The sequence below is a fragment of the Salvia miltiorrhiza genome, chromosome 7 (genome assembly GCF_028751815.1).
Source record: "Salvia miltiorrhiza cultivar Shanhuang (shh) chromosome 7, IMPLAD_Smil_shh, whole genome shotgun sequence".
In the NCBI taxonomy this organism is placed as follows: domain Eukaryota; kingdom Viridiplantae; phylum Streptophyta; class Magnoliopsida; order Lamiales; family Lamiaceae; genus Salvia; species Salvia miltiorrhiza.
Window position 1 is genome coordinate 9,134,358 of NC_080393.1, and position 52,030 is coordinate 9,186,387.

Here is a 52,030-nt window from a genome sequence, read left to right on the forward strand (position 1 = left end):
AACCTCCTTCAACATGAAAACAACCCCTGACGAAGCCTCTCCAGTCTCTGAACACCCCCAGCACAAATTCTACCTGGCGCCCCAACGGCCGAGCCGTCCGTATTCGCCTTAATCCAAGCAAAAGCAGGCGGTGACCAATAAACAAAATCAAAAGTAGTAGGCGGTCGTTGATGCACACTAACTCCTAACTGCCTAACCACCAAATAATCAGCCCAAATGTTGTTGATACAACCCAAAGTAGCAAAAGAAGAATCCACCTCAGAAAAAGTCGACTTGATAAAACTAAGAATAGCACGATATCAAATAGTAAAGGAAAATTTTAATCACAAAAAATTATATAGTTGTTTAACGACGTGTTGAGGGATAAAAAAACACATATTTCGTATTATACATGAAAACGACATGTATTGTGTCATTTTCATGTTATGGAAATATGGAATAATGCATGCTCTTTTATGTTATACCTTTTTCATGTTAATATAAGGGTAAATATTATGAAAACCCCTGAACTATATTCGATTTTATCAAATATACCCCGCATCTATTTTTCGGTCACCTGAAACGTGATGTGGCTCGTCGGATGCCACAATGTAATTTATATTCTATTTTTTATAAAATGACATGGCAAAAACGACTTTGTTTCGTACCATATCATTTTTAAAAAAATCCGCTATGAAATTTAAAATTCACTTCTATCATGTTTGAAATTCACGCTAATACGATAGAAATTATTCTTCTATCGTATTTATTCCTAATTATTCTTATATGTTTTGATACTATACTGGTTATTAATTATGCTTTGATACCCAAGATTATTAATTAAGAGTATGGAATAAAATCAATGTTCTCTCTTATTTTATTATTCTTCTTTGAAAAACAACATCACATTACTCTTGAGATAATTAATTTTACGATACAATAACTATTCATTACTATTCATTTGTATTACGATACAATAACTATTCATTTATCTTTCAGGAGTTAGATGATGATATGATCCTACATAGTTTAGGCGAGATGATGCTCAGATGAAGAAAATTTCCAATCTTATATCGACCTTTTTCAAAATATTATTAAATAAAAATTTATATAAAAATAATATTTATTATTCTAACAAAAAATTAACATTTAATTAAAAAATATGGTTCTGGTTAATATAATTTCAATTATATTATCTCAAATTAAATAAATTTAAAAATAATTTATATATAAATAATTTTTTATATATATAATATTATATAATTTAAATAATAATATAAAATAATTATCCGTCGAATTTTGATGGATTACGTGTCTGGTTAAATTGTGGAAAAGTATATAAGATCTAAAATTATGCCGACTCGACACGTGGGCAAGAGTATTTCGCTTTCATAAAGTAGAGGTAATAACAGAGGCAATCATACAGTCAAAAGTTGAAAACATCATTTATTAAAGGAAAATTAAATGTGTAAAGTCAATAACATTTCTGATACATCAAAATCAGTGTCTTCTCTCTAATGAGAGACTCAGGTACTAACTAGTTAATGATAAACCAACAAATTTGGAGCACTTTTAATATAATTTGAAAAAAGAAACTCGGTAAATTATTTAATAAAGTATTTAATCATATTTTATTTAAATATATTTTGTTAAAATAGTATTCCCTCCGTCCATTAATTCAAGGCCTTCTTTCCTTTTTAAGACGTCCATCAATTCAAGGCCTATCCATTTTTAGTAAGTTTTTATTTATATTTAATTGGTGGGTCCCAAAACAATACACTTTTTCTCCACTCAACTAATAAACAATACATTAATTGTGGGTTCATTTCTCCACTCAACTAATAAAAATACATTTTTTTTCTTAAAACTCGTGTTTTGCTACTTAGGTCATAAATTAGTGGACGGATGGAGCATTATTACTTTTTTAACAGAATTTCTGATGTATAGAGCAACTTCATTTCTGAATAATAGGAAGTACTAAAAAAAAACATATGGGGCTAAATTTGAAACAATTACCTTATAAAATGGGGCATGTGATAAAGATTGACGTACAATTTCATAATTTTAAGTAATAAACTTAAATCCTTTCTGATTGAAAAGCAGAAAATGTACTTAATTTGGCATTTAGCAAAGGGAAAATGACAAAACATTACTGGTTATATGTAGGCACTAACAATCACACTATTTTATGTTTTTAAGTTTTACCAATCTAGCTATGATTCTATATATAGGTTAGTTATCGATCACTACCCAAAAATTTTAAAATTATCAAATCAGGACATGAATAATAGAGTATAAATTTAAAACTACAAAAAATGCGTATTTTTATTCTTTTTTTAGAATTTTTTATATTCATATTAGGTGAAAAATCCTTTAATAATAAATTATATTAGAAAGACCTACTAAAAATAGTAAAATTTGCTTACATGTCTAAACTTATACTCTCTCCTTCCTGCTAAAAGTAGGCCACTTCTTTTCGACATTAATTCAGGAGTATGACTCACACCTTTTCAAAGCGATAAATAGCGGAACATACTAAAATGGAAAACGGAAACAATAAATTATACGCACGTAATATATATATATATATATATATATATATATATATATATATATATATATATATATATATATATATGGTAGGGTTAATATAAAAACCCCTCTTAAGATGAAAACTAGGAACCAGTTTAAAGCCATTGATTTAAATAAAATAGAGGGTTGAGATTAAACTACAGATGCACAATTTCGATTGCATAGATGCACAATTTCGATTTGCTTGAGTATTTTGCATTGTTGGTTTCAATTGCATAAATTGCATATTTTTTAAGTGCACAGTAAAATATAATAGATGCACAGTTTCTTTTGTTGACTAAATCCTAACCATTAGATCTAATATTTAAAAGATCAAGATTAGGTTCCTAGTTCTCATTTTAACAGAGGTTTTTATTAGAACCTCTTCCTATATATATATATATATATATATATATATATATATATATATATATATATATATATATATATGGTGTGGTTCTAGAGAGAACTACATTATTTGTGAGAACGTGAAAATCATCAAATCTAATGCATCCACTGTTAAAATTAATGCATTCGCTATTAAAATTAATGCACTCAAAAAATAAAAAAAAATTGCTCCATTCAGGATTCGATCCCAGGATCTGCATTCATCTAACAAGATGATGCATCCTCCGTAGATCTTGATGATCGAATGGCTGAAAATGATTCTCCGTTCTTCTTTTATTTAGTGGTTCTTTCTTGAATCTCTCCATATATATATATATATATATATATATATATATATATATATATATGTATATTTGTGTGTGTGTGTGTGTTTTAGTTTTTAATATTGGCAAACAAAATAACTATTCACATGTACATCTATTTGTTTTTGTTGTATATTAATAGTCATTGTTTTCTCTTTAGATAAAATTTTAGATATCAATTACTGAACTCTCTAATTACTATGAAGTACTAAATTCAAATTAGAAATTACTAAATTATAATTAAAATTAAAATTATTACTCCCTCCGTTCCGGTCAAAGTGGTGCATTTCTTTTGGGCATGGGATTTAAGGAGAATAAGATTGTAGTGTAAAGGTGTGTAAATGTGTGTGGGGCCACATTGTTTGTAGTGTAAAATTATTACCAAAAAAGGAAATGCACCACTTTCGGTGGAATAGCCCAAAAAGGAATACGCACCACTTTCGGTGGGACATATGGAGTATTAATTATGCTGTTAGCGTTTTGTTTGCTAGAGAGCTGACGATGAATTATAATTTAATATAAATTCACATTTGATGTTATTTCAAGCTCTAGAAGTGAAGTACACAACTGAGTTACAGTCTTTCAATATTTAGATGGAATAATGCTCATAAGTTATAGACTTATAGGTGGTCTGTCAAGCTGCAAACGAAATGCTCAAAACATAAATATGATCTTTCAAACTACAGACGAGATGATGCTCACAAGTTAGTTCTAGTATTTCAATCCATATGATGCTTAGGATTGAATTATGACATTTGAAGCTCCAACAAAAATGATGCTTAGAAGTCTATTATGATCTTTTAAACTCCAGACGAGATGATGTTCAATAGTCCATTCTAATCTTACAAGCTCTAGATGACATGATTAACAACATATGCGGCACATCAATCATCCACCATATATATACTACGTCAAATTTATGTACTTTTTTTTCTTCTTATTTTCTAAGATCTACAATTTCACATTGATTTTTTTTATAAAATTTCATCAAATGAAAATTGATATATAATGGTATTTCTATTATATTAATATTTAATTGATGAGAGTGGTTGAGATTAATATCATTTGAAATGTACCACCAATCTAATTTGATCTAATTAAATTAATTTAAGAAGCAATTATTTCATATATTATGACCACAAAAATAATATAAAACAATTATAAATCACGACATAAAGTATATATTCGTGGAATTTCGAGAATTACCCGCTAGTGGTGTAATAATTGAGAGGTCATACGTGTTAAACCTGTTAATTAACAATAATTAGTTAATTTCATTATCTTTTAACCATGGATTGGACTTCAAAATTTACAGTCTGATACCTAAAGACGACGCCCATTTTGGCACACGAAGGTGGTTGGAAACAAGTCACTGAAGCCTGGAGGCAATAATACCGTTAATTACCGTTTGTTATTTTCGCAGCTAAAAAACAATGAAAATAAGCAAAGCGCCACCCAATTACTATTGCTTCTTATATCAACTTGTGGCCAATAGTTTTCCAATCAAAATTATTGACGAAATAAATGGTTGAGAATTTTCTTGAAAGTAGAGAAATTGGCGTATATAAGAATAAACCAGATTAGTCGCAGTAGAGGAACATGGCAATAAATACCTACACTTTCTACTTTGGTATTTCTGTGAATTTATATATATATACCGTCATAGGGGAGGGCTAAAATAAGTACACTTTTTAAGATATAAAATAAGAATCGTTTTCAGCCATTAGATCATCAAAATTTACGGTTGATTCATCATCCTGTTGGATGAATTCATGATCCTGAGTTCGAATCTCAAAGGTAGCAAAAATTTATTTTTCGCAATTCATACCTTTATACAGCGAATTCATGGGCCACTACGGACGGTAAATTCTCAACAAAGTCGGCTTATGATTTGGTGGCGGCTTCCAGTGAGGCGCAACAAACTCAACCGGCTGAGATGGCTATGGTTTGGGAGGCTCCAACATCGCACAAAGCCAAGGTGACAGCGTGGAGATGTCTTAGAAATCGTTTGGCTACCTGTGACAACTTAAGAAGACGACAAATTCAAATTAGCTGGGAAGAGAGAGGATGCAACGCCTGCGTCGCTGGAGAGGAGACGACGGAACATCTGTTTCTTCATTGCCCGAAAGCTGCGGCGGTGTGGGACCAAATCTTCCAATGGATACACATCAAAACGGCAAATCCTAGAGGTACTCTCCATCATTACACTTCCTTCATCTCTGCTGCCAAAAAGAAGAAAGGAAGAAGATTGCTAAATGCGTTATGGGTGGGAACAGTTTGTACACTATGGGAAAAAAGAAACGAGAGTCGTTTTCAAGGAAAGATTTGGGATATTGAGAGACTTGTTTTACAGATCAAGGGTAGACTTTGGAGTTGGAATGAGGTCTATAAAGTTTTGGAGTTGAGAATCCCTTTCACCATGTGGTGCTCAAAGGATTTCAATCTTTCCTTCTTGTTTTGATTGGCATCCCTGGTGCCTTGCTTTTAATCTTAATAAAATTTTAATTTTACCGATCAAAAAAAAAAAAAATATGTGTTCTACATAAAATTCATACATTTTTCTTAATTCTTATTTTTTATTTTAAGATGTGCTCTCACGGTAGCCCTTCCCTACCGTGATATTTATATAAGATTGTTCTTCTTTTCTGAATGTCTCAAATACACAAACTTATTTTCATAAAAGTTAATGTTTTTTTCTTTCCGCTCATTTACTAATATATACTTGCTTAATTCTTTAATTCATCATTTAATAATAGATATGGACAAATTAAAAAATTTATTTGTATATTTTTATTTTTAATAATTTTTCTTCATCATTGTTAAAAAAATCTTTGTTTTGTTGTATATAGCCTGCCTTACCCGTTCGGAAAAATGAGGGTTACAGTTGTGTTTTCCAAAGGAAGAGAAAGGTTTAATTTAATATATATATTACTCCTATCACAAATACTCCTATTCCCTATCTAACTTTGGTGAGACAATAAACGGTCTGACTTACATATTTTTTTTTTTATCAGTAAAATTAAATTTTTATTGAGATAAAAAGCAAGGCACAAGAGATGCCAATCAAAACAAGAATGAAAGATTGAAACCCTTTGAGCACCACATGGTTAAAGGGATTCTCAACTCCAAAACGGTCTGACTTACATATTTGGGAATAGTTAATGGTGGAATAATAAATTTACAGATAAAGATCGTAATTTTGTATTCTATGACATTTGTGGGTAAATTTCTATGAATTTATTCAATTTAATTTCTAAAATTTGGGTCGTGGTAAAACTAATCCAACCATAGTTAATTTCTAAACTTAACTACAAACAAAATATATATGAAATTTACCTCAAATATATATATATATATATATATATATATATATATATATATATAGGAAAAAGATCAATGAAGAATGCTAAATATGCAACGAAACAACGAAGGCTGAATAACTCAATACATTTAACGAATAATTTATGCATATATATATATATATATATATATATATATATATATGTGTGTGTGTGTGTGTGTGAAATTTTATGTCTATTATTACTATTGTGGAAGTGTATATTCAATTCATACATAATTTAATATGCATTTTATAAGGTAATTTTAATATTTTAAGATATATTTTTAGATTTTATTCACTGTGATGGAGGATAATAAATATCCCACATAATAAAATACACTTTGACAGTTTGACAATACTACTAGTATTTTTTATTTTTGTCTGGATGTGCATATTTCTCTGCTAGTATACCGCCTTTATTGTTTTTTGCTATCCAATGGCAACTTTTATCAAAACTGTCACCAACATTTAAAAAAAAAAAAAAAAAATGTTTCACTAAGAATTAAAGGAAAAAAGAAATCGACCAGATGCAATTGGCTAATGTCTTTGAATTTTCAAATGATAACAACTGGCATTAACTATTACATCTGAAATTCAAACAATATCTGGCTCTATAGCAAACCAACAAGTGACTCTTTGAACAATCAATTCCAACAATATTTAAAAATCAATGTCAGATAGTTCTTCTATCTTCTTCGAGAAACTACTGCCTAAGATATTATAATACAATTATTAGACAGCAGATTGGCGAAATTTGTTTCTGCTTGAACTCATTTCCAAGACTTCAAAAAAGGAGGGAACCAAAAAGATAAAATGACAAAATATGAAGTTTCCTGATCATTGAAATTCGCTAATTATAGATCAAGAATTGGTTGGCATTGTGATTGATATTGTTGTTACGTATCAATGATTGTCATTGGATAATATACTTTTCTAATTAGCATCTCCAACGGTAGAGAGCTCTCTCGGAGCGAGCTCTTAGGGTGTGGTCCCTATTTAAGGAGCCTCTATTCCACAATAAGAAATTTTAATTGGGCCTTTAATTTTTTATTTATCATTTTAATCCATTTCATTTTACCTCTTCAATTTTAAAATTCAATGTTTCACTAAAATTAAAATTGCCACATTACATTAATTAAAATAAAATACAATAAATAAAACGAAATTGCAATAGAATCATTAAAAAATTACATCAATCATCGACGCTTCATGACTTCCTTGAGTAGTGAATTGTATACTATCAATTGTCGCTCATTCAGTAAGTGGACATCCGTTGATCGACAAAACATTAAGATTCGCGCATAATTTGTCAAGCTTTGAAATACTTGAATGGAGTCCCATGGTTGGCATTAGGGCTATAAATTAACAGAGTTACTCGCAAGCTATTCGAGATTCGAATTGAGAAAAGCTCGTTTGGAGCTCGATTCGATAGTAAACAAGCTAAGCTCGAGCCTGATTTCAAGTTGGAAAACTTTATCGAGCCGAGCTCGAGCCTGACAACACTTGGCTCGTTAAGCTCGCGAACATGTTCAGATTCGATTGTTCACGAACATGTTTGCGAGTCTATTCACAAACCTTCAATCGAGTTAGTACGCTGATAACACTCACTTTTCCATGGTTTTTAATGCTCATATTATGTCAATTTTATAGGAAATTGAGTGTTGGATAGTTGTTTTGTGTTTAAATTATTTTATCTTATGAAATATGATACTTGCTCCTACTTTGGTGGTTTTTACAGAAATATTGAGTCTGAATTTGGACTAATGATCTTAATGAAAGTCGTAGATCATCACGAACGAGTTTGTAGGCTCAAATGGATCGCAAATCGGAGTTCGGACGAGGAAGATATGACTGAAATAAGAAAATCGCGCGCAATAGTGAATAGTGTCCGACGGGAATTTTCGGGCTTTTTGAATTTTATCAGTATTTTCGAGCTTTATACTGTATTTTTCCTTTGTGTCTATATATAGGTCTTTTTCCTGACCTATTAGACGCGTCTCTTCACTTCTTTTTCTTTTTATATTTTTTTAGTTTTAGACTTAGAATTTTATTGCTTTCATAGATTAGATTTATTTTCCTTCAAGATTCAAGAATTGAAGATTCAAGCTATCATTCTTTTCGGATTTCATCAATTTTATTTTTTTTTATTGCTTTCTTTTTATTTATGTCTTTGATTTATTTCCTGATGTCTAGCTAGTCCGTTTATCTCATTGGGTTTGTAAATAGTTAATTAAATTTATGTGATTGATTTATTGATGTCTTTTTACCTTCCAGTTTATGATTCATAATTCCTAGTGCTTGTTTTCTTGTGGATTATCTGGCCAATAATTTGCATGTCTAGTTATTCAGTTTGAGACCTAGCGAAGAGAACTGTTTAGCAGATTTAGGAATGTATGATATGATTTTAACCTTGAGACCTAGCGGGGATAGATGAATCATAGGGTGTTATTCTTGTGAGCTTTTGGGAGGTAGTAGATTTTCTTGAGACCTAGCGGAGATAGATAATTTATTAATCTATTGTCATATGCTGCTCTAGCGAGAATGTTTGATTATATTTGTGATGTCTCATCATAACTGGATTAAATTGATAATTAGGATTAATAGGTTGATTATATGAATTTGATTAATGAATTTGCATCCATAGGATCAATATTTTATTTATCTGTTTTATTTGCATCCCTAGATATTGCTAGAGAATTATTAAGATTATTTAGAGTATTTTCGCCTATCAGTCTATGTGGAAACTGTACTTGATTGCTATATATGCTATAATTACACTATGTTAGTTGCAGTTTTTGCTAATAAATTAGTGATTATACGCGAGCCTTAAAGGAGACGAACTCGAGCTCGACCTCGAGCAATATATTAATTAAGAAGTTTTTCCTAAATTTTTAAAGAATTCGAGTTCAAACATTATGTATACGAACATTTAACGAGTTGAGCTCGAGCTCAAGCTCGAATTCGATATTATCGAGTATCACATGAGCCAAACTCGAACCGAGCTCAAGATCGGTAATTGGGTGACGAGCCGAGCTCGAACCAACAAGATAAATGCCAGAATCGAGCTCGAGCCAAGCTCGAATACCCAAATATTTAAACTAGCCGAGCTCGAGCCCACTAGTATTCGGCTCGACTCGACTCGTTTACAGCCCTAGTTGGCATTATAGCTCTCCGGGGCTTGCTCAATGATTTCTTCATCAAGCATTCTGCTCCCCCAAGTGGTGTGACACTTCTCATAGATCGACTTCCATAGCTTGACGTCCTTTTGGACCCGTTGAAAGTGCGACTTTATCTACTTTTGTTGGGAGCAAGAGTGTCGGAAGGGTGAGCTTCGTTGAACTTTCAGGTTATCTTCCCCCAAATATGTGAGTGCCTTTTGATCAGCACCTTTGACGGCGTTGTTGGTAGCCTCCGCCCACAACGTGCACAAGACTCAGTCTCCGCCTGGATATAGTCCGTGCAAGACCTCGTCGTTTTGGGGAATGACCAAAGCGCAACAACATCATAATTTATTGTGAAAGAAACTCATTTCGTTCAAGTTGATAGCTTCAAAACTCGAGGTGAATGAATTCGAGGCTTGAGAGAAGGGCGAGAACCTCATCGGGGAAGAAGTGAGAATGCTCGAAGACTGAGTTTGATTTTTCATCAACTCATTGAACTCACGATTCATTTTTGAATGAAGAATTTGGGCGGGGGGAGGGGGAATGTGAATAAGAAGGGGGGATATTAATAGTTTCAATAAATGAAATAAAAAAAAAATGAAAAAAGTGGGAAGATAGTTGGCAACTGTCTGATTAATTAAAGAAAATCAAAATTTTGACAAAAATATTGTTGAAAAATAAATTTTAAATTATTTATTTATTTATATATTGCGTTACTACTGTTTTATGTCCCGAACTTTCAGCGTTTTTCATACAATATTCTGAACTTTTATCTTCTCTTAAAAAAATTCCGGACTTCAAGTTTTTTTCATAAAATGTTCTGCTATACAAAATTCAATGAAGGATTGATGATAAAAACAATCCCAAACTTTGAGCGTTTTCCAACAATGGTAGTTTCTAATATAGTTTTTCAACGATGACAGTCCCAAAACATTTCATTTGGCGAGATAAGTCATCTTTCTGTCACTGAATTTTGTATAGCGGAACATTTTATGAAAAGAAAATTGAAAATTTGGGATTTTTTAGACAAAAATGAAAGTTCGAGATATTTTGTGGAAAACACTGAAAGTTCGAGATATAAAACACTATTAACCTTTATATATTTAAGACATGTGCATAGCATGCATCATACTCTACCGTCTTCAAGCCGAGCACAAATGTTAGAGCCGGGCTTCGAGCCCCTAGACGTGGCAACAGTGTGGGGTGGCTCAAGCCGAGTATTCGCTTGCGGATGCTCTTAAAAAAAGAAATTGATGATATTATGATTATTACTATCTTTATTATTATTTCTTTTTAAGGAACATTGATAAAGTTGTATTTTCCCAATTTGGTACTTTTGACTTAGCATAAAATAATACTCCCTTTGTCCATAAAAGAATTTTTTACTTTTTCTTTTTGGGACTGATCACTAATTTATTAGCAACAAAAGCTGCAACTGTAACAGTGTAATTGTAGCAATAAACAGCAAATCAAGTATCGTATCCACGGGGACTGATAAATGAGATCACCCTAAATAATCCTACTAAGAACTCTAACAATATCTAGGCAAACTCAAACAAGATGGATGAATGAATAATTAAAACTAAACTCAATAATGCAAACATAGAGCAAATAAAAATCAAATAATTAAAGGAATGATCCTAGGGATGTAAATTCATTAATCAAATTCACATAATCAACCTATTAATCCTGTTATGATGAGACATCACAAATATAATCAAACATTCTCGCTAGAGCAACATATGACAATAGATTAATGAATCATCTATCTCCGCTAGGTCCCAAGAAAATCTACGAACTCCCAAAAGCTCACAAGAATAGCACCCTATGATCCACCTATCTCCGCTAGGTCTCAAGGTTAAAATCATATCATGCATTCCTGAAACCCGCTAAACAGTTATCTTCGTAAGGTCTCAAACTGAATAGCTAAACATGCAAATTATTGGTCTGATAATCCACAAGAAAACAAACACCAGGAATTATGGATCATAAACAGTAAGGCAAAAAGGTATCAATAAATCAATCGCATAAATCTAATTAACTATTTAAACTCTAGAATCAGATAAAGAACTAACCAGACATCAGGAAATAAATTAAAAGCATAATAAAGAAGAAAGCAATAAAATAATTGAAATTGATAAAATCCAGAAGAAATTCTGAAGTACCAACTTGAATGTTAAAGTCTTCAATCTTGCAGGAAATTTTATCTATGAAAGCAATAAAATTCTAAGTGTAAAACTGAAAAATATAAAAAGAGAGGAAAAGAGGTGAATATAGGTGTTTAATAGGTCAAGAACATTACCTATATATAGACACAGAGAATAAATACAGTACATAACTCGAAAAATACTGATAAAATCCGAAAATTTGAAAATTCCGGAAAATTCCTTCGGACATTATTCTTTGATGCGCGCGACTTTCTTATTTCGGTCATATCCCTCTCATCCGAATTTCGATTTACAATTCGTTTGCACTCACGAACTCGTATCGAGATGATCTACAACTTTCTTGTTAGGTCCGGAGGGTCTCGAATAGGTGTATGGAGGGGGGAATACACCTATAGGCTATTTTTGAAGATGAAACTTGAAACACAAACTGACTCAACCTTTTAGTTAAAAGAATTTTATCAAAATAAGGTTGACGATTGATACTGAATACTCTTCAGTAAGGAGTTATCAGTTAAGACAAAGACTTTAACTGATACACGTAAAGCTTCAATCGAGTTTGTTAAACAGAGAGGTGTTATGAATCCTACTGATTATCCGGAGATAGATCAGTTAGACTAATAACACACGCAGCAGAAAACTTTTGTTTCGAAATAGCCTGTGAGATTAATCACGTTGTCAGCAGTTAAGTTTCTCTTTGCAGTTAATCAGTTTTCAGTTTAAGAAGGTAAAAACTGAAAGCTGTAAATAACACAGAGATTTTTACGTGGTTCGAAAAACACTTCCTACATCCACGGTCAGTTGATCAGACCGACAACTTCACTAGGCATGTGCTTACGGGTGCACAACAAACCTAGGCGTGTTCTTACGGGTGCACAGCAAACGTGGACAACTAAAGATCCTATCTTCAGTACCAACGCACCTGGTTGGATTTCTCACTCTTAGCGCACACTGGGCACTAAGATCTCTTCGGAGACAGAGCACTGGTCTGAACACCTTACAACTCAAACTCTCGATTCGATTGATTGAAAAGAGGTTCGAAAACTTGCCAACTAGATTACAAAGAACGAGTTCTCTGTAATCAGTTATACCTAGGCTTTGGATATACACTATTTGCCTAAGTTCTAAGAGAATGTATGTAATCAGCAGTGACTGATTTTTGGCTTTGTGATTTTCTTCTTCAATTCAAACTTTGGAAGGGCTTTGAATGCTGAGTGACGAATTCAGCAGCGTTTCAGCTTATGTAGTTGAATCGGTGAATATTGAAGTGATCCTCGAGCTCTATTTATAGGAGACGTCTTGAATAGATCCGTTGACTGAAATGGTCTTCAAGAATTCTTCCGTTAGAGAGTAATTTGAACTTGGGCTGAGGCTTCAACCTTCGAGGTTCCTTTGTTTGGTGAAAACGGCTATAGCAGGAGATAGGACATCTCTGAAAAGGTAATCACCAAAAAGGAATGGCCTCTGCAGAGAAAGGACGATCCTGAGATCTCTACATTTAATGCGGCTGTACTTGTGGAGTGCGTGGCTTCCTTCAAAATTTAGAGGTTCAATCCGAGGAAGAATGTTTAACTGATACTTGACTTTAGCATCAGTTCGCTGAATCCACGTGGCTCGCATTAGATAATCAGTCGTAACTGATTCTTGGTCTGGTTAGTCAAATATCAGTGTTTGACTTTGCCTTAATTCGTCAACAGTCGGCAACTTCAGTCTTCAGTCCTCCAGCTTCAGTCTTCAGTCATTAGAACATCAACTGAACTAGAAAAAGAACTCTAACACTTGAGTTCGAACAATTCTAGTCTATTACAAGTGAAAAACCTATTGATTTTGGTATCATCAAAACTAGGATTGAGATATTTCATTAAGTTCCCAGCATTTCTTTAAGACCACTCGTCCAAATTCAAACTCACTATTTCTGTAAAATTCATCAAAGTACGAGCAAGTATCATATTTCACACGATAAAACAATATAAACACAAAACAATCATCCAACACTAAATTTCCTATAAAATTGACATCATTTGAACATTAAAAATTATGGAAAAATGAGTGTTATCAGGGACGTCCACGAAAGAACTTCCTACCTATTTTTGGAATATACCCTACCACTTACTTTTCACTTTTTCATCACTCCCAATACACTCAACAACTTTTTCTCCACTTTTAATACATTTAACAACTTTTTTCTTAAAATTTGTGTCACTCTCTCCTAGAAAGTTCTTTCGTGGATGAAGGGAGTATGAGTTTAATGTAATTTAAATTTAAGAAATAAAAGTAGCTACGATTACAAACACCAACATGTAAATAATGTATTTTATATGCTAACTAGTTTACTCTCGTGTTATGCACGATGATACTTATTTAATTAAAATAATAAAAGACATAATTGATATTTTTTAAGAAAACAAAATCCATGAGTTATTTATATTATAAAATAGCTCTAATCAATATACTATGGTTAAAATATAAATAGCTCGTCTGAGAAATCGTGAATTATACATCAACTAGCTAGTAATGTATGATTCACAATTTAAGTGCAATCAGTTTGAGAAAAGTCATTTTTCGGTCACCAAATTTTATATAGTGTGATATTTTTGTGAAAAATGACTAAAAATTTGAGATTTTTTATGAACAAATAAAAATTCGAGATATTTTATGAAAAAACGCTAACAGTTTGAAATATAAAAAATACTATTATCCCTTTAATATACACATGGAGTATATTATAGCAATTTTTTTTTATAATTGAGGGATACACTGCAGGTTTTCTTTAACGTTATTACAAATTTGATATTTCATGGTTTGGGAGGTCAAAATACACATGGGGTTTGATGAGCAATTTTAAAGATTCGTACATATTTATAAAAGTAATGTATATATAGGAGTTGTGAAAGATTTTTTGAAAAATGTAAATATTCATTGATTAAGTATATATGACTATTAAAAACACTACGCTCCATACTAATAATAACGTTTCAAATTTTCTTTTTGAGCGTGTCATTTGTAATGTCACAATTCAAAAAAAAATTATTTTATCTACTCTTTCTATATCTCTCTTTATTTACTTTATTTGACTGTCTTTCTTTTTAACGATTCTCTCTATCTCTCTCATCATTGACTTTATATGGAGTCTTTTTGAGATATTATTAAGACGGAAGGAGTATATATATTTGCATGTGATACTTGTTTTTTGGTGAGAAAATATTAATAAAAGATATTTTTCCTCCAATATAATAGATAGATATGGATTTTGAGTGAATGACCAGAAAATTATCAACGAAGGCGAAAAAACCTCTTCGTCTTCATTGTTTCTTTAATGTTTTCATTGCTTAAACGCAGTAATCGAAACTGATTCGAGAGTTGGGTGTCTACATTTCTGATTTCCCCTCCGTTCATCATTTTCTAGGTATTCTCTCCAGAATTAAATTTAACCTAATAAAACAGGAATACATAAATAAAAATAACATTTGAACCAAAGAACGCGATATTATAAAAAAACGCGATATTATAAAAAATAGGGTAAATTACATGAAAATACCTAACCTCATGTCAAATCTGATTTTTTGACAAACTTTTTAATTGTAGCAAAAAATTTAACAACTATCAATTGATTGCAATGTTGGTCTGAAGATATTTTTCGGCTAAATTATATTATGGCTTATTGCTTACATGTGGGTTGTATCCAATGTGGCAAAAATGAGGTGTATTCGTAACTTGGAACACGTGTAAAAATTAAATAGTGAAATTAAAAAAATGAACAAAACTACATTGCAATAAATTGAAACTCATGTATATGAACATGACAATGCAGAATCTGATTATGCCATCATCTACCAAAATTTAACGACTTTTCAATTGATTGCAATGTCGTTTTGTTTATTTTTTTAATTTCATTATTTAATTATTACATGTGTTCCAGGCCACGGATACACCTCATTTTTGTCATGTCGGATATAGCCCACACGTAAGCAATAAATCCTAATTTAATTTAGCCGAAAAATATCTTCGGATCGACATTGCAATCAATTGAAAAGTCGTTAAAATTTTTGCTACAATTAAAAAATTTGTCAAAAAACCAAATTTTAGAATAAAATTAGGTATTTTCATATAATTTACCCTAAAAAATATTATTTACTTATTCATGTTTGGTTTGGTATGAACGAGTAGTGTCATATTGTTGTATTATATTGGTTAGCTGTAGGAGTATTTTAATTTATCAATCCTCCTAAATTTTAATTGTAAAATAAATAGTTTCTTTTTTTTATCTTCATTAATTAAAAGGAATATTTACTCCGAGCCATCCACAAAAGGTTAAAATATTTATTTTCCCAATTAAGAAATTGCAACGTGACCGTATACGTAGGCAATATGTAGACCTTGCATCCACAAGGACCACAACCGTACATGTTAAACTGCTGCAATTCTTGATTATTATTGTTATTATCATTTTTATTAATTTGTGTTGTTTTTTATTTTAACACGTGTGGGGGACCCATTTAACATTTTAACATTCGTGGCATGATGATATGGACCATTTTAACACGTGTGGGGATCCATTTAACATGGGCGGATGTATTAATAAGAGCATCTAGTAGCAAATGGAATCATCTGTCCTATTATTTTGTGTGTACTATTCTGTACCGTTCTTAATTTATTGTTTTTTATAAAAATAAAAAATATTATTATATTATGAATTCTAATTAATATTTATAACTAAAAATTGAAATATTAAAAATTTATATACCCTAATTTTAAATTAATGAACCCAAAATAATTAATTATTAATTCAAATAAATATAAAAAAATAATTATAAACCCTAATTGGATGAGTGAACCTTTGTTAATTATCTTTTTATAATATTAAAGCATAATAAATTAAATTGAAGAAAATATAATTAAAAATTATAGTAATAAATTAAGAGTAGTATACGGTAGTACACACAAAATAGTGAGACAGAGGATCCCATGTGGGAGCCCATGGGATCCAGGAGAGATTCTTTGGGAATTCTGTCGAAGTGGGTTTCGCTTGAGAGCAACCTCCATAAGAGTTCTATAAATTTAAATTTTATTATTTATAAATTGACATTTTTATTAAATTTAAATTTATAAAATTAAAAATAAAAATTACAATTATTACAAGAATGAAACTTAAATTAGAAGAAGAAAAAAAATAAGTATAGATTTATGTGGTATAAAAAGTGAATGAAAATAGGAGATATTTCTCAAAGAAATTAGATAAAGAAAGGGTAAAATGCCTTTGTGACGAGGAGTAAAATATACATCAGCATTGTGCACATCAGGACGGGAATATTTCTAGTTATTATTATTATTATGATTATTTATGATATTTGGTACAGGATTGACTTAACTTTCGGCTTCGCTCAGCTCGGCTACGCCTTCCAGCTATAGCATACATCAGCTCCGGCATACACCAACTCTGGAATGCACCAGCTCTGATAGCTCGACTCCAGGCTATAAATCAGTATTAGGAGGGTTTGGGCTAATGGGCTTTTGGGGTCTAAAGGGCCCAAAGACCTTAGGTTTATTCTTATCCTTATAAATAGGGTACTTGTACATAGAAGAGGGGGATTCATTGTTACTCTTAGGGGTGCCAAGGGCCGACCGGAACCGGCGGTTCGACCCTGAACCGGCCCGCCGGTCAACGGTTCCGGCCCGGACCGTTGACCAACGGGCCGGTTCAGGGCTGAACCGCCAGTTATCCGGGCCGGTTAAGGTTCATAGGATTGCCAACCCTGAACCGCCGGTCCGGCCCGTCGGTTCGGCCCTGAACCGCCGAGCCCGGTCAATTTTTTTTTTTAATTTTATATTCAAATCCTAATAATTTTAACTAAATGTAGTTTCACTATTTATAGTGTACTACACAAGGTAGAAAATCCTACATTTTTCAATGTGGGATAATGTAGCTTCACTATTTATAGTGTACTACACATGGTAGAAAATCCTACATTTTTCAATGTGGGATAATGTAGCTTCACTATTTATAGTGTACTACACATGGTAGATAATCCTACATTTTTCAATGTGGGGTAATGTAGCTTCACTATCTATAATGTACTACGCATTATAAAGAATCCTACATTTTTCAATGTGGGATCACTCAACCTAAATTATAAATATATAACTTATATTCATGTAATAACTTATAACTTCTAAATATATAACTTATAAATATGTAACTTATAACTTATAAGGTCTAGGGATCAATTAGTTAGTACTAGTTAGTTTACTTATTCAATTTTAAAGATTATGTAATTTGTATCATTGTAATATTCTTTTGGTACGTAGAATAAATTCAATAAAGATATCTATTTTTATGAATTCATTTGAATTTTTGGTTCTCAATGTGTTAATTATTTTTCCTTTATTTTATTTCAATTCAATTCTCATGTAATATATTATAACTTATAACTTATAATTTATAAATATATAACTTATAACTTATAACTTAGAAATATACCTGGCACCATCAATTGACCTATGTATGCCTTTGATAACGTGACTTAGTTATATACTTATATCAAACATTTGAAAACATATATTTTTTGTAATAGAGAGTCAATTGATTAATTTTATGTTACTTTTTATCGTTGATTCTTGACTCCCTTTTATGAACACTCTATAGAAAAATTAATTAATCATTAATTGAGGGCCTAAAAAAATATTAATTGATTTTGATTACTAATATTTTTTTGAAAGCCATACTTGACGGTTCATTTGATGGGTTTTCTCCCATAATTTAATGTTAGTCCAACAATTTGATTGAGAGAAGAGGGGTTTCAAAATTAGTAAAAGTAATTATGTCAAATCTACTAAAAAACACATTATTTTAAATAAGTGTGCCATGATACATCCATTCGAATAAAAATTCGATATATTAATAAAGAGGCCTTGAATTCATTTTCCCCCATCTCCCAATTCAAATAAAAAAATGTAACCATTATACCTTCACGCCATTAGACAAATTAAAAAGACCAATGAATGATTAAGAATGAAAGTCTATATATGCTATAGATAATTTAAGTTGAGTGATCTCACATTGAAAAATATAGGATAATTTAAGTTGAGTGATCTCACATTGAAAAATATAGGATTATTTACAATGTGTAGTACAATATAAATAGTGAAGCTACATTAAGTTAAAATTATCCCACATTGAAAAATGTAGGATTCTCTACAATGTGTAGTACACTATAAATAGGAAGCTACATTAAGTTGAAATTATCCCACATTGAAAAATGTAGGATTCTCTACAATGTGTAGTACACTATAAATAGTGAAGCTACATTAAGTTGAAATTATCCCACATTGAAAAATGTAGGATTCTCTACAATGTGTAGTACACTATAAATAGTGAAGCTACATTAAGTTGAAATTATCTCACATTGAAAGATGTAGGATTCTCTACAATGTGTAGTACACTATAAATAGAGAACCTACATTTGATTAAAATTAAAATATTATTTAAGTTGAGTAATTTCAAAAATTTTCAAAAAAAAAAAAAAAGAGGAAAAGCCCGAGAACCGCCGGTTTTCGGCCCGGCCCGGAACTGCCGGTTCAGGGTCTGAAAACCGGCCCTTGAAATTTTAGGCGGGCCGGTTCAGGTTCATGAAATTTTCGAACCTGAACCGCCGGTTCGGGCCCGGAACCGGCGGTTCCTGAACTGGTGGCAGCCCTACTCTTGACTTGTACGGGCAACTCTTCTCCAATAATATCATTTTACTGTTTTTATTCATTCTTATCTAGCTTTATTATGGCCTATGGGAGTTATTTATGAACACGTCAACTGGCGTTGGGAATACCTGTGAATACTACGGTGAGGGTGAGAAAACTGCGGAAAGAAGGTGACAATTTCACTGTTAGTCACGGGAGGTTGAAGACGAAGACGCACGAGACCGGGAAGAGGAGCAATAGCAGGAGGAGCTGATAAAATGGTGGACGATTGACGGAGAAGCAAGCTTCGTCGACACCCGCCGCAATTGGGTGGGTGAAGAGGCGAAAGTGAAATTGGGGAAAAAATGAGAAGGGGGCGGTAAGTTAGGGTTAACTTTTTGTATAAAACGGACGAATGAGATTAAGACACGTGTATGGTTAAATTTCTATGCAAGATGGACGAAGAGGATTAAAACACATCAAAAAAATTAAAAAGGAGGAGCCGAGCATTAAAGAATGAATTTACTAAGGAAATAGAAATCACTAAAAAGGGATCAGCGTTGGCCAAGAAAATAAAAACTGCTGAATGGAGCAGCGTTGGCCAAGAAAATAAAAGTTGTTGAATGGAGCAGCGTTGGCTAAGGTAATAAAAGCTGTTGGATAGAGTAGCGCTGACTAAGGAAATAAAGGCCGTTGGATGGGACAGCGCTGGCCAAGGAAGGAACGATCATCAAATGGGAATCAACGCTATTAATAAAGGAAATACTTGTCACAAAATTTCCTTGTAACTCATTTTTGTTACCAGGAAGAGAATAGTTGATGAGGAGCAAAATATACATCAGCGCTGATAACATTTCCTTTATAAAAAAGATTGATCGATTATATTTCTTTTTATATTTGTACAAAAATTTACGGCGAAACAATTCGAAAGTGGTAAATGACCCATCGATAGTCTTTAACCGAAGTGTTTATTTTTCATTTCATCCTCTTGTCAAATTCTAGATCTGGCCCTGATTATTAATTACATAAATAAAATTGTACTTTATCTTTACTTGTAAACAAATTAGATATTGTTTTTTTTAATAAATAAATTACATAAGATAATAAAGAAATTTTTAAAATTGTTCAACGGAGAACTTAAACCGAGGACCTCATATCTTAGATATTATCCTCTTACCATTAGGTCAACACACGCATACTAAATTAGATATCATTGATTATTGATATTGTGTTGTGCGGAGTCCGAATCACTTTAACGGACCTAATCAAGATTATAATGCAAACAAAGTGCAACCTAATTCCTCATTCTCCGTTTTTTTTTTTGATAAAATATTCTCCGTTTGTTTTGAGGTTTAATTAGGTAGGAATTGTGCATGCTAACATAAAAGCATATTGTCTCTAATGGGGACACATAAATAATATAGATTTCAATTTATAAGTAGTAAGGTTTAGATTCTCAAAAACAAAAAGTAATAAGGTTTAGGGATTAAACTTTGCAACTCTCCTCTGTCAAATGGAGAAGGGAGAGAGAGAATATTATGCCTTGGTTATAACGAAATGTTGTTCAGTGATTCAAATTGCAGAAAAATTAATGTTCATTCCTTAGTTAGCAATTTTGTATAGTAAATCATGTAAACCCAGCTCCTTATAATAGTGTATAGGTAAAAATATATGAATTATACAATATGTGTATATATGTGGTGCGTTAGGAGGAGTGCGTTAGGCAAAATACACGCAGGATAAAATATGAATAAAAATTTCATAAATTAAGAAAAATTAATTAATTTTTTAATTTCTTGTTCTTTCCCAAAAATTCAATTTTTTCTCGTGATTGTTGTCAAAATTATACATATAATTGAACACAAATATGCATAAAGGTAAATATGGATATGCATAACGTTGAATAGAAATATACATGGGAAAATATCTCATGTGACCCATCTAGAAAAGTATGATCTGTCAAATGACTAGCGGCGAGAGCCACCTGATGGTGACGCATAGAATTATGCATATAGCTGAACACATATAGTTGAACACGAATATACATAAATATTCATAACGTTAGGAGGGCTGAATTTGTTGAAGTACGACGTCTAAAAACATTTACACGGGGGTTTTGGGGCGGGATCTCCTAAAGTAAACTTTTTTGAGCAATTCGTACACTTCATTTTCATGCATTTTTTTTATCAATCACTTAATATAATAGATAATTGTTCGCAATTCAATTAATTCAACATCAAGTAGATTGAAAGCATATAAAGACATACTTTTATGTATTTTTTTTTAAAATACTTCATCTTTTAAACAAATAAACTAATTTTCATTATTAAATAATTCATAATTTTACTTTTTAACTTGAGAATTGACTCAAATTCAACATTAAAAATTAAATAAAAAAAAATAGGATAAAAATAAAATAAATGTAACAAATCAATGTACAATATTAAACAAGTAATATAGATAGTTGAATACGATAAACAATGTATTATATTTTTTTTCTTGTATTTCTTATTTACACACACACACACACACACACACACACACACACATATATATATATATATATATATATATATTATAAAAAAACTCAAAAATTGGGAATCCGCCACTGACTATATGCATAACTATGGCGGCGAGGAGCAGCAGCGAAAGGCACCAGAGGGTTTGCATAGTGATATTTTCACTGCATAGTGATATTTTCACATGCATCTTTTTATCAAACGTTATGCATATTTGTGTTTATGTTATTGCATATTTCTTTTCAATTATATGCATAATTTTGACGGCAAGTGTGGGAAAAAAAATGAATTTTTGGTATAATTTTTTTTTAATTATTCCTATTTTACCCATCCGTGTTTTTACCTTGGAAGGCTTTGGAAGATCTTGGAGACATCTGCCATGTGTTACGCTCCTTAGATCATCACCTTGTTGGATAAATTCATTGTCCCGAGTTCGAATCTCATAGGTAGCAAAAAATTTATTTTTTGCAGTTCATACATTTACACAGCGAATTCATACGTGTTCTACATAGATATCATACATTTTAGCTTGTTCGTATTTTATATGTTAAGAAATGTTTATACCGTAGGCCTCTCCTATATATATATATATATATATATTTTAATTTATTCAATTTCATATTTTATTAGTTCGTTTATTTGTTGAGTTGATCAACAACTATCTTATCTCAATTTATTTTGTTGCAATGTCCAGATATAGAAAGATGTGATCTCTTTTTGAATAATTGGAATCTGACAAACTTCAAACTCATCTCTATTACTTTTCATTTTCACACAACACCCACTAGCAAGAAGAGAAATGGTGGTGATAAGGGAGGCGCAGAAAAAATTAGAGCGGTTAAAAGTTCGTCTACTATTGAAAATTATTCATGATATATAAAAAATAATAACTTTAAATCTCTTATTTACTAAAACACTTGATACGTGATATTGGAGAAGTCCTAATTTTGAATATTTTTTTTAAAAGAAGAAGAATAAGAGGGAGAGAGATTGAACTTCCAATTTGATAGAGTTTGATGCACATTCATGATATGGAATTAGCCTAAATTAAACATAACAGTAATTAATTAAATTTTAATTAGTTTTTTTTTATCAATTAACAGTATTAAATAAAAAATTTAAAGACCGTGTCACAAGGGACTCGAACCAAGACCGTTTGGCCTTAAGCATTAAGACCTTATCGTTTGGCCAACACACGCACACTAATTAGTTAAAATTTAATTCTCAATTGGCACGTTGCATATTAATAAGTCTAATTCATATTAAGTTTTGATTTTATGATAAACTCAGTTTGGGCTCAAGGCACAACTTTTTAATGTATAGTGATTTTTAATTTGCACCCGAGTTCAATTTGCGCTCAATAATAATTTAATCTATATTATATTATAAAAATAACTATTAATTAGAAATTAATTTCAAATCAATTTTAAAATTGAGTGACAATTTTATAGTTATAATAAAATTGAAAGTTTATTTGTAAATTAGGCGGATTAGGACCTCTAATGTCAACGAAGGGTTGTTTACTTTGGTTGGATGATAAGTTAGATGGAAAATGTTAATGTAGATCAATCCATCACAATTTTGATGAATTCAATAAGTTCGAACTATTTGAATCGTGTAATTCTGTAAAAATAAATCAGACGTAATGTCAACCTAATATATCGCCGAATAAATTTCCGCTAAAGAATTGGAAAATAGTTAAATAGTCACTTGTAGGCCCAAAGAGGTTTTGAGGCCCAAATTGGACTAAATGTGATAATCTTGCAAAATAAGGTATGCAAAAAGTAAGCTAGCTAGACCATATTTGGTAAAATCACAATTTTCTTTGTTAAAATTGAATTTGTTGAAATTGAATCTATAAATAGCTGACAAACTGGCTAGCAAAACCAACCAAATCAACGTAAAATCGGATTATTCAATCCAAAAAAAAAAAATTCAAAATTAAGTGCGAAATTTTTTTTGTTAAATCGTAGAAATTTGGCGTTAAGAAAATTAACGACGGATAACAAACGTCGGGTTATGGCGTTAAGAAAATTAACGATTTTGTAAGTTTCTTCTTGGTGAAATATGTACAATATATGCACCTGGTCTAGAGAGGGGGTGAAAAAAAAAAGCAATAGGATGAAATGATAACCACGTTCTGAATTCAAATCGATATACGAGAAGATAGGTTCGAACAAGAAATATAATTTTGTATATTAATATCTTCAAAGTATTATTTGAACCATTCCATTCTACAAATCTTAATTTATGAGACAGTATCACAATAAACATAATCTTTTCATTCATAGATGATCCACGCCAAAATGATTGTAGATAATGATACCACGACATTGCTCCACCTCTTCGAGATTTTATCCGATCCTTCCAATATAAAAATAAATATATAATTAAACTGTCAGTCTATATAAAATTCGAAAAACGTACATAAACACTCGATTGAGATTGAACTCACGATCACCTCGTCAAGATTTTATCCGATCTTTGAAATCAAAAACATTTCGCAAAGAAGAGTCATTGTGTGCCTCAATTTTATCATCTTGAACTATACCTCATGGGCAATAAAACGCTAAAATTTAAATGAATTAATGTTAATCCTATATACATATATCCTAGATAAGTTTTGCATATTAATTAATAATTAGTGGACGTATAAGTATTTCTATCATTATAAGTAAAGAATTAAGAATTCTATTTAATTTTTCTAAGAAATATATATATAAAAAAAAGAGGAGTTATATGAGATAAGATAAGAATACTCCGACCATTTGGCGGCGACCATGGTGGTGATGCTATTGCTAACGTACCATTTGGTGGTGGCGGCGCTGTTGCGGAAAGCAAAATTCCACGACAGTCTAAGTCCATGCTACCTGTCAAAAATATACTACCAAAATTTAGTTTATAAAAAAGGTTTATAGAATTGCTATTTAATACTATCTCTATTTTATAAGAGTGTGTATTTTTGTCATTTTAATACGTTCGTGTGCACATTTTTTTTTTTTTTTGACATTATCCACCACAAATTCCTTATTTTTTATTATCTCATAGGTCATAACACACTCATCTAATATTTATCAAAAACTCGTGTTAAGTATCAACAATCATGCACATTTTTACAGGACGGAGGGAGTATTACTAAACGGTTTCATTATTCAATACTAAAATATGTATCATAACAAATAAACTCCAAATATTATTCTAAGGGGACATGATAGAATATTTTTATTCTCAAAAGAAGGATTTCAATCCCACTCTTTGAGTGGGACAAAAATCAAATAAAATTAACTTAAATGATAGAAATAATAAAAGGCATCGAGATATTTCAAAGTTTCAATCAGTCTAAGTAATAAAGGATTAGCCTTATCATTTTTATTTATCAAGACTAATTTTTCAAAATAAACCCCCTAAATGTTAATTATGGTATGATATATCTTTAGAACGAGTTTTCCGAATAGTCTAAACCTTTTCAAAAATTACGAAAATAAAAATTCCATCTTTTTGTTGGTTATAAAACCTTCATCATCTCAATAATTTGAATCATCGAATTTGAACTTCTCCAAATGTTTTTTTTTTTTTTTTTTTTTTAAGATGAGGCCATGTTTGAATTAGTGATGGAATGCAATTTGCGGTTACTCAAACAATTAATTAAGGATAAATGAATAAATAGATAAATTACATTTGTTGAAGCATGGATAGTCAGGGAAGCCGAGTAAATTGGCAGTTCCTGCGTCGCATTCACAAGTATGCTTCGTCCCATTTGCAAGGCACGTACCCTCACCACAATATACCAAAAAGCAGGCTGTAAAAACAATCTCACAAATTAAATATATAGTCATGGTGTAATATAGTTGCAATTAATCAACAAAATTATAATAAATCTATACCTTTCTACAAAGTTCATTGTTTACAAAATTTGGTTCACCTATATATCATATTTAAGGGTAATAGTATAAGAATAACTAATTTTATCTATTGCATCCTTCTTCTTGTTCTTTTTAAAATAATACTTATTTAATATACCCAGTTATTAATTTACTATGCTAATTAAATAAAAAAATTACACATGCAGCACACAACTCCCTACTAATACTAAAAAATTAATTTACGGCTGAGGGGATCAAGGAACGGTGGAAGTGAAAGTCCTGGTGGCGGCGGCGGCGGAGGAGGTGGTGGCGGAGCACTGTTCCCACACCCCAAGTTTATAGTGCCTGCAAATATTCAATGAATATTTTCAGATATTTGGATCTATAGTCTATAGACAAAATCTATTAATTTTTTTTTGAAGTTAGTGGGAAAACATCGCCGCCAAGCGGAATTGAACTCAAGACCTCTCAAAAAAGAGAGTCTTTGAGTGCCTCAGCTATGTCACTAGAGCAAGGCCTCATCGACAAAAGAACACTACTAATTAATGTAGAATGAATTGGAAAATGAAAATTATAACAAGATAAATAAAAAATGAATATAGGAATAAGAAAAGCATGGTATATATGGAAAGAGACTTACAATTTGGTATAACACAAGCACGTAGGTCTATACCAAGAATATCATTCTTCCATCCATTGTTGCACGTGCAACTATACTCCGCACCCGAGGGAACACATCTTCCTTGTCCACAAAATGCATTTACACAAGAATCCTCACCTATCAAACCAACCTCCACCTTTGTTTAATTAGATTTTAAAAGATAGAGTTTTTAACAAAAACTAGCGATGATGGAGTTAAAAAAACCCTAGCGCATACCGCGTGTTTGAACAGAAAGGCAGAGGACGAGGAAGACGAGGAGGAGGAAATGAGAGGGACTGAAATTCAAGTGGTAGCCTCTCATAATTTTTGGTGATAGAGACTCAAGGAGAGCACAATTATATATATGATTTGCAATTTGTTGTTTACCTTTTGCAGACAGGCGATTCTCATAATCATTATGTAATTTTTTTTTGTTTTTTACTAAAGAACAATTTTTGTCTTAAACACGCATGCATAAGAGTTTATGTCGAAGAATTAAGACAGTATGTAGTTATTTAAGTAGAAGTTATTGTAACTCGTTTGTAGTTATTCATTAATATTTGGATTACTCCTAGCTATCAGAATATTACACACACACACACAAATTAAATATTTTGTATTAAATCTCAAATTCCTTTTGTAGATGTACATCACATGCATAATATTTATGTTATGCTAGCTCGTATTGTCACACTACTAAAGATGAAATATTCTGTCATAAAATAAACACATATTATTACAAATATAAAATCTAGTAAAATTTGAGATTATTCTCCCCCTCCTCTCTTTCTCTTACTTCAATTTCTATATTATTCATGAATATAATCATGACAGATCCTTCGCCATATTATTTTGATGGGGTCCTTCGCCCAAAAATAAAATTATATACATAGATTCTAAAATGCTTCATATTGCAAATGAGAATAGTCGAAACCAAAACAGCGTAATGTGAGAGAATATATATATATATATAGGGAAAGGTTCAAATAAGAACCACTAAATAAAATTAGAACGGAGAATATATATATGTATATAAGAATAATGACGCAGGAAATACGTACATATATATAAGTTAAAGATATGTAGAAATGTGCATAGTAAATTACGAATATTTTCCTCATAATAAAAAAAATCTTAACGATAAGGAAACAGATGATTAATTGACGGAGAATGCGATGAGATATTATGTGATAAATCGAAAATCTCACTACCAATTGAATGAGTTTCCCACAATATAATATAATGTATAATAATATGACAAAATTCAAGTACCAATTCAAATTTCGTGCTCGTATTTAATTTAACTTATATGGCCGTTCTTTCAAAAATATATGGCCGTTCGATTTTGAACTAGCCCGCCACGTATACTCATGTTTTAATGTACGAAAATATCCTATCGATTTCAGTCCACAGCGAGATGATTTCAATGTTTGATCCACATAAGAATAAAAGAACAAATACTATTATATTATTTCATGAAATTAGATGGTTAATGGCTAATTACCTTAAAATACACCAACTATTCTTTAATTTTAATTTCTAACAAGGATTATTGACGAGATAGTTAATGGCTAATTTCCTTAAAATACACCAACTACACTTAAATTTTAATTTCTAACAAGGATTATAGACAAATAAATACACGTGATTAGAGCTCATTTTGATTTTTTCCACGAAGTTTGAAAATTGTTAACGACTCTAGCACTTTTACCACAATTTTTGAGTTCATCATATTTACTGTCAGATAATAGCTTGTAATGTCCCAAGATTCGGCTAAAATCTCAAAATTATACACAATGTTTGCCTATTTTTTTAAAAAACTTTAGGTAAATATTGTGTATAATTTTGACGTTGGTTATTCGTCTTCTCTTAAAATGGTTTTCTTGAAATGCACAAAGAAATCCTACAACATTGGGACATTTTGAAATATAGTGATCTGGGAAGTTGCTGGTCGAAAAAGTAGAGAAAGAGAATAAAGAATTAGCCCAAGCTCTTAGAAGATGTTCCAACTCAAAAGAAAAATAAAAGGATCTCTGAATACAAAGAAGAATAAAGATTTGTACCATTAGTAGATATGTTAAGAATACAAAGAACACAACATGAGAAGCTTTCTCACCATACACAAGCAAACTCAAGAGATTTGGCATTGTTCCACCAACTCGAGTGATAGCCGAAAACCAGACATACGATGATGCACCAGCAAGAGGTATATCGAAAAAGACACGGGGTTGGTACCGAATACAACAGGAGACTGTATTAAGCTGATCCAAAATCGGCGAACCACTTCTCATGTTTCTCAATATCAGCTGCCGAAACACTAGGTTGAACCTTGGAGATGGCTTCTAGAAAGTCGCACATTGCAATCGGATCATTTGAAATCTCATCCTTGGGCATGTTCTTGATCTCATCGCGTGTCTTTCCTGCTATCTTGCGCCTCATGCCATTCAATGAAGCATCACGACAAACATTTGTCAGATCATCTCCACTGTATCCCTCTGTGCGACGAGCAACATCATCAATATCTACATCTGGAGCCACCTGATTGTGTAAACCATATCACGGATTATAAGATTAGAAAATCCCAAAACAATATGTTCCATAAGTCCATATGTAACAAAAATGAATGAGACAAAAATACTTTTGGAAGTTGATCAGGTTTTTTTAAGATTAATTTATTATAACTTGGTACATGTGATGAACAAGATTGGAAAGGGCAGTTTATGAGAACAAATCATAGGTGTACATTAGTTGAAAAATCACGATAACCACCTAGTTGCATCCATCAGTTTGAAATGAGGGTAAAAGCTGTGCATAAGGTATTAATGAGCGCATTTTGATTCTACATCGATCTTGACATCAAATCTCTACTCAAATATTACATGCATAAGGCAAACAACTATGTGTGATTCAAAGTGATGAATTTGGATAATATTCATTTTTTTGGAGTAACAAATATACTTAACGAATCTAGATAGAAAATGTATATAATGCTGCAAGACGCAATAAGCATAAATAAAGAGGACTTGCAGAGTATTGTCGATGGGGAAATTGAGTAAGCATGGAGCTATGATCCTCCCATAGCAATAAACTGATTACAAAATAAATGACCCCATTGCTGAAAGATCAATAACGTGTTACCTCCACAGTTTTCACATTTATCCGTATAAGCTCCTTACGACTTTCAAAATTTGGTAAAGGGATGTAAATTCTTTTCTCCAACCGCCTCCTGCATTCGTTATAGAAAAATCATGAGGTAACAAGTAATGACCAAGTTAGAAATTATAGAGAGAAATTTAACTCTAGATGAAAATGAAAACAAGGCCTAACCTCAATGCTTCATCTATATCCCAAGGAAAATTTGTAGCTGCTAAAACCATCACAATCTTGCGTGTACCATCTTCATTGGTTGAGGAAGCATTGACGCCATCTACCTGAACCAGAAGTTCAGACTTCACCCTTCTGGATGATTCATGTTCTCCAGAAGCCCTAGAAAAATGGGGAAAAAAAATCAAGGGGATCAAAACTAAACAATTTGTGAGCGTGAGCCAACTATAGGATGCATACTACTACTATGAACTATATTTCTTCTCCTATATAAGAACCAGCTAGTAGAAGACGTATTTTGTACACCTCAAGTCCATAAACAAGCACATTGGCTGTGACAGGATTGATTTACAAGAGAAGTTTTTTTGGTTTGGTTAGTGGAGTTACGTAAGGCCTCGTTTATTGCTACATGTAGTTTTAATAAGGTGGTATAGACCTCTGACAATATAAAAGCTGATAATGCAGAGTGGACTGCATTTTTTGTTATATAAGTACAGGATATCTGAATTGGCAATTGTAAGAGTGAAGAAACAAATGCAAACTCTTTCAGGAAAGAAACTGGTTAGCAGGGTCGAAACCAAACACACCCTAACTGTTTGCAAACACACGTGAATTCTTAGACTCCAATTCGCATGATACTAAAAGACTGACTGATGTGTGCGTGTGTTGGCCAAGCGGTAAGGGGTTAATGCCTGAGGCCAAAGATCTTGGGTTCAAGTCCCCTGTGGCGCAGCCTTTAAATTTTTTTATTTAATACTGTTAATTTATCAAAAAAAAAAATTGAAAGAGAAGTACCGAAATAATTTGTTTCTTACCCACGAGAATTGCAGAGAGAATCTATCTCATCTATAAATATGGTACTTGGAGCATGAGCTCGTGCCAGATCAAATAAACACCGAACCATTCTTTCACTTTCTCCACGCCACTTTGAAGCCAAAGTCGCAGAAGAAACATTGAAAAATGTTGTCCCGCACTCAGTTGCAACTGCTTTAGCAAGAAGAGTTTTTCCAGTACCTGGGGGGCCAAACATGAGGACACCTTTCCATGGCCTGCGGATTCCCTGCAAGAATAGATAGATCAGATCATATGATAGGCGCTTAGTCTTCTAGATCTTAATCACTCTAGCTAAGAAACACAATGGAACTGCTATATCAATTAGAATACTATGAAGTTGAGAAAGAATAGTACTAAGTGCTAACAGATTCCCACATTTAGCAACTGCAGCAAAACTAAGTAGATCACTATTAAGATCTACTCTAGATTCCAGCTAAAGTTAGACATTAACTTCAAACAGTACAGACCAAAATGCTAAGCTTGCTAGAAGTATTAAGAATAACTAACTGAGGTTAGCAAGGTATGAACATGACAATATTGTAGAATCATTTATCTTGAACCAATATCAGATACCTGGAAATATTCAGGCATCCACAGAGGAAGCACCACAGCTTCCTCTAAAAGTCGTTTTGCTTCACTTAGCCCAGCCACGTCATCCCATCTAACACCAGGACTGGAATCCAAGACATCCCTTTCAAGCATAGCTGCCAAGTCAGCATCAGGCCCTTCATATTGTACTTTTTTGGGTTTTCCCTCTTCAGCATCCCCATTCTGAAAATTTAACAAATTACAAATTACAAGCAGTTTATAATTAGCAATTTGTTAAACTCACTTTGAAAAAATAGAGATGAATATTTCTGAATGTACAATCAATCATGTATAAAAGAGGAAAATGATAACTAGAAAGGAAGAAGCTAATCCAATGAATCACATAAACTTAGCCATATCTTAAACAAAAATTAGAAAATAAAATTTTCAAGATAAACATTTTACCAAATATAGATGCCAAGAATTTCCCAAAAACAATCTCGATGGCAACAAGAAATTAATGAAGGGATTGCAACTTGGAACTGACCTCTCTAGGTATTTGTTCAATGGGGATCTTTAAAATAGACAATGACACTTACAGAATACCCCACAAAGCGTTGGAGTTACAAATTTTCAACAAAGTAATTGGCTCATTAACATGAAAAGAACTGTATGATCAAACAGAACAGATGATATTCTTCATAAAGATATACAATGAGATATAAATAAATTATGATGTCAAGTAATGATGTAAATTTTTCACAAAAAAAAGGAATGCCAGCATATTTGTGATCTCGTACTTTATTCTAACACTATAAACATAGGCAAAAAAGGATAAAGAAGGAAACATAAACATAAAAGAATATCTATTATCATGAACATCAAATTATTTCCTTTTCTATCCAGATCAGATTTAATATCCATAGGAATACTCAAATTGGCAGAAAGTATAAAGCAGAACTGTATCTAGTAGTTGTTCAAGGCCACACTTATCTCCAGCTGAAGTTAGTTGGTCTCTTAAATAACAAACCATGACAGAGCAAAAGAGTTCAAATATTTATATTTCCAAGTCCTAGAGTTAACAAGCACACTAAAAAGACAACTACAACTTCTAGCACAGTTACTTACTACGGAATCTGATTTCCCAGAGGTGGACTTGGCAGAGCCTTTCTTTCCAGTAGTACTTGATGCTCGGACTCCAGTGTTGACCTTACTAGAAGCACCTGTCCTACCTCCGCGTGAAGCTGCTTTTGCTGAACCCCCACGAGCCCAAGTTCCATCTTGTGGTGACTTCCTCATTCCCACTTGGCCACTTCTTGCAGGTCTTCGACCTGTAGGATCTCGACTAGGAGGCCTCCACACATCAGGATCATCCATAGGGCCACCGGAAGACGTAGGGTACTCATCCAGTGGTTGGAAAACAAAAGATGATTTGGTCGAAATAGGAGGAGAATTAGGCCGTCTACCAACATGAACCTCCTTGAATGACCTTTTCTCAGCATCTAACTGTTTCACTACCTCTGTTTCTTCTGATATGGCTTTTTTTACATTCATCCATTTCGTACGAAGCAAGGGGTCATCAACCATATTCAAATGCCTAAAAACAATAGACGAAGACAACAATCTCAAAATGACAATGCTGCAAAACTGGTGAATTAATTAATGAAACAATTTTCTCCCAGAAAAAACAAATTCACAAAAAATTAACAAAATCCACCCTCTTTAAGTTCCCAGTCTCATATTTCTTCCACGCCTTAATTATCAAGAAATGCAATTCAAACAGACAGCAAATGGGTCAAGCGCGAATTCACAATTAAAAAAATAAAATAAAAAGAAAGAAAGGTAATTTACTTGTTGATCTGAGCAATGGCGCCATCGAAGAAGATAACGGCAGTGTCATAGAGTCCTTCCACTGCGTACTCTCTCGCTAATTTCACATGATCTTGCAATCCCGCCAGAGAAGCACCCACCATTTTTACACTCTCTCTCTCTCTCTCTCTCTCCAAAACGAATCCAACAGGATTTGCTAAATTAGGGTTTAAAAAACGAACTGAAATCAAGAAATCGAAATCTTAAAGATCAACACGAAGAATAAAACCTAACGGTTGGTGAAATGAAACGCAACGGATACATATATATGGTGAAGGATTCAAAATTTGGTGGGGTTGACGCCATAGAAATGGGGACGACGGCGACGTTTAAACGGTCGACTGAGAAGAAAGGGAGAAGGGGATAATTACACTTCGACCCTTGGATTTTAAATAATTTTATTACGACATTTTTAAATTTTCATTTCTTATCCCTCAACTATACATTACTAAAAAAAAGGAAAAATTAATTCCAATCAAAATAAAATGAAAGGAGATCAAATCTCACTTTGAGAAACTATATTTGTTTATACCAGTTTGAATAAGTGTTCCCTACCTTTAAAAATTATACTATTAAAAGTAGGTAAAAATATTTTTTTTACTCTTAGTTATTGGATGGAAGAAAATTGAACAATTAAAAAAATTTCAATGAAGAAAACAATAAATTGAAAATTTTGACGTAATTTTTTAAAATAAAATTTAAAAATATGCATATATTCGAAAACAAAGGAATATTCTCTGGGAAACTCAATTACCTTTTCCTTTAACAAGTTTAAAATCAATTACTTTTAATTTGAAATTAACACAATGATTATGATTATTCATTATTATTACCAGAAGGTGAAACAAAAAAATGAAAAGTATAGGAGAGAGACGGTTTGATACTTTTTGAATGATTTTTCTTCTCTTTTTGGAAGGAATACATATCATTTTTTCGGTGGTCGATGTATATAGCTTCTAAACAACCACATGTGTAACATGTATAGATGAAAATCAATACAATTTTTTTCTATGTTAATTATGATAAATATTATCTTAAATTTCAAATTTAAGGGAAAACAATATACACCGTCGGAATGAAGAATTTAAAACCCCTTTTAGACAAATGAATCAAAAGTCCTGTAACTTCAATCCAAATGGAGCCAATAGTTATATAAATAATAGGGTAGGCTCACTTATAACGTGACCTAAGTAAATATGGTCCACGTGATAAGTGGTGCTCAAACTTCATGGTCCTTCCAAAGAAAAAGGAAAAAGTAGACATTAATTATTATTAATATTAATATTTTACAAGAAAAAGAAAAGGAACAATGAACACATCCAATTCCTAGTAACCTTTACTTAAGCAACGGTCAATTTTTGAAATTGGGGATTAACACGTATTGATATATGTCTAGAAGAAAGAAAATTCTTCTATAAAAAATGATCAATAATTATTTATCATTCTCGTGGTAACTTGAATCATAATATAGTGATTAGAAGTACAGACAGATTCAAGATTTATTGATGGGGGGCTGAATTTATTAAATTATGAAGTTTGAAGGTATTGTATGGAGATTTAAAGGCGATAGTCTTCGTGCCAATTTCTTCTTTAGCAGTCCGTACAATACATTATTGTGTTCAAGTAAAATTTTAATAAACTTAAAATTATAACTCAATCACTTAATATAATAAATAATTTTTCTCTTTTTTATAGATTGAACAAGAGGTACAATGAAAGCAAAAAAAAAAAAAAAGAGCTACCTCTATATTTAAAATATATATATATATATATTGTGTCATTTTCTATAAAACTAAATTAGTTTTCATTATTAATTATTAATAGTTCATAATCTTATTTTAACTAGAGAATTGACTCAAACTTAGTATTGAAATTGACTAAAAAAAATGCATATGTAAAACACAAAAAGTATTGCATTATATGTATGATGTTGCCACAATGCAATGCATTTTTGTGTGCAAAGTTATGTGTGTTTGTGTTTATATATATATATATATATATATATATATATGCATTTTTGTGTTCAAATCAAATGTGTGCAGTAAATAAATTTTAGTTTTTAAAAAATAAAAAAGAATCTATATTTTTTTAATATTCAAAATTTTTTATTTCTATTTTACCCTTGTGTGTATTTTGCTTTGAAAGGCCTCGAAAACCTTCTCCACATGTCGTGTTCTTAGCGCGTCACATATACAAAATGTGTTGTCCAAATTTAATACTAGTGAAATTCAACCATATATATATAACTCAAAAATTGGGAGACGACTTCAGCCCCTCGTCCTCTGGATCCACCACTGGTTAGAAGAGAATCAATTGCACTTCATTATCTTCTCAAGTTTCCTCGTCAAATCTTCAAGTTTATTATCGTTTATAATTTGGACTTTTAATCATCATAAGATGATTATAGAATTAGTTTTTCAATAGAATTTAATACAGCAATGTTAAATAATATAGATCGGCCCTAGCGATGTGAAGCTAGTTGTAATTGATGTATGACAATCTAATGATCTAATCCGTATTCGAAAAAATATAAAATAATCATACTCCCATATTGTTTAAATCTAAAAATACCTATGAAAACACATGCAGAATTCAGATTTGACATACTTCTTCCTCCGAGTTAAACAATAAAAGTTGGAAATAAACATAACTTTAATTTACTTACTTTTAAATACTCTGTATACCTCACTTTGGAACCTGAAGGCTGAAGTTTTTAAATTCAAGTGTTGATACAATCAGAGTATATATCTAAAATTCACTTCATATTTAAATTTGCTAGGTTAGAATAAGTTATAAGCTCCACACCAGTTAAGTATTAGTTTATGCATTGAAAATTTCCCAAATTTAAATTTAGACTTATAGTTAAATTGCAAATCTTCAATCTTGATATTGATATTTTATTTATCGTTCAACAAATATTATCGCTCACACTTTAGCTACTCTTGCCAAAACTTGTGTACTATGATAACGTGTAACTTGAATCTTCCAACTTCTTGGTTAACTAAGGGTAGTTTTGTGAAGATAATTAAGTAAAGTTTTGGTTTTTATCTGGAAAAGAACACTTAGTTAACTTTTCTTTATTACATCACTAAGACATACTAGCAAAACTTAAATGCATGAAAGATCTAGAATTCAATTAACATTAACTTTCTCTTCCATGTGAAGTCTAGAATATATTCTCAATTCAAATTTGTATAACTTTAAATTTTACTAGTCGACGTGCATTGAAAAATTGTTCATTCATCCATTAAGAGTGTGACATAATAGTTTTATTTGGTGTTCAAAAAAAGTGGATCACTTTCCTCCATTCGACGTGTAGTAAAAAAAAAAAAAACTCTCTTTATTGATCTAGTGTGTGACATATAATTGCTTTGTTCAACGTCCACAAAAGTATCATTTTAACTTTTTAGAATATGATCTCACACTCTATCCTTATAATTCAACCTTACAGATACTAATTTATCAAAAACCACTCGCGGCTTATATCCCATTCTTATAATTAAACTTCAATCACTTATATTTCAATATTATGGAAAACTCGTGACAAATTTCACGATCATACTAACTAATTAACCTCTCTCTCTATATAGCTATATAAACCAGCTCGGAATTTTCCATTACCTAAGGCATTTTGCTGTGTTGAGCATATTTTCACCGGCCCATAACCAAGATTTATGTGTCCTTCCTTTTGAACGGATTGTTTTATCTGATTTTTTTTTTAATCCATTATAACAATAAATCATATTATTAGGCTTGTTCATGTTCCTATTCATGTGGTGCAAGACTCTCATCATGGTATAGATTCTTTGTGTAATCATCTATCTGTAGCTTTTGTTCATACCAAACATTTTGTGGGTTTGGTCTTTTACCATGATCGTTGTGAAGCTAATCTTCTCATAATTTTACAATTTTGTTTTTGAATTATATAATTTAACAAATTACATTATTTATTTTCAAGATATAATGATTTGAAATACATATTTTTCATCCAAATTTGTAAATAAGGTGATCAAACAAAAAAAAATAATAATAGTGCAACTTTTTTCCCAAAAAAAAAATAATCATTTTATCATTGATAGACTTAAATAGTTAAAATGCCGCATATATAATATTAATAAGAAAATCATCAATACCATAGCATCAGCAATGGGGGGCTCAATAGTGGGTGCGAGCCCCCTTTTTATGAGCCCCCACCAATGCTGCACCCTCGGTGCGCAAACTCGGAGCACCCCTCCGCTCCAGGTGCAATGGTGAAAAGGGGAGGGCGCGTGCAAGCCACTCCCCTATTATTCACGTGGTAAATTATAGTTGGGAAGATAGATTTGTTTTAGAGAGTTAAGGGTGAGCTCTCCCATTATAGAGAGTGGGTACAATAGTGGTGGAGATCACAATTGTGAATCAAGGTGGGCTCATCATTGTGGAGGCTCTAAAGAGAAAAGTGAATTCCAATATCATAACTCAATCTTATAATACATTAATAATAATTCATAAATAGAAGACATTATTTGTGTGTATATGGTTTCTTTTAAATCCAATCCACATTTTGAAAAGAGAGAATTCTTTGATGAGGAGTAACTCAATCCCATCTGACGTGGCAGAATTGAAAATCTTTGTGAGCCAGCCAACACTAATCATCTTTTCTTTTTATGAATATTTTACCACATAAATCGAAATTTTGTATTCCTCCCGCATTTGCAGAGGCGATAACAATGGCGGTGCTGACTGTACTATCGCCGCCCTCCTTGCCGACGTCATCATCCTCCATTCTCTATCATTTTTATAATAATGACTCTACAAATTGCTATTTTTGGCACAAGAATGTTTCCAAATGGACTCCAATTTCCGCTGTTTCTAAACGCAAAAACGGACCAGCTAAATCACAGATACACTTGATGCAGTCTTCAACTTCGTCAGGTAATTTTTGGAACAGATTGATTTTTGTGTTCAATTACAGTAATTCGTATCAATTTTTTTTATAATTAGTTTAGAGTCTGCTGTTATTCGTTCATGATTACAGGTTGATGGTGCTTTGTCAATTTCAGATTTCATATATGTGGTTTTCTGTAGAATTGATTATTTATATTTGATACTCTTTATTGGCGTATTATCATAAGCTGTGGATATTGCCGAGTACAATTTCACCTTATTTTATGTGGAAAAGGTAGTAGTATATTTGGTAGATGGCTAGGGGAGAAAAAACTGAAGATCAATTTTGGATGTATACTAGCGCCATTGGATACCAGTATATACCACTGAGCTACGAGGCTAGTTGTTAGTGGTGACTCGCCTCTTTTGGATGGTCTTCAACTGCTAGTATTAGTACTCAACGGAAATCTGCTGGTTAATATAGGGGAATAGCCATTAATGAAAGCATGATGAGTGCGTCAAATGTCCAGAACCAATGTTTTACATTGATCTACTATGCATCATAATTCATAAAATGATGCTCAAATTTTATTTTTATTCTATCAATCAAGTAGTTCCTTAATAAGACTTCATTATGATGCAGGGAGTAGATGCTTATGGATAAAAGGCACCTCTTCCGTTCATGATAAAATTGCTGGCCAGGAAAGGAGGGAAGGCCTATCACTTTCGGTGCTTCCTACAACAGCAGCTCAAGTTTCTTCTGTGGAGGATCTCTATGAATTTATATGCTCAGGTCCTCTTCTGGACAAAGTAGGTCTGAACCAGGATAAGGTGGCTGAATCCATTGACAAGTGGATCTTATGTGGATCACAGCTCTGCAGATTGTTTCGGCTAAATGAACTCTTTCTGACAGAGCCTCAAAAAGTCCGGATCTACCATTACTATATACCAGTTTTCATGTGGTGCGAACAGGAAATCTCTCTTCACAGTTCTAAGTTCAAAGATGAAGATGATATCCCCCCATTAGTGGTACAATTCTGATGATTTCTTTCATTCTAAGGATAGCAACTCCTTGTTATTCCTTGGGAATTGCTCTAGTGTATCTTCAAATAGTAACGGCTTAGGCTGGCATCTTTTGTAATTTTATTTCCTGTTAATACAGATTGGTTTCAGCGCACCACAAGGTTGTGGCAAAACAACGCTAGTGTTCGCCCTGGATTTCCTTTTCCAAGTCACTGGGAGGTAGAGTATGAAATGGTAATATTAATTGAAAGTATGATTCAATCACTATTGGAAGATGGTAAAACTGGCAACTTGATTACAGGAGGACTGCAACTATATCCATAGATGATTTTTATCTAACAGCAGAGAGCCAGGTAAATCTTTTCATAAGGTCTCATATTGATCTTGTCCGGTTCTCCCTTTAGAAATATTTTTATTATTGTAAAATGGAATATCCATATCAGGGCAAACTGCGGGAAAGCAATCCTGGCAATGCACTTCTAGAGGTAGCTAGAACAATGTCTTCCCTTAAATGGACTCCTTTCTCATCACTATTGTTTGTTTACTATGAAATCTTTAACCTTCAGTTCCGTGGAAATGCCGGAAGCCATGATCTTCCTTTGTCCGTTGAGACAATGACAGCCCTACAAAAATTGACCAGAGAAGGTTAGACCTAGAATAGTTGTTTCTTATCCTCCTAGTTTTGATTTTATTGTGTTGCATAATATGCGAGTTTCAGGCACAAAAATGAAGCTTCCTCGTTATGACAAGGTAGGCACACAAGACCAGACTCTTCTTCTCAAAATGTTTGGGATGTGAAGCATTTAGCATTGTTCTTTTATCTTCCAGTCTGCATATAACGGTCGAGGTGACAGAGCCGACCCCTCAACATGGCCAGAAGTGGAAGGCCCTCTATCGGTAGGTGGTTCACAATATCTACTAGTTGATGATAAAAAGGTTAAAGTCAAATTGAGTATTCAAAACTTGATTGAGGTTGTATTGAGAGAAATTAAGAACATAGATACTACCCTATGTCATATTTGTTTGTTGACTAAAATTAGTTCACTTTACTCACTTGACAATGGATCTAACATTAATAACGAGACGTCTTTTGACTTTAATTAGGCTATCCTGTTCGAGGGTTGGATGCTTGGTTTTAAGCCCGTGCCTGCTGAAGTTGTGAAAGCTGTCGACCCACAGGTTTGAGAAGTGGGATGTGGAATGTCTTCCCTTCGCCCAATGTGGTTGTAAGCTCACTTTTAAACAAAATTTTGCAGCTGGAAATAATCAATAAAAACTTAGAAGCCTATTATAATGCATGGGACAAGTTCATCAAATCATGGATAGTAATCAAGATTAAGGACCCCAGTTACGTTTATCAGTGGCGATTGCAGGTAAGCCGCAGATGCATCCTTCTTATCTTTCAGAAATTGTTACTGCTTGTTAGTCAGCTCTAACAACTTCCTTGGGGCGTCTTCAGGCGGAGATTGCCATGAGGGCTGATGGAAAACCCGGAATGTCCGATGAGGAGGTAAATCCGAGATCTAAATGTTGATTGATATTAGAATGATTCTATGCTTTAAGTATGCAAATATGCAATACTCTACTCTTGCAAGTGGAACTAGTTGCTTTCTTGATGTTGCAATTGCAGGTTTTCGACTTTGTTTCGAGATACCTGCCAGCATACAAAGCATATCTCCCTACCCTCTATGCTGAAGGGCCAAGTGGCTCAGACCCAGAGCATTTACTTGTGGTCGAAATCGACGAGGGCCGAAACCCCATCCTTGCCAATTAGGCCAACTCCTTGCAGGTTGTGCTTCAAATCTGGTTTAACTTTTCAATGTGAATTATTATTTTTGATTTTGTTGGAAATATGGTTTTAATGCCATATCTGGAAATTATTATTTAATTAAATATTTATTATTTAATTAAAATAATGATTGGATGTTAATCTACATCTCGAGTAGATCAACGTGATATACTTGAAGTCTCAAAACCGATTTCCGATGAGTGAGATATTGTATGTCAAAGTTTGGATGTTGAAGAGGGAAAATAACATTTGTTATGTTATCCCACTGGAAAACATAGAGATGTTTTTCATGTATAAGAATAGCAAAGCACATGGAGTTAATAAATTGACTTGTGGGCTTGCTAGTGGGCTTGATCTAAGTACTAGCCTCGCGCACACACACACGCGCGCCGCCGCCGACGATCGATCGGACGGACGGACGACGTCGCCGCCGCCGCCGCCGCCGGACGGGCGGGTCGGGTACGGGCCGCGGCCAAGGACTTGGATCTTGGCAATTGGTGTTTGGGGCCCAAACTATTTTTTGGACCAACTCCATTGGGCTTTTAATTTTTGGCCCAACAGAATTATTTTATTGGCCCAACAGAATTTAATTCCCAAGCCCACAACAGCAAACAACAACAACAGTTGACAGCAGCAGCAGAAGAAGCAGGCAGAAGCACACCAACTTCGACTTCTGCTTGGCAACTTCATTTTTGCAACTAAGTTTCTTCAATGGCTGCTGTCACCGGCCACATCTTCAACCTTCCAGCCGTCGGAGTGGAATTCAATGTATTGAATTCATACTTACCACATGTCTATAAATAGGCTTGTGGAGAGCATGCAGAAAAACACACGAACAACACCAACAAATACTGCATTCTGCCATTCCTACACACTCAACATTTGTGCTCAGTTCTTGATCCTATTAAGTTCGCCGGAGCTCGCCGGATTGTGGTGCTACATCCGACGAGACGTAGTAGTTTTACCTTTGGGGAAGATACGCCAAACCGAAGAGCACTACCGGGGCGATAATCTTCTTGCGGGAAGAGATTCATCTCGACTCGACTTTGTTTATACGTATAATTTATTTATACAGTGTATTTCAGTTGTATTGAATTATTTGAGTCGTAATTTCTCAAATTATTTACTTTGTAATATTTTCAATTATTTTGAGTTGTAATTTCTCAAAATAAATATTTTGTAATATCTTGATCGTGTACTCGGTTCTAACAGATTTACCAATAGTAGCAGTTCCAGCTTTGATGATTCAACCTATTGTAACATTCTCCTGTTTTCTTTTACCGAAATAAAAGCATCAAATCTCTTCTGATCTGGTATCATCGTTTATGTTCTTACCTTCCTTTTTCATTTCCTTGAATCAAAATCAGTCTCATTTGCATAAAATGAACAAAATGCTTCAAACTTCGTAACTTTTTAATTTTTAATGAAAGATGCCCCATCCGATAATACAGTCGCACTCATTCGACTACTAAAAGACGAGACACGTTTTACTAAGAGGTACATCAGACTAAGCGACGTGTACAAGGGGAAGGGGAGATTAAATTTATTTAAATTGATTAAGATTAATTTTCACAATGCAACTAATTTTAACTTGATAAAAAATCGTAACGTAGCTGGTAGAAACATGATGTCCTGTGTTTTCTATGTGCAGCAACAGCAAATAGCACCCAAGCAGCCTTCACAAGTCTCAGCACAGCACCAACAGCAACACATTGCAAACAAGCTGTGCCACAACAAACACACCAATGTTAATTCTTCCTCTGTGTGTGTGTGAGAGAGAGAGAGAGATTGGGTTCAAAACTTCAATATCACCAAGCAACAAATATGATATCTAATAATACCATGTCCTGAAGAAGGCAAAAAAAAGAAGAAGAAACATTTGATAATGGAGAGAGAGAGAGAGAGAGAGAGAGAGAGGAACCAAGCATAAATGCAGCCTTTCTCGTCACGGCGTTGCTGGATATGATCGGAGTAGGACAAGCTCTGCGGCGGCGGCGGCGCTTGCATTTTCTTCCCCACCACTAATCCAAGATTTTGATCAAAACAGAAAATACGTTGTTGCTCCGAGTCATGACTTGTACAATTTCCATCTTCTATTTAATGCGCGCACTTTTCGGCTCAGTTAGCAGCTGCCAAGATAAGACTTTTTCATGAATTCAGCGGTTGGAAAAGTTGCCCTCTATTATTACCATTAAATTATTAAGCCATAGGCAGAAGAAAATTTTGCATGTGATCTCTATTATTCACCTTCTTCACAACAACCTGCCAGATTAAATCCTATTTAAGGAGCATTTGGTGGCGCTTCCAACCACCAATCGAATCACTCTTACTTCACTCACAACGCCATTCACATTTTACTAAAACTTGTGCCGTCATAATGTGACAAATTTTTTATGAACGGAGGGAGTAAAATGTAGTTTCTCAAGGACTTATAAGTTATCAAATATTTGAATAATTAAACTTATAAGCTAAAGACAAAAAATTGTAGAGAGGTGAACTAGAAAGCTCTGTATGGCAAAATATAATAGTTGAATAATATTTATAACATATTGTTGCATATAAGATTATAAAAAAGAAAATAAGATAGAGGAACTTAGTTATTAAGAAACTTATATACAATTTAAGAGCTTATTTTATTAAATAATTTGAAAATTTTATAAATTATTTTAAAAAGTTTATAAACTCAGCTAAACGGCTGTTAATGTAATACCTGAAGCCTATGAGGGTGGAGGCCCATAGCAATACGACAGTACAATAAGCCCAAGTTAACAAATGAGTCCATTTAGCACATGTGACATGTCACGTGTAAGGGAGGGGACCCCAACATCAACATCCAATCACCATCTTTACAGAGCACACAATATCTATTTGAGTGTGCAATAATGAGTGGAAGGTGTGTATTTACTCAATAAACAATCTTTATGAAAACAGACAGAGACAGAGAGAGAGTGAATAAGAGAAATAACTTATCTATCTACTCATGCAACTTATGTAATTTGAAAAAAAAGTTATCGAAATGAAACTGACCTCAAATTATTCGAGATTGAATTGGTGTAAGATTGTTCGAGATTAATTTCTATATAAGGGGGGCTAAGGCTGGTAAGTCAATACTAATTCTACGTGACATTATCTTCAGACTGAGTACAGGATTGTATCGAACATGATATCACAAGATTAATTTTATCTAATTCACCAAATCGAGCAGCTACAAATGTGTGGGTGGAATGTGTCATAATCACATGGAAGTGGCATCCATGTGCTCACATGAAATGATCTGTCAGTTTATGCATAGCATAAACAGCAGATGCTCAAACAAGAAACTCTAAACCATACAACCCAATTTAGCACCCACATAATATAAAGCATCCAAAGAAATGGGGTTCTTCTTCAAGCCATTTGTATGCATACACATGAATGCATAATCACCCCTCAAAATTACTAGCCAAGGAAGGGATTGGTGAATCACAGATTTCATTTTCAAACCAGCAAAAGATGATGCTAATATTTCAAAACATAATCAGCATTTGCCAGAAAGTAATGTAAGATATTATTGATGCAGGAACAGAGAAATACACAAACTACAGCTAATGGAAATCCAAGATTACATCTTTCACACTCTTCTCTTCTCTTGTCCAAGAAATTATGATTCTGATATAAAGAAATCTGAGTTTCTATATTACAATAAAGAAGCAGCAAGAAACAAATGGTATGAACATGAACAGAAGCTTAAGAAAGATAAGTAGTTATGATGTAGCAAGAAACTAGACAGCAGCAGCAGCCTTGTGGTAGTCCTCCAACTCAGTGAGCCAGAGATCACCAAACTCACAATCCTTCCACTCCTTAAACCACGGCCCACCAAGCGTGTAATGTATGGCCTTAGGGAAGGTGGTGTGGTCGCCCTCAACAACCTTGTTGTGGCCTACAAGGAAGTTCCACACAAATGGGATCTCCCCAATCTCATCATCATCCAACCATTGGAACCTATGGAGAAACGCCCCCGTCTCCTTATTCACTAACTCGGGGGTTAAGCTCCTATTCTTGGGGTGACCACAATTGTACAACACCATGGAAGACCAGTTCTTCCTAGGATACACAGTCTGCACTGCACCATCCATTTTCGTGGTCTCCTTAGGCGTGTAGTCGTGCTGCACGCACATTATCGCGTACCTATCATCAATCAACTCTACTAGTTTCTTGATATCATCCAAGTACAGGAAATCACAATCCATAAACATGGCCCATCCCTCATAATTCGCCAAATAAGGCGTCAAGAAACGCGAAAACGAGAACTCAGTGCTCTCTAGTTTCCCCCTCTCCCGCCAATAAACCCCCATTTCACGCAACTCAGATTGCTTAATGGGGAAAACCTCAATTGGGATCGAAGCCCTCTTCAACAAAGAATAGCGGCACACCTCATAAGCAATATCTTCCCTAGGATCATACCCTACGAAAATCTTGAAACTCTTCGCATTCTCATTTCGATTCAAATTCGTGGAAATGGGATCGGAATTCGTTACCTCGACGCCGTTCGAGCGATGCGAATCCGCCATAGCTTCCAGCCAGAAATTCCAAAGCTGCAGCCAAAGAAAATGTAAAAGATAATCAAGATGACATTTTTATTGGTATAAACAACTGCAAACACGCAATGTACCTAGCTCAGATGGGGGAAGGATAGCCCAAAGCAGCATATTTGCAATGAAGGAAGGAGTTAATATAGCAACGAGGTAGCCTTGTAGGGAAGCAACGTCGTTTTCATAGATAAGGATCACAAAAATTGAAGTAGAATGAATAAAGGAGGGAGGGAGAAGGGTTATAAGAGAGAGCGCGTTTCAGCATTTCTTCACCACAAAAGGGTGTCGGTCAGTGAAGGGGATTGCGGGGATTTAGCGCTCTCCACATTTTATTTAGGCCTTCTATTTTGGGCCAAATTTTCAAATCATTTAATTCTAACATTGTTTATGGCTTACGTTTATAAAAAGAATAGTGTTAATTACAATATCTAAATTGAATAACTTAATTGCAATTATATACCTTCTTGCTCATTTGTTATATACTAATTTTTAAACTTTTCAACAAAATAATTTGGAAAAAAATCAATAATATTGATTGAGATTATAAAAGATTTTTCTTCTATTTTGTTTTACTAAATGTATGCAAGTTAGCGACACTCACATGAACCACTCGTGGATCCAGCTAAGTGCAAGGGGTGTAGTTGCATCCCCAAAAAAAGAAAAAAAAAAAAAAAGATTAGTAGTATCAATAGTTATATACTAGTAATTTTTTTCTTGTCAGACATATAAATCTAATTTTTATCTAGATAAAATAAATAATAAAATTTATTAATTTAGATTATATGTAAGTTAATATTATTATTATATATATATATACATTTATTATTATTTATATTTATTAAGATTAATGAATCTTTATATGGAATATAATAGTTAATTAATTAATAAACGATAAAGATTATATATGGTAAATTATTGAAATGGAACAATTCTAAGCATGCAACATAGGTTAAAGCTTAATCCTATTATAAAGAAGATTGAGTGTTTACCATTTGGGCAGAGCTGTGGATCCAAATTAGAGTATTTATAGTTGTTTGGACTACGCAGGAGCTTATAAAAAAATATCTAAATTCTCTCTCTATCTACTTCTTTCCTTCTCTATCTTATTCTCCAAGAAATACATTGTTTTCAGTGTCATTTGTTACAGAAAAATTAACAGAAAATCACAAAAAATAGGAAATTTTTGTAGGTCTTATCAATTGATATCTAGAACCAGCTTTCTTGAAAGATGGCTGAGAATATACGACTCAAAGAATTGCAAGAAATACGTACAAAAGAAAATGGATCAGATTTTGCAGACGAAGGTTACAAAGAGAGAGGCATCAGAAATGAAATTACAAGATCAAATCACCGAGATTAAAATTCAGGTCATTTTTACAAATGACTTTAAAGTTCGAGCCGTTTTATAAATAACTCCAAAATTTAGGTTATTTTGATGTATGTTTTAAAGTTCAGGCCATTCTTATAAATAATTTCAAAATTTAAACTATTTTTTTTGCATTTTCTTAAAGTTTGGGCCATAAACTACAATTAACCCAATCCTCGCTCCCGGTCTTCGATTAGATAATTAATTCAATCTTCATAATGTTTAGTACGTTGTTTTATTTTGTTTTGTGTTTGTTGTTTTATTGTGGTGGTGAAGCCTCAAATTTTTTCGTTTCGCTTTCTTTCATTCTTCCATTGGACTGGGCCGCACACTTGGTTGGTTTCGCTTTCTCTTCAAAATTTTCATTAAATTAAATTAATGAATATAAAAATAGCATTCAAGTTTTCTAATTTATTCTTGATTATGACATAACTACCATTTTGTTTTATTTTGTGAACATTCGGTAATGAAATCACAAAAGAATAAACCGTATTGAAACAACCTGATACAATATAGTCTCGACCTATAAAGTAAGAGTATTAATTAAATTAGAATTTAAAATCTTTAATCACATTGTTCTTCCTCAAAATTCCAATATCAAAGCAACGTAATATTAACACTAAATATTTATTTGCATCCAAATAATAACAGTAATAATAAATATTTATTTGGCAAAGAAAAGGAGAACAGCTCAAATAATCAGTATATTGTAGATAGAAGAAAGAGAGAGAAAAATGAAAATTGAAAATGAGGGGTACTGAAAGAAAGAGTTTTCGAGTTTTTGTTCTAATTACTTCAGATTAATCTTTCTCTTGTTGGAATTTATCAGTTCTAATAATTTCAAACTTGATAGTATATATTATCTAAAGAAAATAGAAAAATTAAAAAATATTTTAAAATTATAAAAGTTGATAGTATTAACTAAAGAAAACTCAGCAGCACAGAAAGTAAACTACAATTCATTTTGTTTTTGTGGTTAGACCTTTTTCTTTTCGTCTCAAATTGTTTAATGTTTGTGATGTTCATTTGCAAATCATGCATGTTATAAACATGATTGAGGAAGAACATTGAATTTCATCCCAAACAAATGGTCGACGGAGTTTATTTTGTTGAGAACGAGAAGAATAAATAGTGTTGTAATGAGTCTAATATAATACATCGATTAATTGTCAAGAACTAGACATATATTCTTTAATCAGCAACACCAAAAAACAATATTGCATTACAAAATTATTGCCACTAAAATGATAAGTCCCTAATTCCGTCTCAACAATACAAATCTCATTATTCCAAATCATTTAATTACAATTAAACGATATTATTGAACGCTAATACCATCTAAATACTCCCATTTTTACACGTGTGATTTTGCACATAAATTATAGATTATGTCTCCAAATATATGATTTTTTTTATGATTTTTGCACACGAAAAATATTTTCAGCGCTCACAACTCAATCGTGGACACATGAATGGCAAACCCACAATCAAAAATCACGAATTACGGCCTTGAACGTGAACTCACATCTCTCTAAGCATTAAATTACAAAAAATAATTCCTTAAATGATAATCTAAAAATTTGGAACTTATTTTATGATCATGAAACGATAATATTTTATTCTAGTCCGACTACATCGTTTAAGAAGACTTCTGTTTAAGCCACATAGATAGTTACGACTTTCACCTTAGTATAATCGTGTGTATCCGAAAAAAAAAATTGTGTATATAAAATAAAATATATATAAAAGTTCATGGATTTAGGCACTATTACCTTTATTATTAGTCCATAATCGCGTACAAATTATGGCCAACTTAAGGAGCCTGATATCTAAAAATAGGTACAAATTCAAGTGCAGTATTAAAGAGGGAGCGACAGAGACAGATGCGAGAGGGGGATGAGACAGCGGCCACGGCGCAACCGTCGGCCAGAGACTGCAGACGAGAGGGAGATGGTGCAACAAGTGTGTGCGTGTGTGTGTATTTAAGGAGGGTTCAGGGTTTTTTTTAAGTATTTAATTAGTGGCCCTAATTAAGTCTAAATTTTCCTTATTTTAGAAAGTAGCTAGAAATAATGGGACTGACAAAAATAGAAATGTGGCCAATTGGAATGAAACGGAGGGAGTATAAGTCTAATTAATAGTATCTATTAGTTGTCAACTATAGCAATCAAATATTAATTGATTACTCATTTCGTGTGCTAAATTAACTCTAGAGTGGTTGATACTTGAGGCCAAATGTCTCGGCTTTGGGTCTACTGTGAAATTGTCTTTAAATTTAATGTTGCAATTTTTTTTAAAGAAAAAATTGATTACATATTATCAGTATATTCCAAAACTATATTACATTGCAAAATTTAGTTTCACTATACAAGCGGATTTCAATAAAAGATTGCCAAGAATCACTCCTATATCAAGTACTTGATGATCCTTGAGAAGCACTTGAAGATATGCTCTTTGGAACTGCATGAACAAAAATAACGAAAATTGAAAAAGAATTTAAATTTTTTCGAATAAATTAAAATATGTTTAATTGAGCATATATGTGATCATGATACCTAATCCAATAGCCTCAGAGCTTTTCATCAACCTCAACCTCTTGCATGATTCGACAAACATTCTGTTGAAATGAAACACACAGTACATTTAGATATTCAATTAATGAGAAAATAAAAATGTAGAGGGCAAGATAGGGAATTTACTTCCAAGGAACATCACCAACTAACATCCAATCTCCATCTTTGTCCTCATAGGTTGGCACATATTCTGTGCCATTTGCAGAGTCCATCATCTTCTTCTCATTCACAACTGAATACCAATCAATATATCATGAATACATATGTATAATCCTCTTTTTAATAAATTAAACATGATTAATTAAAGGCTTACATATGGTCAAGAATGTAAACATATCCTCAAATGTAGCCAATAGTTCTTGATAGCCATTGTAAATTTGAAGATCAATTTTTCTAAGGTATGGAGCCCCATCCACAGCCACCTTCACAAATTTGCTGCCTATCATCATCTTCTTTTTGTATGATCTCACTGGTGGCCATCCCACAACCTCACTCCTATAAATTAACCAACAAAAAAACATTAATAAACTAAAAGGTATATAATAATTAATACTAGATTAAAATGAAGATAACATAAGCAATTACTAATTCAAGGAAAATAGCATAATCCTTTTTCATACAAATGCCTCTGGATCGATCGTCATTTGTCTATAAGTATCACTGATGTGGTGATGCCACCACAACCAATATGATTCTCATTTCTCAACCAAATGAAAATTTACATTTTCCCCCACCGCTAACTTTAGCCTTTTCCTTTTATACCCTACTTATTGTAAACTCTGAAATAATTGGAACTCCTAATTATAAAAAATAGTAAAAACTCCAATTATATTTTTATTAGTAACTAAACTGAAAAGTATTATAAACTCTAATATAATTATTAAATTAACTCAAAATTATAGCTAAAGTTAAAAGAAAACTAAAAACAACTTAATTAAAACTAGAAATGATTATAAAATTAATAATGATAAATAGTTACTATTAAATTAAAATAGTTATAAATCCTAATTAAGCTAATGATCGAAAAAAATTAAAATTATGGGAAATGATTTTAAACAAAAAGGGTAAAAGTAAATTGATATAGAGGATCTGAACTCTGAAACACACACATACACACAAGATGTAGTACGTAAATGTGGAGGGTGTGTGCGAGCTGACATAACAGTAGGTGGTTAATGTCCAAAGGCTCAGATTCGGGGTTCAATATTTCCACTGTCGTGCGATCTTTGAATTTATTTATTTACATATATAATTTATCAAAAAAGAAAAAGAAAAAGTGGAGGGTGAAGGATTTGACTTTTGCCCACTTCATATATATATATATTGCATGCGCAAAGCTTGGCTTGTATGTCTATTAGTCTATGTATAATGTATGGACTATATATGATACATAAAAATATTTTCTAATTACGTATCTATATATACAAGTATCATGCATAGACACACCAAATCAAACTTAGAAATCTGAAAGCGTCTAAAATTGAGATCGTGCGGTTTGGAGTAGGGACGGGAAAATATTACATTAAAATTAGGCAAATAGTTAAATCTTAATTAGAGTCGACGCATAATATCACAATTTTTCCACTTCACCGAGTATAACATTGCTTTGCAATTTTGCATGGATATTCAATAAAAAAAATGACGCAAAGATTGAAAGAATCGAACATACTCTAGAGGAGAAGATTGCTCAACGACACAAGATTCACTGTTTTTCAGACTCAAACCCACCGTCTCCGCGAAGCCGCGCTTGGCGCGAGCGCCTCCGCCGCCGGGGAGGGCGAGGCTGAGCTCCGTCTTGAGGGCGCCGGATTCCGGCCGATCGCTTCCTTTAACAGCCGACATGATATTTGGTTGTTGAGATTATTTGATTTCGGCTGTCTGAGTCGAGTATCTGTATGTCTCTCTATATATATAAGTGAAACTGAAACGCGTTACTTTAATGTGGGAGGAGCGAGGAAAACGGCGTCGTTTTGGTTGGCCAATAATGTGTAGACACGTGCCACGGACAGCAATTTTTGGTTGGTTGTTGGTTTCAGCAACTGTTGAACAAAACTCCCAATGGGTGGGGCCCATTTGGTCATGTGTATATAGTGTGTAATCATGCAACGTCCGTCCATCAATGTAAACAAATAATTTTGCAACTATAACTAATGATTATATCTTGCAAATAACGATATACTCCCTCCATTCCACGAATCTTGACACGTTTGATTTCGGCATGGAAATTAAGAAATTGTAGATTAATATTTTAAGTGTGTAGTTAATAAAATATAAAAGTGATAAAGTAGGAGATTGAAGATAATAATTATTACCTTATTTGGAAATGTGTCAAGATTCGTGGGGCGGCCCAAAAAGAAAAACGTGTCAAGATTCGTGGGACGGAGGAAGTATATATGATTATGATTTTGTTCTACACGAGTTAACATCATTAAGCTTATATTAAGAAACCCCGTCGATTGAATAGCTAGACTTATTGAGCTCCAACTACATTGCCAGAAAAATTATGTTTAACGACGGAATTTTTCTATCATTAGAATAATTTAGGAACAGGTATTTATAAGGACCATGATTCGATCCGGTCGTTAAATTTATGCGACTATAAATTGAGGCATGTTGTCAATCTAGCTAGCGATCGAGTAACGAAGGATTAATGTTGGTCATTTATTTT

At 32.8% G+C, this 52,030-nt stretch overlaps 5 protein-coding genes across 10 annotated transcripts; 1 reads left to right on the plus strand and 4 right to left on the minus strand.

Annotated features, from left to right (window-relative positions):
• Positions 1-24,326: 24,326 nt before the first annotated feature.
• LOC130992376 (uncharacterized) lies at positions 24,327-27,007 on the minus strand. The gene is made up of 6 exons (XM_057916976.1): positions 26,857-27,007; positions 26,620-26,757; positions 26,223-26,324; positions 25,793-25,915; positions 24,924-24,986; positions 24,327-24,480 (listed from the first exon to the last, which is right to left on the minus strand). The coding sequence occupies exons 1-6, from the start codon at positions 26,939-26,941 to the stop codon at positions 24,398-24,400; spliced, it is 594 nt and encodes a 197-aa protein (XP_057772959.1). The 5' UTR covers positions 26,942-27,007; the 3' UTR covers positions 24,327-24,397.
• Positions 27,008-28,657: 1,650 nt separating this feature from the next.
• On the minus strand, positions 28,658-33,672 carry LOC130992378 (katanin p60 ATPase-containing subunit A1). The gene is made up of 7 exons (XM_057916977.1): positions 33,157-33,672; positions 32,434-32,902; positions 31,351-31,548; positions 30,759-31,003; positions 29,947-30,105; positions 29,758-29,845; positions 28,658-29,157 (listed from the first exon to the last, which is right to left on the minus strand). The coding sequence occupies exons 1-7, from the start codon at positions 33,276-33,278 to the stop codon at positions 28,876-28,878; spliced, it is 1,563 nt and encodes a 520-aa protein (XP_057772960.1). The 5' UTR covers positions 33,279-33,672; the 3' UTR covers positions 28,658-28,875.
• Positions 33,673-37,662: 3,990 nt separating this feature from the next.
• LOC130992379 (D-glycerate 3-kinase, chloroplastic) lies at positions 37,663-42,973 on the plus strand. 6 transcript variants are annotated; one of them, XM_057916982.1, is made up of 14 exons: positions 37,663-37,786; positions 37,873-38,088; positions 38,684-39,069; positions 39,203-39,282; positions 39,365-39,416; positions 39,507-39,548; positions 39,630-39,708; positions 39,782-39,813; positions 39,892-39,960; positions 40,168-40,242; positions 40,320-40,436; positions 40,523-40,573; positions 40,694-40,900; positions 42,064-42,163. In XM_057916982.1, the coding sequence occupies exons 2-13, from the start codon at positions 37,884-37,886 to the stop codon at positions 40,835-40,837; spliced, it is 1,332 nt and encodes a 443-aa protein (XP_057772965.1). In that variant the 5' UTR covers positions 37,663-37,786; positions 37,873-37,883; the 3' UTR covers positions 40,838-40,900; positions 42,064-42,163. The 6 variants fall into 6 exon arrangements, with proteins under 6 accessions (XP_057772965.1, XP_057772964.1, XP_057772966.1 ...); XM_057916981.1 differs by having other exon boundaries at positions 39,507-39,708; XM_057916983.1 differs by having other exon boundaries at positions 37,727-38,088.
• A 1,402-nt stretch (positions 42,974-44,375) lies between these two features.
• LOC130992380 (protein CDI-like) lies at positions 44,376-45,402 on the minus strand. Its single transcript, XM_057916985.1, has one exon. The coding sequence runs from the start codon at positions 45,400-45,402 to the stop codon at positions 44,614-44,616; it is 789 nt and encodes a 262-aa protein (XP_057772968.1). The 3' UTR covers positions 44,376-44,613.
• A 3,640-nt stretch (positions 45,403-49,042) lies between these two features.
• LOC130992382 (auxin-responsive protein IAA16) lies at positions 49,043-51,269 on the minus strand. Its single transcript, XM_057916988.1, has 5 exons — positions 51,032-51,269; positions 49,676-49,857; positions 49,489-49,594; positions 49,345-49,406; positions 49,043-49,249 (listed from the first exon to the last, which is right to left on the minus strand). The coding sequence occupies exons 1-5, from the start codon at positions 51,202-51,204 to the stop codon at positions 49,200-49,202; spliced, it is 573 nt and encodes a 190-aa protein (XP_057772971.1). The 5' UTR covers positions 51,205-51,269; the 3' UTR covers positions 49,043-49,199.
• Positions 51,270-52,030: the final 761 nt, after the last annotated feature.

What these genes read in the sequence shown, in the direction of transcription:
- LOC130992378 (XM_057916977.1), bottom strand. Translation starts at nt 33,278, where the DNA reads ATGGTGGGTGCTTCTCTGGCGGGATTGCAAGATCATGTGAAATTAGCG. An exon ending in GCCATTGCTCAGATCAACAA is followed by an intron (nt 32,903 to 33,156) that starts GTAAATTACCTT and finishes TATTGTTTTTAG; the next exon opens with GCATTTGAATATGGTTGATG. An exon ending in GGATGCCTGAATATTTCCAG is followed by an intron (nt 31,004 to 31,350) that starts GTATCTGATATT and finishes CTATTCTTGCAG; the next exon opens with GGAATCCGCAGGCCATGGAA.
- LOC130992380 (XM_057916985.1), bottom strand. Translation starts at nt 45,402, where the DNA reads ATGGCGGATTCGCATCGCTCGAACGGCGTCGAGGTAACGAATTCCGAT.
- LOC130992379 (XM_057916979.1), top strand. Translation starts at nt 37,821, where the DNA reads ATGAATATTTTACCACATAAATCGAAATTTTGTATTCCTCCCGCATTT. An exon ending in GCAGTCTTCAACTTCGTCAG is followed by an intron (nt 38,089 to 38,683) that starts GTAATTTTTGGA and finishes ATTATGATGCAG; the next exon opens with GGAGTAGATGCTTATGGATA. An exon ending in TTTATCAGTGGCGATTGCAG is followed by an intron (nt 40,437 to 40,522) that starts GTAAGCCGCAGA and finishes GGGCGTCTTCAG; the next exon opens with GCGGAGATTGCCATGAGGGC.
- LOC130992376 (XM_057916976.1), bottom strand. Translation starts at nt 26,941, where the DNA reads ATGAGAGGCTACCACTTGAATTTCAGTCCCTCTCATTTCCTCCTCCTC. An exon ending in TGCTTGTGTTATACCAAATT is followed by an intron (nt 26,325 to 26,619) that starts GTAAGTCTCTTT and finishes GAATATTTGCAG; the next exon opens with GCACTATAAACTTGGGGTGT. An exon ending in AGCGCCGCCACCACCAAATG is followed by an intron (nt 24,481 to 24,923) that starts GTACGTTAGCAA and finishes TTATATTGGAAG; the next exon opens with GATCGGATAAAATCTCGAAG.
- LOC130992382 (XM_057916988.1), bottom strand. Translation starts at nt 51,204, where the DNA reads ATGTCGGCTGTTAAAGGAAGCGATCGGCCGGAATCCGGCGCCCTCAAG. An exon ending in GTTGGTGATGTTCCTTGGAA is followed by an intron (nt 49,407 to 49,488) that starts GTAAATTCCCTA and finishes TCATTTCAACAG; the next exon opens with AATGTTTGTCGAATCATGCA. An exon ending in CTCTGAGGCTATTGGATTAG is followed by an intron (nt 49,250 to 49,344) that starts GTATCATGATCA and finishes TTGTTCATGCAG; the next exon opens with TTCCAAAGAGCATATCTTCA.